At 39.6% G+C, this 70300-nt stretch overlaps 11 protein-coding genes across 11 annotated transcripts in view; 6 read left to right on the forward strand and 5 right to left on the reverse strand.

The window, feature by feature from the left end:
- The window catches only part of K441DRAFT_656993 (glycosyltransferase family 1 protein), a 5323-nt gene extending 5249 nt beyond the window's left edge, over window positions 1-74 (forward strand). Inside the window, exon 8 of the mRNA XM_067648106.1 lies at window positions 1-74. This exon is cut by the window's left edge and continues 460 nt beyond it. The gene's annotated coding sequence lies outside the window, so the exon portion shown is untranslated.
- A 22-nt stretch (window positions 75-96) lies between these two features.
- K441DRAFT_656994 (uncharacterized protein) lies at window positions 97-3350 on the forward strand. The gene is made up of 4 exons (XM_067648107.1): window positions 97-647; window positions 703-789; window positions 849-2153; window positions 2203-3350. Exons 1-4 carry the CDS (start codon window positions 397-399, stop codon window positions 3038-3040), a joined length of 2481 nt encoding a protein of 826 aa, XP_067505893.1. The 5' UTR covers window positions 97-396; the 3' UTR covers window positions 3041-3350.
- Window positions 3351-23483: 20133 nt separating this feature from the next.
- K441DRAFT_685926 (uncharacterized protein) lies at window positions 23484-28529 on the forward strand (the record flags this gene model as incomplete). The annotated part of the gene is made up of 7 exons (XM_067651936.1): window positions 23484-23543; window positions 23743-24909; window positions 24990-25334; window positions 26236-26460; window positions 26569-27395; window positions 27455-28220; window positions 28278-28529. The coding sequence occupies 7 exons, from the start codon at window positions 23484-23486 to the stop codon at window positions 28527-28529; spliced, it is 3642 nt and encodes a 1213-aa protein (XP_067505894.1).
- A 359-nt stretch (window positions 28530-28888) lies between these two features.
- On the forward strand, window positions 28889-29804 carry K441DRAFT_607421 (mitochondrial 54S ribosomal protein uL11m). The gene is made up of 2 exons (XM_067645439.1): window positions 28889-29036; window positions 29114-29804. Exons 1-2 carry the CDS (start codon window positions 28908-28910, stop codon window positions 29516-29518), a joined length of 534 nt encoding a protein of 177 aa, XP_067505895.1. The 5' UTR covers window positions 28889-28907; the 3' UTR covers window positions 29519-29804.
- A 122-nt stretch (window positions 29805-29926) lies between these two features.
- Window positions 29927-33552, reverse strand: K441DRAFT_632664 (uncharacterized protein). The gene is made up of 6 exons (XM_067646353.1): window positions 33390-33552; window positions 32386-33333; window positions 31937-32333; window positions 31863-31867; window positions 30570-31249; window positions 29927-30456 (listed from the first exon to the last, which is right to left on the reverse strand). Exons 1-6 carry the CDS (start codon window positions 33526-33528, stop codon window positions 30178-30180), a joined length of 2448 nt encoding a protein of 815 aa, XP_067505896.1. The 5' UTR covers window positions 33529-33552; the 3' UTR covers window positions 29927-30177.
- A 55-nt stretch (window positions 33553-33607) lies between these two features.
- Window positions 33608-38612, reverse strand: K441DRAFT_704413 (dihydrolipoyl dehydrogenase; the record flags this gene model as incomplete). Its single annotated transcript, XM_067653536.1, has 11 exons — window positions 33608-33841; window positions 33891-33927; window positions 33983-34508; window positions 34563-34784; window positions 34837-35319; window positions 35380-35459; window positions 35515-35623; window positions 36009-36242; window positions 36292-37142; window positions 37192-38502; window positions 38552-38612. The coding sequence occupies 11 exons, from the start codon at window positions 38610-38612 to the stop codon at window positions 33787-33789; spliced, it is 3969 nt and encodes a 1322-aa protein (XP_067505897.1). The 3' UTR covers window positions 33608-33786.
- Window positions 38613-38803: 191 nt separating this feature from the next.
- On the forward strand, window positions 38804-39305 carry K441DRAFT_632672 (signal recognition particle, SRP9/SRP14 subunit; the record flags this gene model as incomplete). The annotated part of the gene is made up of 2 exons (XM_067646354.1): window positions 38804-38833; window positions 38887-39305. 2 exons carry the CDS (start codon window positions 38804-38806, stop codon window positions 39289-39291), a joined length of 435 nt encoding a protein of 144 aa, XP_067505898.1. The 3' UTR covers window positions 39292-39305.
- A 50-nt stretch (window positions 39306-39355) lies between these two features.
- Window positions 39356-40748, reverse strand: K441DRAFT_657004 (uncharacterized protein). Its single transcript, XM_067648108.1, has 4 exons — window positions 40529-40748; window positions 40114-40304; window positions 39954-40040; window positions 39356-39895 (listed from the first exon to the last, which is right to left on the reverse strand). Exons 1-4 carry the CDS (start codon window positions 40597-40599, stop codon window positions 39687-39689), a joined length of 558 nt encoding a protein of 185 aa, XP_067505899.1. The 5' UTR covers window positions 40600-40748; the 3' UTR covers window positions 39356-39686.
- A 476-nt stretch (window positions 40749-41224) lies between these two features.
- K441DRAFT_552311 (asparaginyl-tRNA synthetase) lies at window positions 41225-43013 on the forward strand (the record flags this gene model as incomplete). Its single annotated transcript, XM_067643138.1, has 2 exons — window positions 41225-42825; window positions 42887-43013. 2 exons carry the CDS (start codon window positions 41225-41227, stop codon window positions 43011-43013), a joined length of 1728 nt encoding a protein of 575 aa, XP_067505900.1.
- Window positions 43014-44480: 1467 nt separating this feature from the next.
- K441DRAFT_675830 (uncharacterized protein) lies at window positions 44481-48095 on the reverse strand (the record flags this gene model as incomplete). Its single annotated transcript, XM_067650892.1, has 7 exons — window positions 44481-44663; window positions 44728-44920; window positions 44985-45479; window positions 45531-45724; window positions 45758-45910; window positions 46091-46181; window positions 46387-48095. The coding sequence occupies 7 exons, from the start codon at window positions 48093-48095 to the stop codon at window positions 44481-44483; spliced, it is 3018 nt and encodes a 1005-aa protein (XP_067505901.1).
- An 854-nt stretch (window positions 48096-48949) lies between these two features.
- K441DRAFT_657009 (putative curved DNA-binding protein) lies at window positions 48950-50757 on the reverse strand (the record flags this gene model as incomplete). The annotated part of the gene is made up of 4 exons (XM_067648109.1): window positions 50587-50757; window positions 50386-50469; window positions 49387-50304; window positions 48950-49169 (listed from the first exon to the last, which is right to left on the reverse strand). Exons 1-4 carry the CDS (start codon window positions 50606-50608, stop codon window positions 48952-48954), a joined length of 1242 nt encoding a protein of 413 aa, XP_067505902.1. The 5' UTR covers window positions 50609-50757.
- Window positions 50758-70300: the final 19543 nt, after the last annotated feature.

The following is a 70300-nucleotide window of genomic DNA, read 5'->3' on the forward strand; positions in this document are numbered from 1 at the left end:
TGCAGGTGGTACGATTAGTAGCCGCACGTGACCGGTTTGCGACCACTAGTACAAATGAACACTCTTCCCCTCCGCTTGCTCATCCTGATGCTTCAGCGCGGCTGAACCCGCCCCAGTGCCTCTCCAAAATCTCAACTCCATGTCAACCGCTCGCACCGCCACGCAAACCATTCACACTCCCACTTAATTGCTCTCCCAATTACCTCCCCTCTACCCCCTGCTCCCAGTCCACTGGTTTTCTGGGCTATTCTCACCGCGCCGACGCGACGAGCTACTAAGCTTCTCCAGCTCTTTCCGTACACATCCCGAATGCGCCATCGTTGCGCCCTTCCTCACTTCGACGCGAGAGACCTCACCGACACCACGTAGCGATTCGCATGAGCATGTAAAGGAGGAATGAAGATCCGATCACCCAACGATCTTCATTACCCCATCACTGTCGTAGATCTCTCCAAGCAACCCCAAGACTCTGTCGAGAGGTTCGCACCGCTATTTACATACTACTACGAGTCGACAGTGACAGAGGGTAATAAATATGGCGATGAAAAGGAGGTTAAGAAGAAGTTTCCAGCGAGATTCGACTCGTCAATCGACGGCCAGCTCGTGGAATGGTACATCAAAGGTGGTTCTGTCATCCATGGCCCTGGGTGCGCATACCTCTACGTATTGAGAAGGATCGCGGCAGTGCTGATTTATGCATAGAATCGACCTCGTCGAAATCGAAGAGCCGTGTACCCACGAAACCCAGTTTGGTGGGTTATGCACCAACTGCGGCAAGGATATGACCGAGTGCGCACCATCTTACCTTTTGCATGAGTAAACATACTTTTATCTAACGTGTATGATAGAGTCGACTACATCACCGATGAGCGCGATATAGACCGGGCAACTGTCAACATGACCCATGATAATATCGCTCTTTTGGTTAGTCAAAGGGAAGCTTTACGAGCCGAAGAGGATGCCAAGCGTCGATTGCTTGGAGTCAAGAGGCTCTCTCTGATCGTAGATTTGGATCAAACCATAATCCACACCACTTGCGAACGAACAGTGGCGGAGTGGCAAAATGATAAGGACAACCCGAATTACGATGCAGTTAAAGAAGTCAAGAGCTTTCAGCTTGCCGATGATAAGTTGGCAAATGTCGCTGCCAACTGGTATTATTGCAAATTACGCCCTGGCTTGAAGGAATTTCTGGAGAAGGTCTCGACGATGTACGAACTCCACATCTATACAATGGCCACTAGAGCATATGCGCAAGCTGTCGCCAAAATCATAGACCCAGAACGGAAATATTTCGGTGACAGGATATTGAGTCGCGATGAAAATGGTACGGATCAGATCAAGACTCTTCATCGACTTTTCCCTGTCAATACGGATATGGTGGTGGTCATCGACGATAGAGGCGACATATGGCATTGGAGTGACAACCTCATTAAAGTAAGGCAATACAACTTCTTTTTGGGCGCCGGCGACATCAATGCGAGCTTTCTCCCTAAGCAACCGGAATTGGTCACGGCAGCCGGACAAGCAGCAGTTGTAGAGCCAACCAAAGCAGGAAAACCAAAGAATGAAAAACTGAGTGCAGAAACGGAGGTGCTCCCTATTGCTGCGAAACCGACAGATTCCGCACCCAAAACAAATGGCACGTTTTCCGAACTGGAACAGCAGCTGATCTCGATGAGTGGCGGCGACGACCCAACATTGCTAGAGCAGCAAGCTAAAGAACAGGAAAAAGTCATTATATCCCAGCAAACGGAACGACCGTTACTGCAAAAGCAACTTTTACTCGACCAAGCAGATGAAACCTCTGACATCGAGGAGGTGGTTAAGAATGGTGATGCGCCAGCTCCAGAGCATCAGAAACAAAGGCACAGCTTGTTGCATGATGATGACAATGAACTGGAATACGTTGAAACCTGCCTCCGGCGCGTCCACAACGCATTCTTCGAAGAATATCAAAGGAAGCGCACAGGACATCAGGGTGGGAGGGTCGCTGAACTCAGAGGCGAAAAGAGCCCAAAGAAGCGCTTGCCAGACGATTTGGGTACCGTGCCTGACGTGAAGGTAATAATGCCACGGATGAAAAGAGCGGTTCTCCAGAGTGTTTCAATAGTTTTTTCGGGGATAGTCCCTTTGGGCATGGATGTTCAATAGTAAGTTAAATCATGATTTTGAACAAGAAGCTTTACTAAAGTACAACAGCTCCGACATTGCATTATGGGCTAAAAGCTTTGGCGCACATGTTTCCACCGATATTACTAAGCAAACAACCCACGTGGTTGCAAATCGGAATCGCAAGACCACCAAAGTTAAGAAAGCCGCGCGTTATCCCCATATAAAGATCGTCACAACCGACTGGCTATTAGAGTCATTCTCAAGATGGGAGCGCGCTAGCGAGGAGCCTCATATCATCGAAGTTGACCCAACCGAACATGGTCCACATGGTGCTTCTGCAGGAGGTTCCCCCTTTGAAGATTTAGAAGACGGACCGTTACTATCTGCGGAAGACGATGATCCAGCAATCACTGGTGATGAAGGCAATGGAGGGGATGAAGGAGAGGACGGAGATGCAGACGAAGAGGTCAAACTTGATATGTCTGATGAGAAGTGGCAATCGCTAGGCGAGGAGTTCCAGGACTTCATGAATGAGGAGGGAGACAGTGGCGACGAAAGCGAGACTGACTCGGAGAGCGTCAGATCTGACTTAAGCGCTCAAATCAAGAGGAAACGCAAACGTAGCATGGACTCGGCGGAGTCAAGTGAAGCGGAAGAGAGTGACGGGAGCGCAAACAGTGACACTGGAACGAAACTGCAGAAGAAGAAAAAGCGGGCCTTGGAGCGAACAACAAGCTTGAATAACGTCGTGACGGCTGATAAATCTTCTGGTCTCCCTAGTCCTGACACGACCGGGCCGGATGAAGGCCAGGGTGATGAGGACAATGGCAACGGCTTCATGGAGGATATAGATGATGATAGTGCTGCGTTAGAGGCCGAACTCATGGCTGAGTTTGAGCGAGAGAGCGATGAAGAGGATGCATAAATGGCGGCACTTGTTTTCGGTTTGTACTTCAAATGCACCTGCATAGCGAGGTGTCTGGATTTGGGAGTTTTTGTAGCTGGAAACGGGTCTGGATGGACTTTTTCAATGGAGTGGCCGGGATCTAACTACCGTTTTGGGTCGTAGAAAGATTTAGTGATACCCAGACTTCAGCGAGAGTCTGTCAACCAACACCTTCCGAAGCGTGATTCATTTAATCATTGCCACAATATATACATTCAGGTTGAGTGGTTGAAGTACCTTGGAACTAAATATTAAAGGGGGCATTTATAGCCTTTTTAATTAAGCCTCTATTTGTTTAGAGAAACGATAATCATACACCCCCTAAATGATACGCGCGACTTCTGGCTCTCCTCATTGGACACTTTCATTTTGTTCGGCACCGCCTTTACCGGTATCTTCGCTGTTGGCTTTTACTTCATGCTCTGCTAGGGCTCTCTAACGATCTCTTCCAGTCTCTCGGGACGCAAGCCTACCGCCAACCGACATAAAGCGGACGACATCAGACATATCAATCTACATGACCTCGAAGTCTCATCCGGTTTGGGTGGGCGACAATCATCTTCAGGAGCGCTTTATAAGCCCCTATGGGCGCATGGGGTGCTACGAGGGCCTGTTTGGGGGTGCTATTTGGGAGCTTTTTTGGGGCTCATAAAGCTTGATTTTAGGGCTAAATAGATGTCTGGTTTTCAACCATCGATTAGTCCTTTTCAGGGCTCTAGTAGCCCTAATCAGGCAGTATATTACTACTTTATGGTGGTGCTTTCACATGCAAATACATAATATGGTAGAAACGCTAAATTAGTTTACCATATATCTACTACCTTGTCTCGAGGCTTCCCTTTCTACCGCCTCCGACACCTTCGTCACTACTTCGTCACCACCTTAATCACCACCTCGTCACCTTACCTCTGCCTCTGCCTCTACCTCTGTCTCTGCCTCTACCTGTCTCTACCTCCGCCTTCCCTTTATATGTCCTTACTCTGCAATGCCTTGTTATATATATTACTCCAGTTATATTTATTACTCTATTAGCTTTGGGTTCTTATGAACGGGGTAAAAGAAAGGTAGGGAGGTGGAGGTGGAGGTGGAGATACAGTCCCTCGTCAAAGTCTCCGTGCAAGCGCATTTTTAAGACAACCTACCTTACTCTTGCTTAATTAATTCTAAAGCTTTAAAAAATATTTAAAGTTTGTATTATACTTTTTTAAATTTTAAAACCTATAACTCTTTTAGAAATCCTATTAATTCTATAACGTGTCCCGCTTTACGTCGCCATACGGCCAAAAAGACAGTACTCGCGAATCTATCGCGACTGTTGCGGGATCTAATATAGTCGCTTTGGAAAAGGATGGGTTTATGTTAGAAACCATGATTAACCATAGAAATTTACCGAATCCTCACTGTTACGGACGCTTTAAGTACGATGTTACGACTACTTGGAGAAGAGTCGGAAGAAGCTAGTTAGTTGATACAGGCACGGACCAGGATGGAACCTGTGGAACCATATGACGAGGAATAGTAAGCGAGTCACATGATGGTTGAATGTGTTGGCTATATTAAACATAAGGAACGTTACGTCTAATATAGATAAGACGTACATTACGTATAAGAAGGATTTCTTAGGAGTATAGTTGTGTATTTAAGGACCCTTAGTCCCTACCTAGATAGTTCCTTCCTTGTAGTGATTCTTAGAATATAATTAGAGTTAATCTGTTAGGCAACTACTCTACTAGTTGTTATTACGTTATTAACTACTGTCTTTGTATTTTTTATACACCTAGCTTATTGATAGAACCTATTATAGTCCCTACTATAAGGTTCCGTTATATAATTACTACCTAGTTACGGTATTAAATACAGAAAGTTAAACAATATGCCACTAAAAGCAGCTACCATAACGCCATTAATGGCGGCAACTACTTTAAGGTTAGGGGGTAATACTAGTATGGCGGACACTGACTTGTAACAACCTGTGACGGTAGGATAATTATAAGAAATAGTGGATTAATTAATAGAAAATAACACAGTACTTAAAAATAGACTTAATGGAATTAGAGCGGTAAAGGTTAAGTTACTATCGATTAAATAATTCTTAGGAGAGAGATTGAAGCTTAAAGGATTTTTAATATAAATATATTTTAAAGTCATGCAAAAAGGGGCCAAGTTAGTCACGATAATGGACTAGATAGCTTACGTAAGACTATTCCTAATGGGTTGGGCACTTAAATGGTTTAAACCCTACTTAATAGAGATATAGACTAATAGAATGACTACTATAAATTAGGAGGTATAATTTATATTTTCTAGCTAGGCAGGATTCGCGGAACAATTAATATAGATATTTGGGGACCTAGAAGTAATAACTATAGTAAAGAGAAAGCTTTAGGACCTAATATAGCGAACTTTAGCAATTAAGTATATAATATAGTTTTAAACACTTATAATATAAGTTAAGTGGAATAATAAGGCGCTTATAGTATAGTATAAATAGGGACTTAAGGCTAAAGTCTAGGATATAATTATTCTAATAGAAGATGCGGATACCCTAAGGGAATTAATAGATTAAGTGATTAAGATTAATAATAGGATCTTCTAAAGGGAATAGGCTAAGAGAGGCTAGGATAGAGTTTTATAGTCATATAAGGCGTAGAGCGTGTAACGACTAAAGCTAAGTTAGAAACTATAGTATGGCGTAGAGCTAATGGACCTAAGTAGTACTAAAGAAGCCTATAAGAGATGGAGTAAGAAACTATAAAAACCTAGAGGTTAAGGATCTAGTAATTATAGGACTAAGGAGTAGAGGCTAAACNAGGGATCTTANTAGNAGAAGANGTTTAGGCGGACTCTATANTAAAGTTANTNGTTTAGAGANAGAGCTTATATAAATTNNNGAAAATANGGTTACTTTATAAGGGATTATAAAGATAGTTAGAGTTACTATGTAATAAAGGGAACTAGATTAATAGTAGGAGATATATATATATGGAGGGATGATAGTGTACTATAAGGAATAAAAGAGTGTTTAATTAGAAGTTTCGCGTTTTGTTATAACAACGCATGCTAAATTTATAAAGACGCTAAGTATNGNGNAAGCTATTAGNNNNANNAGCTAGAGTTAAAAGGACTTAGAGGAACTAAAGAGTTAGATAAAGAATAAGATTAACTCTATAAGCTGGATTAAGATATTACAGTAATATGCGGATAATAATTAGCAACAATAATAATGGAGTTAGAGTACTTATTAATTAATAGTGATAAGGATAGTAAAGAAACTAACTAGGGGTATCTAAACCTTAATGACGTAATAGAAGTAGAGACTAAGACCGCTATAGAGTAAGGTTTAGTAACAGGTATTATAACACCATTAGATATAGCATCCATCGCTTTACGAGATGGAAGAAGTAATATTTAGAGACGATTAAGTAAGCAGATAACTACTAGTGCTAGCTTACTACTTAATAAAGGTAAAAGGCTAAAGGCTTAAGATTCTTATAGTAAGATAAGAGATGACTAAGATTCTTAAGATGAGATAAGGTAAGCTTAAAGACCTATAACGGACAGAAACCGATAGAGTAGAGTAGTAGCTTAGTTTAAAGACATATAAATAAGCTTGGGATAAGAATTCCTAACGGTATAAGACTCTTAAGACGAGATAAGTAAGATTTAGGACTTTAAAACGAGATGAGGATACTAATAAAGCCTAGTTGGACTAAGGCTAGAGCTAAGCTTAAGTTAGAAGTAAGCTTGGGATTAAGTAATCTAAGGGGATAAGAATTTGGAGTATAAATTAGGACACCCATAAGCAAGAGGCAAGAAGCTTCTTTATAGATTAGAGAATCTATAGCGTAAATAGTAATTAGACTAGGAGACAGATATATAGACTTAGAAGACTTACTAGGGGAATATAGTGTTTAGCCTAAAGATTGAAAAGTTAATACTAAGATTAGGAAGTATAAAGACTTTAAGGATTTACTTATAAGACGCGATATAAAGGAAACTATAAAGGAATTTAGAGTAAGAATTACCTTATAGTAAGAACAGAAACTAGAAAAAAGATCTAGTATATTAGAACGTATAAAGGATAAAGCGCTAGTATAAAGAATTACTAATAGGCCTAAGGTAGGTATACTAAGAGCTAAGTAGCTTACTGTTACGGACGCTTTAAGTACGATGTTATAACTACTTGGAAAAGAGACGGAAGAAGCTAGTTAGTTAATATAGGCACGGTCTAGAATGGAGCCGATAGAACTATATAACGAGGAATAGTAACTAAGGTTATATAATATAATCTGTATAATCTATATAATTTATATAATTTGTAATAGAGTAGATAGAGCACACGTATATTACGTATAAGAAGGATTTTATAGGAGTATGGTTGTGTATTTAAGGACCCTTAGTCCCTACCTAGATAGTTCCTTCCTTGTAGTGATTCTTAGAATATAATTAAAGTTAATCTATTGGGCAACTACTCCACCAGTTATTATTACGTTGTTGACTTTTATATTTGCATTTCCTATATACCTAGCCTATTAACGAGCCTATTGTAGTTCTTGCTACAAGGTTCCGTTATATAATTACTACTACGGTTATGGTATTAATATAAGAAGTTAAATAATATGCTACTAAAAGCAGCCACTATAACGCTATTAACGGCAGCAACTACTTTAAGGATAGAAGGTGATACTAGTATGGCAGATACTGACTTATAGCAACCTGTGACGGTTGGATAGCTATAGGAAATAGTTAACTAGCTAACAGCTAATAATGCAGTGTTAGAAGAAAGACTTAATAGAATAGGAGTAGTAAAGATTAAGCTATTATTAATTAAGAGATTTATAGGAGAGAGGTTAAAGCTTAAAGGATTCTTTACGTAGATGTACTTTAAGGTCTTATAAGAGGGAGTAAAGTTACCTATACCTGTGGATCGGATAGCCTATATAGGACTATTCTTATTAGGAAAAGCACTTAAGTGGTTTAAACCTTACCTTACGGAGATATAGGTAAATAGAATAACGACTACTAACTAAGACGTGCGATTTATGTTCTTAAGTTGGGAAGAATTCGCAGAACGACTTACGCAGATGTTTAGAGACCTGGAAGAAATAACTATAGCGGAAAGAAAACTCTAGAACCTTGTATAATGAACTTTAGTAATTAAGTATATAATATAGTTCTAGACACTAGTAATATAAGTAGAGTAGAATAATAGGGCGCTTATGGTATAGTATAAATAGGGACTTAAGGTAAAAGTCTAGGACGCGATTATTCTAATAGAAGATGCGGACACCCTAAGGGAATTAATAGATTAAGCAATTAAGATCAATAATAGGATCTTCTAAAGGGAATAGGCTAAGAGAGGCTAGGATAGAGTTCTATAGTTATATAAGGCGTAGAGTATATAATAACAAAAGCTAAGTTAGAAAATATAGTATGGCGTAGAGCTAATGGACCTAAGTGGTACTAAAGAAGCCTATAAGAGATGGAGTAAACTATGGAAACCTAGAGGATAAGGATTGAGTAATTAAAGGTCTAAGGAGTAGAGGCCGAATTAGGGATTTTAATAGCAGAAGATATTTAGGCGGACTCTATAGTAAGAGAAATAGTTTAAAGAAGGAGCTTGTATAAATTGCGGAAAATAGGGTTATTACATTAGAGACTGTAGAAGTAGGTAGAGTTACTACGTAGTAAAAGGTATAAGACTAGTAGACAATATATATGTATAGAGGGACAATAATATACTGCGAGGAATAAAAGAATGTTTAATTAGAAGTTTTGCGTTTTATTATAACAACGCATACCAAATTTATAAGGACGCTAAGTATAGCGTAAGCTATTAGCTATAAGAGCTAGCACCTATAGGATATAGAGGAACTAATAAACTAGTTCGCAGATCGGATATTAAGGACGATAAATTTAATATAGGCGAAATATTCCGTAACGATAAGGTAATAAGGGCCGTTTACTAGGAGTAAGTAAACCTTGGAGATGTTATACTAGAGGCAGAGGATGATTCTACTATAGAATAGGGAATATTAGTAGGGATTAAAACCCCACTAGATATAATGTTTATTACTTTATAAGACGTAAGAGAAGTAGGACAGTGAACTACTTTGGCACTTAATAAAGGCAAAAGGCTAAAGGCTTAAGATTCTTAAGACGAGATAAGAGATAACTAAGATTTTTAAGACGAGATAAGAGATAACTAAGATTCTTAAGACGAGATAAGGTAAGCTTAAGGACCTATAACGGACGATAACTAATAGAGTAGAGTAGTAGCTTAGTTTAAAGATATATAAATAAGCTTGGGACGGAAGTTCCTATAGACATAAGATTCTTAAGACGAGATAAGTGAGATTTAAAACTCTTAAGACGAGATGAGAACACTAAGTAAGCCTAGTTGGACTAAGGCAGGAGCTAAGCTTAAGTTAGAAGCAAGCTTAGGATTAAGTAATCTAAGGGGTTAAGAATTTGGAGTATAAATTAGGACACCTATAGACAAGAGGCAAGGAGCTTCTTTATAGATTAGAGAATCTGTAGTATAAATAGCGATTAGACTAGGAGATAGATATATAGACCTAAAAGACTTACTAGGGGAACACAGTATTTAGCCTAAAAATTGAAAAGTTAATACTAGGATTAAGAAGCAAGATAACTTTAAGGATTAAAGCGCAAGGCGCAAACTAAAAGAAACTATAGAAGAGTTCAGATAAAGAATTATCGTATAGTAAGAATAGAAACTAGATAAGAGATCTAGTATATTAGGACGTATAAAGGATAGAGCACTAGTATAAAGAATCACTAATAGGCCGAGAGTAGGCACACTAAGAGCTAAGTGGCTTACTAAACTGGAAAATGAAGAGGATCTAGGGATTCTAACTAGGTTCGAAGAACGACACACAAAGGGCTGTCATGACGTAGTAATAAGAAGATACTTCCTTACGGATAGACTGTATACACTCTAGCAGTTATACTAAAAGTAGTATAGGCAAAGGACTGTATAAACTATTAGTTATGCAATTCGGGCTTATAAACGTACTAGTAACATTCTAGAAGCGTATTAACAGTGTATTAGGAGAACACTTAAATGAATTTGTTATGGTATATCTCGACGATATTATTATCTACTTAATAATTAAGGAAGAATATGGGGAACACGTTAAATGGGTTTTAAAGAGACTATAAGAAGAACAGATGCTAGTAGCAATTAAGAAATATGAATTCTTCACTAGGAAGACCGACTTTGTTAGATTTATTATTAAACTAGGCTAACTTAGCATAGATCTAAAGAAGATTAAGGCTATAGTGAATTGGTAGGAACCAGAGAACGTTATATAGTTAAGATTGTTTTTAGGGTTTTATAATTACTATAGAAGGTTTATAGCGCAGTAGTTAAAGGATATTAAGCTATTTACGCGGTTAATAAAGAAAGAAGAACTATAGGTATAGGGAGAGGAGTAAAGAGAACTCTTTAAGAAAACTAAAGAATTATTTACCTAGGAGCCAGTTCTTAAAATCTATTAACTAGGACTAGAGACGGTTGTAGAGATAGATATATTAGACTATATACTAGGGGTATGCTTTATATAAAGGCATTAAGATAGATGGTACCTAGTAGTATACTATAGTTAGAAGATAATACTACTAGAGTTAAACTATAACATCTATAACAAGGAGTTATTAGGTATAGTTATAGTATTAAAGAAATAAAGAGCATTTTTGTAAGGTATAGAGAAACTATTTATAGTTAAGATAGATTATAAGAACCTAATAGGATTTCTAATAACGAAGGAACTTAACCAAAGATAGGTTAAATGGGCAGAGATACTTACGGAATACTATTTTAAGATTTAGTATACTAAAGGTATAGACAATACGTGGGCAGATGCTCTAAGCCGTAAAGCTAAACTATAAAATAAGGAGAAGCTATTAGGGGCTTTATTGCGAAAAGATATAGACGGATTAATTAGGTACAATTATCTGAAAATTGTAGCAACTTAAGAAGATAATAAACTAGAGAAAGTCTATAAGACACTAGAAAGCTTTTAGGTATAAAGAATTTTAGAAGTATAGCTAGAAGATCTATAGACGGATATATACAAAAATCAAGAAGTAAAGTATATCCTAAGAAGCATAGCAGAATAGTTTATGGAAGACTTCTATAAGGGATTAACTTAAGGACATAATGGAGCTATAAGCTTAGTGTTAAGACTCTAGGAGAAGTACATTATTAACGGAATTTGGAGGATAGCTAGAAAAGTTATAAAGGAATGTTTAGATTGCTAAAGGAATAAATTAATAAGGCATAAGCTATATAGAGGGCTATAACCTGTTAAAATACTAGAGAGACTATAGGAGGTTATATTATGGGACTTTATTATTAAGTTNCNAAANTTAANAGANCCTATTACTNNNNAAGATTANAACGCNATCTTAGTAATAGTNGATAAGCTTATAAAGTGGGGATACTTTATAGCATATATAGAAGAAATCTTAGCGGAAGATATTGCTAGAATCTATATAAAAAAAGTGTTTATAAGATATAGAGTATTAAGCAAGATTATATCGGATAGAGATCTAAGATTTATAGTAGTATTCTAGGAAGTGTTCTTAGCAGAGTAAGGAGTTTAAGTAGCAACTTCTACCATATATTATCTATAGATAGACGGTTAAATGGAAAGATTAAATTAGACACTAGAATAGTATCTAAGGTATTATATTAATTATGCATAGAATAATTGGGTATCGCTATTACTAGTTATATAGTTTGCATATAATGCAACACCTTAAGAAGGAATAGGTATATTACTATTTAAGGCAAATTACGGATATAAGCTAAGAATATCGTTGTTACTATAGTAAGTAAAGAAAACGAGTAGTATAGCTAAAGAAAGAATAAAGACATTAATAAATCTTTATATAGACCTTATAGAATTAGTAAAGAAAGTATAAGAAAGAATAAAAAAGTACTATAATACTAAGAGATCTAAGGGACTAGATCTTAAGGAGGGAGATAAAGTATAGCTACTACACAAAAATTTTAAGAGTTAACGACTAAGTAAGAAGTTAGACTACGTTAGACTAGGACCTTTTAAAATTACGTAGAGGATTTTATTAGTTATGTTTAAGTTAAACCTACTAGCCAAAATAAAGATCTACCCTATACAGCATATTGTAATGCTAGAGCCAGTATATAGGAATATTAAGCCACCGGTTTATAAAGCAGATATATATAGAGGATAAGAAGAAGACAAATAGCAAGTTTTAAAGATTATTAATTATAAGGACATTAATAACAAAATATAGTATAAGGTTAAGTGGATAGGCTACACTAAGACTACCTAGGAGCTACTAGAGAATTTAAAAAACGCTATAGGAAAGGTATAGGAGTATTAAAAGAGATTAGGTTAGGCAGTATTAATAAAGAAGGATTGCTAAAGAACGAGTTATCTAAGGGGGACCTAAGAAGAGCAGTTGCTAAGCTACTCGGATCTATTTCCTTCTCTATTAGAGGAGAATCTATTCTTTTATTACCTAGTTCCTATAAACCTTATTCTATAAGTTTCTACTCCTTAAAATAAACCTTTTTACGCACCTTTTTAAGACGGATTAGTTAAGCGGACGCCGCTAAACGAGATTTAAGAGCCCGTTGCTAAGTATCAGCAGCCTCCTGTTTAGCGTCCTAAGATCGGCGTAATTTAGTAAGAGTAATAGATAGTTTATTATCTAGCTGCGCAGCAGCAGATTAAATACAAGACCTTAAGATAAATTAATTAGGGAACTAGATGACTATTAAGGGTAATAGATTACGTATATTTAGTATTAGAAGTAAAGCAAACGTTATAAGATAAATAAATATTCGCTTTAGTACACTTTAAGTAAGAGGACGGTTATTGCGAAGATGGGTTCGCTAACGTAATATAAACTAACCCCTCTTTCAAACAGCAAGAATACGGAGACGGTATAATCTCACTAAGAGATAATATCGCAGCAATAGTGCGAGCACGACGAGCAGTTAAGGAAGAAGAAATTACTTTAGGTATAATAAGTAATAATATTAACCAAATTGATTAGACGGATATTATACCTCTAGTAAATAACTTAGAGATATTTTAAATCTTTAAGGACGAAGATAAAGAGGAGGGAGATAGTGTTACGGACGCTTTAAGTATAATATTATAACTACTTAGAAAAGAGACGGAAGAAGCTAGTTGGTTAATATAGGTATGGTCTAGGATAGAGCTAATAGAACTATATAACGAGGAATAGTAACTAAGGTTATATAATGTAATCTATGTGATCTGTATAATCTATATAATCTATAATAAAGTAGATAGAGTATATGTACATTACGTATAAGAAGGATTTTATAGAAGTATAGTTGTGTATTTAAGGACCCTTAGTCCCTACCTAGATAGTTCCTTCCTTATAGTGATTCTTAGAATATAATTAGAGTTAATCTATTAGGCAACCACTCCACCAGTTATTATTACGTTGTTGACTTTTGTACTTGCATTTCCTATACACCTAGCCTATTAACGAGCCTATTGTAGTTCTTGCTATAAGGTTCCGTTACACTTACTAAACTAAAATAAGAAGAGGATTTAGGGATTCTTACTAGGTTTAAGGAATAATATACTAAAGGCTGTTATAATATAGTAATAAAAAGATATTTCCTTACGGATAAGCCGTATATACTTAAGTAGCTATACTAAAAGTGGTATAGGCAACGACATAATAATAAATGGGAAGATTTCTATATATGGTTGGACGAAAAAGTTATTTAAGACTACCCGATCACAGAGAAGGCTATAACTTATATTAAAGGGGCCTTAATTATAATATTAAAGGATCTAGAGGAGCAATTAGAGGACTGGAGAAGTGAAAGGCAAATCTTAGTACCCGTGAATAAAGTTGTAACGCTTAGATTAATACGAGAAAGGTTTAAACTCTAGAATAAAGACGAGCCAAGAGTTAACCTAAGATATTAAGTATATTATATACTATTGTGGATAGTATATATAGATAATGCGTATAATATATATAGAGCACTAAAGGATAAAAATTGGAAGTATCTAATAAGAATATATTAGATGATAGATAAGGCGAAGTATTAAAACGCTAAATATATGTATAGTTGGCACCTAGTAGAAGTTCAAGAACAAGGGGACTTAATACTTTAACTAGAAAGATTCCTTACGGAAGAATACCTAGACGGATGACAATGGTGGGAATGTCTAGAGAATACCTATTTATGGCATATTAAAGATAAAAAATAAACTAAGTATTGGCCTAAGTTAGACTAAGTATAAATAGGATCTAGCAGTTAATAGTTAGGAAAAGTAGAGGCCTATAGGACTAGAGGGAGCTAGTGGTAGAGCCTTAGACCCTTAAAGGAATTTAAGGACGATACCTAAATTTATAAGTTAAGTGGCAAGATTAACAGTTTGAGGTATTAATAGATAGTGGAGCAATAAGAAACCATATCTCGCTAGTAGCGGTTAAAAGAATAGGGTTACCACACAGATAGAAGGAACGTTTTTACCTATTAGTGATAATTTCAGGAGATCTAATAGCCTATAGAGGAGGTATTATTAATCTTAAAACAGGACCTATTTAGTTAACCATTAAAGGAAGATAAATCGAGATGTCTTTTAACATATTACCATTAGGAAATAATAAGGTAGTACTAGAAATACCTTAGTTACAGAAATATAATCTAAAGATTAATTAGGTTATAGGTCAGGTCAATATTAGAGATACTTGACGCTGTAAAATGCGATAATAAGCCAAGTTGGTATAGTATTAAGTAGGAGCAACCTATAAAGAAATGGAAAAAGGGCTAAGCCATATACTAAAAAGATACTATAAGTATAGCAAGAAACTATAGTTACCTAAAAGTGAAAAGCTGTTAGAGTATATAGTATGGGACTATAAGATAGAATTAAAACTAGGAATAAGTCTAAGGTTCTTTCCAATCTATAAGCTTACTAAAGAAGAAGGTAGAGTATTAAAAGAGTTTATCTAAGAGAACTTATAAAAGGGGTATATTAGACTATCGTAGTTATTAGCAGGATATCTAGTACTATTTGTACTAAAAAAGAATAGTAAACTAAGGCTGTGTATTGACTATAGATAGTTAAACAGTATTACCAGGAAGGATAGGTATCCTTTACCCTTAATTAGCGAAATTTAAGATAGGATTGGTAATGCGCAAATCTTTATAAAGATAGATCTAAAATGGGCATACTATTAGATTAGGATTAAGGAAGGCGATAAATGGAAGACAGCCTTTAGATTAAAGGAAGGACTATATAAACTATTAGTTATGCAATTTGGGCTTATAAACGCACTAGTAACGTTCTAAAAGTGTATTAATAATGTATTAGGAGAACATTTAGATGAATTTATTATAGTATACCTTAACGATATTATTATCTACTTAATGAATGAGGAAGAGCACGGAGAATATGTTAAATAGGTTTTAAAGAGACTATAGGAAGAACAAATGCTAGTAGCAATTAAGAAATGCAAGTTCTTTATTAGGAAAACCGATTTTATTGGATTTATTATTAAACTAGGCCAACTTAGTATAGATCTAAAGAAGATTAAGGCTATAATGAATTGGCAAGAACCAGAGAATATTACGTAATTAAGATTGTTCCTAGGGTTTTGTAATTACTGTAGAAGGTTTATAGCGCAATAGTTAAAGAATATTAAACTATTCACGCGATTAACAAAGAAAGAAGAACTATAGGTATGGGAAGAGGAACAGCGAGAACTCTTTAAGAAAGTTAAAGAGTTATTTACCTAGGAGCTAGTTCTTAAGATCTATTAACTAGGACTAGAGACGGTTGTAGAAATAGATGTATTAGACTTTATACTAGAAGTATATTTTATATAAAGGCATCCAGACGGATAGCATCTAGTGGTATATTATAGTCGGAAGATAATACCACTAGAGTTAAACTATGACATCTATAATAAGAAGTTATTAGGTATAGTTGCAGCATTAAAGGAATAGAGAGCATTCTTATAAGGCACAGAAAAACTATTTATAGTTAAAACGGATTATAAGAACCTAATAGGATTCCTAATAATAAAGGAGCTTAACTAAAGATAGGTTAGATAGGCAGAGATGCTTATAGAATACTATTTTAAGATTTAGTATACTAAGGGTACAGATAATACGCGAGCCGATGCGTTAAGTTAAAAGGCTAAACTATAAAATAACGAAAAGCCATTAGGGGCTTTACTGCGAAAAGATATAGATAGATTAATTAGGTATAATTACCTAAAGATTATAGCAACTTAAGAAGATAAGCTAGAGAAAATCTACGAGATATTAGAAAGCTTTTAGGTATAAAGAATTCTAGAAGCACAGCTAGAAGATCCATAATCAGATATATACGAAAATTAAAAAGCGAAGTATATCCTAAGAAGCATAGCGGAGTAGTTTATAGAGGACTTCTATAAGGGACTAACTTAAGGATATAACAAAGCTACGGGCTTAGTGTTAAGACTTTAGGAGGAGTATATTATTAATAGAATCTAGAGGATAGCTAAAAGGGTTACTAGAGAGTATCTAGATTATTAAAGGAATAAACTAACGAGGCATAAGCCGTATGGAGGGCTATAACCTATTAAAATACTAGAAAGACCATGGGAGGTTATATTATGGGACTTTATTATTAAGTTGCTAAAATTAAGAGACCTTATTACCGGATAAGATTATAATGTAATCTTAATAATAGTAGATAAGCTTATAAAGTGGGGATACTTTATAGTATGCACAGAAGAAATCTTAGCGGAAGATGTCGCTAGAATCTATGTTAAAGAAGTGTTTATAAGATATAGAGCACTAAGCAAAATTATATTAGATAGAGATTTAAGATTCGTAGTAGTATTTTGGGAAGTGTTCTTAGTAAAGCAAGGAGTTTAAGCAGCAACTTCTACTATATATTATCCGTAGACAGATAGTTAAATAGAAAGATTAAACTAGATACTAGAATAGTATCTAAGACATTATATTAATCACGTACAGAATAATTAGGTATCGCTATTACTAGTTATATAGTTTGTATACAATGCAACACCACAAGAAGGAATAGGTACGTCACTATTTAAGGCGAACTATGGATACGAGTTAAGAACATTATTATCGCCACGTTAAGTAAAGAAAATAAGTAGCAAAGCTAAGTAAAGAATAAAGACTTTAATAAATCTTTATATAGACCTTATAGAGACAGCTAAGATAGTACAGTAGAAAATGAAAAAGTACTATAATGCTAAGAGATCTAAGGGACCAGATCTTAAGGAGGGAGATAAAGTATAGCTACTATATAAAAATTTCAAAAGTCGACAACTAAGTAAGAAGTTGGACTACGTTAGACTAGGACCTTTTGAAATTATAAAGAGAATTTCACCAGTTATATTTAAGTTGAACCTACCAGCTAAAATAAAGATCTACCCTATACAGTATATCGCGATGCTAGAGCTAGTATATAGGAATGTTAAGCTACTAGTTTATAAGGTAGACACGTATAGAGGATAGGAAGAAGATAAATAGTAAGTTTTAAAGATTGTTAGTTATAAGGACGTTAATAATAAAATATAGTATGAGGTTAAGTAAATAGGCTACACTAAGACTACCTAGGAGCTACTAGAGAATTTAAAGAATGCTATAGGAAAGGTATAGGAGTATTGGAAGAAAATAGGTTAGGCAATATTAATAAAGAAAAATTATTAAAGAATAAGTTATCTAAGGGGGACTTAGGAAGAGCGACTGCTAAACTACTTAGAGTTATTCCCCTTACTATAGGAGGAGAGTTAGTTCTCTTATTACCCAGTTCCTAAAGACCTTATTAAACGAGCTTTTACTCCTTTAAACAAACTTTTTTACGGACACGTTTTAAACGCTAAAGATAAGCATAAGCTAAACGCTGAGCTTTAAGGACACGTACGGACTCTTCTGAGGCATGCTAAACCTTAAGTAGCGCAGAGACCAGCTTACTATCAAGCTTTACAGCGGCAGATTAAATATAAAACCCTATAATAAATTACTTAGGGAACTTAAAGACTATTAAGAGTAATAGGACGCGTATATTTAGTATTAGATGTAGAACAAATATTATAGAATAAACGTATATTGGCGCGAGTGTATTTAAAATAGGAGGAAGGTTAGCGACTAGAAGGACTTATAATTGCAATATAACTTAACCCCTCTTTTGTACAACAAGAGTAAGGAATCGCTATTACTTCACCCAGTAATAGTATTAAGGAGACGGTATAAAGGCGACGCTTAACCCAAGAAAGAGAAGAAATTACTTTAGGTATAATAAGTAATAATATTAACCAAATTAATTAAACGGATATTATACCTCTAGTAAACAACCTAGAGATAATAGGTATCTTTAAGGACGAAGATAGAGAGGAGGGAGATAGTGTTATGGACGCTTTAAGTACAATATTATAACTACTTAGAGAAGAGTTAGAAGAAGCTAGTTAGTTAATATAGGTATAGACCAGGATAGAACCCATGGAACTATGTAACGAGGAATAGTAAGTGAGTCATATAATGGTTAAACGTGTTAGCTATATTAAATGTAAAAAACGTTACGTCCAATATAAATAAGACGTATATTACGTATAAGAAGGATTTCTTAGGAGTATAGTTGTGTATTTAAGGACCCTTAGTCCCTACCTAGATAGTTTCTTCTTTGTAGTAATTCTTAGAATATAATTAAAGTTAATCTATTAGGCAACCACTTTACCAGTTATTATTACGTTATTAACTACTATCTTTGCATTTCCTATACACCTAGCCCATTAACAGAACCCATTGTAGTCCCTACTACAAGGTTCCGTTACACTTACCTGTTTAAACCACTTTTTTATACCCGCGTATAACACTACCTATTGCCTTATTATTATCTTATATTTAAAGCTATAGGTAACCCTGCTTAGTTAACTAAATAGAAGTTAATTATATAAGCTCTAATTAACCTTGGCTGCAATAACTTCTATATAAAAGTTAAAACCCACATTTCTTACTCTACTCTTTAACGCTAGAGGGCGAATTTAAAGAGGTATAGCTAGATTAATCCACTAATTAGGGGAAATGGTAGGCTACTATTACTTATAGATAATGCTCTAGATATATAACGTTAGGTAATAATATTAATATTAATTTTACTAATAAACGCGTACTAATTAGGGCCTCCTTAAATACCTTATAAATAGTCCAGACGCCTATTTTAAAGAGATACTCTAGTTTTTATACAATAAATATAATATAATAGTAGTACGAAGTATACTATTAGCTAGATTAAAGCGAAGAAAATAAAGTAGAAAGGTTATAAGGATAATTGCGCAATAGCGTAACCTAGGCCTAAGGGATAACTGGATTATTTAAATCTGTAACTATAGACGCGATTAGTTTATCTTTATTAATAAATTAGCTTATAATAAGAAGATAATAAATAGAAAGTATAAATAGGCGCTAATTAATAAGCCTGCTAAAGGAATATCGGAATTAAAGAAATCTAAAAGATGGAGCTTACTGCCAGCGTATACCTATTAGGGCTATATACCTGGCTAGTTAATATACTAGGGCGCTATTAATAGGCTAATGTTTATTAAATAGATAAAGAATAAGGTTCTTACTTATATATAGCTTTATCCACAGCCTTATTTAGTTCTAGTAATGGATAATATATTAATCCATTATAATAAGGTATATAGTGTCTATAAAGGATAGGTGTTAATACTATTACTTACTTAAACCTAGGAAGTTTAACGCCTCTATAATACTGCTAGTGTTAGGCTTAAATATCTTCCTCCTTATTTACCCGATTTTAATTTAATTAAAGCTTCTTTTTATAACTTAAAGTAGTGGCTATATACTTATTAATTTAAAGCTAATCTATAGAATAACTTTAGTAACTTTTTAAGCTATGCGGTAGAGTAATAAGGATTTAATAAGAGGGCAAAAGGCTATTTCTTACGGGTAGGAATTAAGAGGTAGTATAAAAAGGATAAGGTCTAGTCTTTTATAATATATCTATATAGGGTGTTTACTAATTAAGACGTTAAGTAAGACCTCTACTATAGTATTAGAACGTCGCTAATTCGTTCTAAAGTCTTCTAAGTAGTTTACTATATAATTAATAAGCCTATATATTAAACCAATCCTATACAGCTTTATATAGCCTATACTACTATTAAGTAGCGCGTACTTAAGTAACTTAAAGTTATAGTCCTCCTTAATTAAAATTAACTCTACTTTAGTAAAGGCGTTAGCAATAACTAGGTAATAGCTTTATAGCTATTTAGTAAAGGCGCTAAGCTTACTATTTAATTATTTAATATTACTATAGGTGGGGCTACTAGATAGTAGGTTTATAGGTATAGTTAGGGGTAGATAGCAATAGGTAGGCGTTTTAGAGGATAAAGCTAGAACTAATAAAGCGCTTTATAATAACGGCACTAATAAGGATCTTATATTTGGTATAGGGTCCACTATAAAATAACTATTAGCAATGGTTAGTTATATAGAAGAAGGCATTGCCACCTATATAGTATTCTATATCTATTATAGCATCTATTAGTTCTGCTACTGTATCTAGTTTATTAAAACCGTTACCGCTACTAATTAGTCTTGCTGCGGAATAGGATTGGCTGGTAATTATATAACTGTGGTATAAGCCTCTCCTTATTACTGCCGTTATCTTAAGGGGGAGCTTATTAATTTATTTATACTGCTAAAGTTATTTTAACGGTGCTTATAGCTATCCAACTTTATATCTTTTTTATCTTCCTTATCCTATATATGTTTACTATACCTAATCTTTAATAGTAGTGGTAGATCTAGGAAGTTAAGCATGGCTTTCTTCTATTTAATTACTTCTAACTAGCGCGCCTAGTGGTAAGTATATAATAGGTAGTGCTTTAATTTAAATTTAAGATAGTATATAATACTATACTTTTTGTTCTTATAGTGCTATTAAAGGTAGTAATAACGTTTAATTAGCAGGTATATATACTTGCCTTTAACTTCTATATAGTTACATCGTTTAGCAGCCTCTTTCTATATTTTAGTGGTAGTAGTTAATCTCTTCTTTTTACTAATAACTTCCTCTACTATACCTTTATAATCCTTACTAGAGGACCCTACTTCCTTACCGGCCGCTACTTTAGTTAGAAAACCTACTACTTAAAGCGCTGCCTTAATACGCGTATTAACAGCCGCATTAACAGCCGCAGCAATTTTAGTATCTCTGGCTTTAGTAGACGCGTTAATAGCCGCAGTAGCGGTCTTATATCTAACTATAAAATTAACCTAAAAAGCCTTCCTCACGTACTTTAATTGTGTCTCTATTATTCCCTTTACTTTACGCCATTTATCTATATTATTAACTTCTTTAGGTATTATAGGATCCTTTAGACTCGATGTAATAATAGCAGTTAATTAATTAAGCTGGAAAGAATAAAGGCTATAATATTTACTAGCTTAACGCGTATTTTCGGCAATAAACTCCTAAAATTTAAAGACTCTAAATAAGACGGGTAGAATATTGCTAGATAGCGTTGTACTATTAGCGTATACGGCTATACTTAAAAGAAAGGTTTAAGAGCCTTTAGACTGTTCTACAGCAGTAGAAGGCATTAGTATAGATTTAACGGTAAGGTCTACTTCTTAAGGCGCTTTAGAAGTATTCTTTATAGTATTCTTAGGTGCTTTGGCTCTCCTCCTATGTGCTATAGCGCTAACTATAATAGGTAAAAATATAGGCTTTAAATAGCTTCAAAAAATAGGCAACAGCGATATATTAGTATGGAGGATGGGTGGTGTCATACGTGGGTACAGAAAAGTGGTTCAAACAGGTGAGGATTCGGTAAATTTCTGTGGTTAATCATGGTTTCTGACATAAACCCATCCTTTTCCGAAGCGACTATACATATACTCTTACAAATTCGTTACTAAAATCTAAAATCTATAATATATATATTCTGCTACTAAATAGTGAATTTTTAAATTTTTTTTAAAAGGTGTAAAAATTTATTATAAACCTTTTAACACTTTTTTTCAAATTTGTATAGGAAATTGCATTTCCCCCTTCTTCTTGAACTTTATAACTTTATAACAATTTTTTATACTTTTTAAATAAAAATTTAAATAGAGAGAGTTTTAGTAAAAGTAAATTTCCATAAGATATTAGATTTTTAAGAAATATTTTTAATATCTAGTGGTAGAAAACATATACTAAATAGAGTAAGTTTTGGTGGGAAGTCGGTAGAACCTAGAGACTTTTAACAAAGGACTATAGATTTTAAACACTAAAAAGTATCGCGATTACTAGATTATATATCTATAAGTAGCTTTAGATATTTTTTAAAGCTCTTGAATTAATTATGTGACTTTTATATAGCATTTAGCAAAAAGTGTCATTTTTAGTGTGACCTCTGCACGAACACTTTTGACGAGGTACTGTAGAAGGAGGGACGGAGGTGTATATATTGCTTACCACCACGGCTCGGGAAAATTCGCTAATTTTCGTAGAAAAAAGGGGTGGATCTTTACTCTCATGTGTATCTAAGTATTGTGTATATAAGAACTCTTGGTCTAGTTAAGCGTAAAAAGTTAATCCCGTCCATTAAAGAAGTAGAAAAAGAGGAGCTATTATAGGACTAAACTGAAGCTAAGGTAGCCGATGAAGCTTTATCTTCGATATCTTGTTATACAATGATGATGGTGGCGTTGTGCATGCAGTGGGAGGAATAGTAGACTTTGACCATAGGCTAAATTTCATAGGCCCCCTCATTACTTCAGCTCTTGATGGCAATTTTCTTCATCATCTCTACTAATATCACACTCTGAATGCATTCATAAGCTTGTTTAGGATGCCTGTAGTGTGGCAACAACCAAACGAGTCAATCTCACGGAATCCAAAAGCCTCTAGGCTACAATTGGTTTTTGGCGCAGGAATCTATGAAAACTTCTCTCGCGCGTCCCTTGACCTCATGAGTCCAACTTGAAACTCACCACGGGCAGTATAATTCCGTTGGCCTAGATAGGATTTTCCCGTGCAATGTCACAAAGTGTTACGGCCCCCACTGCGTCTGCATTCTCTTTTGCCAATCGGGGGGCTTGAGCAGGGAAAAGCGATCGACAAGGCTGCACGGTTCTTGCTGGATAGCGCAGCTCGCCGCCGTGAGGCTGATGGCTGCCTGCATCACCCATTTTCGCCGTGACGGTTCTATGTCCTTTCTTTCAAATTGCGTCTTTGACCCTACTTGACTCTTCACACGCTTCACCACCCTGTGAGCGCTCTGCCTGCTTCACCATTGCGGAAGTGCTACATTTATCTAGTTTCTTTTGCTACCAAACAATCCCCGCTGTTCCACCCTACGCGATTCCACCATGGCGCCCACCAAGTTTATGGACCTGTCTGTGGATATCAAGACCCTCATTGTTCAGCATGTGAGTTTAGTCTTGCTTGTGTTACTAGCCGGTCCGATTTCATTGGCTTCCCGGAAATATTGGTTTACTGAAAGCGTTATGCCTTGGTTGCAGGATTGCTTCTAGCGTAACGGCTGTGAAGAGAAGCATATGGTCATTGGGAAAGCATAGACTATCGGTCTTGATACCGAGCACAGCGCTGACAGGAGTAATTGTCCAGGTCATTCGCCCAACCGACCTCAAGAACCTCTGCCTCACCTGTAAACAGCTGCACGAGATCACCGTGCGACAGCTCTACCACGAAGTCACTCTCGACGTTGGTAGCCCTTCAGATACTAAGCTCAGCGCCTTCCTAAACCCCAAGAACATCGGTTTACCACATGTACGGAAACTAGACCTCTATCTCGCGGATGTGATGGACAAGTGCAATCAATTACAACAAGCGCACTTCGCCATCCGAATGATTTTGGAGTTTCTTCCAGAAAACATTTTGGAGAAATTTTCGTGGCATCCTTGGTCACCATTTTCAGGGGATAATCTTTTGCTCCTATACAAGAAACAGAAGCGCATGAAATGGCTGGAGGGCATTGCTCTTGATAAGGATATTCTTCAGCAGGTGGAGAAGCTTCCTGATTTCGACACAGTCTTCCAGAACACCAGAAAACTAGGACTCTACCCCGACAGCCGAGAAGTCTTGAACTTCTGCCATATGTTGCTGAAGAAGTCACCGAAAGTGGAAAAGATCACTCTCCATGCAAGTTTTGAGGAGAGCGACTCTCCCATTCCCAGCAGGGAGCTCAACGACTCTAGCACTGGCCCGGGGTTGATTACAAGCACAATGTTTAGTCACATGCAACCATTCAACAAATGCACGCCATTAGCGCTGAAAGAAGTCACATTACAGAAGATAAATCTACGCTACGCTGCAGACACATATTGCAAGATTATCAACTTCAAAACAGTCAAATCACTCCGTGTGTTTGCTTGTTCCGGAGCCGACGCACTATTTGCAGAACTTAGCAGAAGCACGAAGCTGCCAGAAAAATTGGAAACTTTAGAGTTCAAACACGATGACAATGCCGAGAACGATGCATTGAATGCTTTGGATGGCTTTCTCTGTCTGGTCTCCGGGATTAAGATCTTGACTATCGACATCACATACGCTAAGAACTTGCCGGCGCCAGCGGGAATTAGTAGGCATGGCAGGACACTTAAAGAATTGAATGTGCATGCTAGTAGGATGGATGACAATGACGAAGAGCTCGTCTACGACTTTGCATCTTTCCAACAGATCTGCAAGGACTGCACATTATTGGAGCAGCTTTCAGCGGGATTTCCTCAAACGAGCGTTATTAGACACAACAGTGATTCCTTCATTGCGTTCGAGGTTAGTATGAATTTCTTTTGCGCTTTCTTGCTGCCCCCAAAGCCGGCTTGACTTCGGATGCTTATGGGGACGTCTTGCAGACATGCCTTGGCGAACTACCTAACCTCGTAACCTTAAACATCACCACTTGGCCAAACAACAACCCCTCGTCGTCCAAGCTGCCGCTTAAAGTCTACGAGCATCTGCTGCAGGGCATGGCTCAGCAAGGGTTTGAGCGTAGCGTTGCTCACGCTGTAACGCACTCCCGAAGTTCGAAGCTCACTCTCATCGCCTTTGGCTCTTCTGACAAAGTCTACGATCGTGAGGATAGCAAGAATCAGATCATCTTCGTCAAGGGTAAGCAAGTAGATCCACTGGGAAAAGAGAAGCCAATGGCAATTCAAATTGGCTGGTGCCTGCGGAAATTCGTGGAACCGAGAAGCGATGTACTGGACTTTTCGCTTTCAAGAACTTCGAGACCTCCAACAAGAGAATCGCCGTCGAGCGATGATAGTGATTAAACAGAGAGCAACTCAAGACAGAGCTGGGGTTGAGGGGAATATCCTGTGAAGGGCTAAAAGTACACGTGTTCTAGTACACCATTCTTTCAGGTAGTCAGAAATTGGTTATGTGTAGATATCTCTCTCTATTTTGGAATTTAGCGTTTTGAGGGACTTGGTAATTCTTCGCTTCGGAAATCATCTTACTTAGTGTGCTCTTCATAATGATGATAGCTGAGGACGAACACGAACACGACGAGATGTTACAAGATGTTGCGAGATGTTTGGCAGGGGCAATACAGGAGTAGATCGGATGAAGCAATAGCATGGCGAGTTTTTATTTGAAATATGTGTTTTGGAGCCTCTAGTGACTAAAAAGTTCGACTTGAGACTACCGTGACTACGTCACGTTGGCTTCGCGAAGTAAACTGGACGTCACTACCAACATCTTTTCGCAGCCGCTAACGTCCGCTGTCCGCCTCAATTTGTTCGACTTCATTCAATCATGAGACCGCTAGGACCGGTCATCAATTCCATCACTCCTCCTACTTAATACGGCCAAAACAGCTCTCGTCGCGTCCCCGCGCATTCTTCTGTGAGTTCCGCCGCGCATCAAGGTTTTAGCTTTCCCTCTTCCTCAAGTCTGCATTTTTTCGCCACGCCCTTCTGCCTCTCTTACTTTCCAAAAGCTATCGAATTCTGCTGATGACTATTCCGCGGCAGGGAAATCTTGTTCAGAGTTGTATATTTCTAAATGAACGGACCCATGTCATCTCAATATCCTCCCCCTCCACAACCCGAAGAAACACACTACGCGCCAATATATCCAGCTGCGCCGAACTCACAGCTCCTAGACAATGGCCATCAGCAGCAAATGCACTATAATCCGCCACTTAACCAGAGCATTTTCCCGAAACTTGAAACTTTGAGCGATGTGCTCCAGCAACAGGCAAACCAGGCCAACCACGCGCTAACGGATCAGCGGAACGCGCCTCAAGGCCCAAGTGATGTACATCCTAAGGGAAACAGGTTGCGAAAAGCGTGCGACTCATGTAGTATACGGAAAGTAAAGGTGAGCTTCAAGGCGAGCCTAGTCATCTATCGTTTTCCAAGTCGTGGTCCTATTGCTTGATGGTCTATCTCGAAGTTGGCAGAATCGCATCTGACTTGCGTCCTACAGTGCGATGAGTCGGGGCCTCCATGTCGAGCTTGCGCAGCTTTGGAAATTCCGTGCACGTTTGATCGTCCCAGCCGACGTAGAGGTCCCCCGAACCGTCATGCTGAAGCTATTAAAAAAAAGCGACGACTGGAAGGGTCAGATCACTTGTCGGTTCCTTCTACGCCTTCATCACCAACAAACGCTGCTCATGCGCTGGCACAGCTATCCTCCCACCCTCCTCACATTTCCGCCGAGTCAATATGCTCTCTTACAACGGTTCACGCGCTGATAGATGATTTCTTTACTTACATTCATCCTCTCTGCCCATTTCCCCACGAACCTTCATTCCGTGAGGCTTGGGCGCGGCGAGAAGATTACTCAAATCCACCATTTCTGGCTCTGCTCGCCTCGATGATTGCCGCTCTAGTTGCTTCTTTCCCGCGAAAACCTCGATTGCATCTCAAAGCGCAAACAAAAGACCAGTTCCCAACCCATTTAGCTCTTGTAGACAAGTGCCGGGAGGTATGTGCTCAAGCACGAGGACCCGGTTATCTAGATCGCCCTGGCCTCAACGTGTACGATGCTTGTACAAGCTACTTCCTAGGGCTGACTGGGGCTTATACATTCCAATGGCGACACTGCCGGCTGTATTTTGGGGAGTGTCTTACTATCTTACGAAGTTTGGGGTTACATAAGGCTACAGAGCAAGGATATACGGAATTAGGATCCCTCCCAGTCTCATTGGGCTCCAATGGTCCTAGCTATGACGGTTCAAGAGATGCATCGGTGGACAAAATTACTGAGCAGATGGGTCGAAGACTATTTTGGACCATCTTCACGGGTGTGAGGTGAATGATTTCTTCTGAATCTCCAGTGATGCAGCACTAATGTGAGCGACACTTTATAGATCTCTGCAACAATTCGGTGCTTCGTTTGGTGAGTTGATGATTCTACCACCTACGCCGACCGAACCACACCCTCCATTTCCAGCAGAGGTGGATGATGCGTACATATTTCCGGCGTACATCGGACAGCAGCCGGAAGGCATTGTCTCAATAATTTCGGGATTTCTCGCAAACGTCCGTGTCTACACTTCATATTCAACCCTCTCCACCATGGAAATAGCCTTTGGCATCGGCGAGCTATTTGATTGGGAACGGCAGAAGAGAATTTTAGATCTTTCACTGCAGACTTGCAGGAGGGTGTTGGACGGGCTGCCTGAAGTACTTAAAGTATTGCCGCAGGACAGCCGCGACGGCCGCTTTGGGCAACGCAAGCAGCCATATTATCCTCCAATGCCAGAATACATGGCCGTTAGAGACCCTGCTCTGCCTGTGTATGACACAGAGAATTCTCCGGAAGCGAGACGACAAGCCCAATTTGAGATCCAAAAAGCCAATATATATGCCAGCCACCTTAGTACAAGATCGTACCTCGTAGAAAAATACTTTACCTTATTGGACACGTACAACAAGCTCAAGGCGCAGAGGTCGATTCATAGCTCCCCAGGTGCCCTCGCAGCAGGATTAGATACCATCCTGCTACACCAGGCGGGCGATTATGACATATTGGAGCAAGATATGGCTAACGAGCGGGACAACGTGGTTAAAGATTTATTAGTTGTGCTTGGAAGTATTGATTTGGTCAACATGGAGCCAAATGCAGATAGCTTTGTAAGCTCTCTTACTGTTCTCTTGATGTTTACTGTGCCCGAGCTAATTTACATTTAGACGCAGAAAATCCGGCAAATCGCTTCAACTCTTCTGGATGTGCCAAAGAACCGGAAAGGGTCTGTGGCTCTTCAGCACGAGGATTATTTATTTAAATTTCTAGAGATCTTGAGCAAGCTTGAGCGGATCAGTCCGGAAGACTCTGACCCAAATCTGCCGCAAGATGAAGAGGCTGAATTAAGACACTGGGCAGATTTGAGGGAATACCAACTCAAATTTCAGGCGCAGGGGGGAATTTATGGGTATTCCTAAAAAGGCATGGTATTGGCTGCGACCAAGGTTGTGGTATTACTTTTTTTGCTGTTGGAATGCGGATGTTGATTGCTCTGCATGCAGCTCTGATATGGAAGCGGAGAGGGTTGATGGAAAAGTTGATGTTGGCTTCTCAGTCAATAATCATGACGGCTGTAACTTTACATAGAATAGCGAGATCGCTCTCTGTGAAGCAAGTAGCAGAAATTCAGAAAAATAATGCAATCAGTGGTCTTAAGCTCATCGGTAATTCATCTTTCCTGCCTTTCTCGCGATGGAAAAAGTCAATCCTCCGTGCGGCTCTGCTCTCCCGAACGTCTGCATCCCATCTCAAGAAAGTAGCCCTCCATATCACCTGTAAACGCACCATAGCTCACAATGGCGAAGCGAGCGCTCCCAAAGGACCAAATCGTCAAGCTTATTGTCGGCGCAGGGCAAGCATCGCCCTCCCCGCCAGTCGGGCCCGCGCTGGGCAGCAAAGGCGTCAAGAGCATGGATTTCTGCAAAGTTCGTACTGCCTCTGCAGTCCAACAACACCCCAATTGGTAAGGGGCCTAGCTAACGCAGCCACTGCTCTTGCCTAGGAATTCAATGCCCGCACTGCGCAGTACGTCGCAGGCACCCCGATCCCGGCCCGCGTCACCGTTCGCCCGGACCGCTCGTTCCACTTCGAGCTGCGCACGCCGCCGACGGCAACGCTGCTCCTCTCCGCTGCTGGCGTCATGCCGTCGAAGCACAAGATCCGTGGCGCGGGCAATGTTCCTGGCCCGCTGAACAACGTCGAGGGCGGGAAGGGCAAGACTAGTACGAATAGCCCGACTAACGGCAATGCGACGCTTGGGACTGTGGGCTCGGTTAGTCTCAAGCATGTCTATGAGATTGCGAAGATCAAGCAGTCGGAGATGAGGCTGAGTGGGATGAGTTTGGAGGCGCTGTGTAAATGCGTTGTGGCTCAGGCCGCGAGTATTGGGATTGTAGTTGTGCCGTGAGGGAGTCTAGTTGGATGCGAAGAGGTGGGATACTGTGGGGAAATCGGAGGACTGGAGGAGGTGGGATAGAGGCTGGACAGCTCTTGGTTGGTATTGCATGGCATGGCGTTAGGAATTGGGCTGAAGTTTTGGAGCTCTTTGCCGTTGTAGAAGTGCCATCTCTGCTTCTGATTGTGCATATGGAGGCATATATCTGTAAAACGTTGTATCATATGTATGGATGTATGGAGACGAATAAAACGGTTAAGATTTGGTTTTGACAGTCTACCTCCTATGATAAAAGCATCCACAGGAGCTATTAGTTAATTTCCTGTTACGGAAATTGTATGAGCACATGAAGTTCTTACGAAATATATATAAAGGAACTATATATGAATTGCTTTAGTATCTAAAGTCATAAGAAGGCACAGCCAGGGCACCGAAAATTGAGAGGACACTTCAGTGGCATAATGGATCTGAGTTTGGGCAGATGAGGATGTAATATGGGTCTTCATAATGCAATAAATAGGCATAGAAGGGCAACCAATTGCTCCTAAGCTATGCCATCTATGAAAGCCTAATCCAACGCCCGCTCTGCCAATCCCCAAGCCAGGGTCATATATTACAGCATGCTCCAGCCACATGAAGTATTCTAGCTCCAGCATTCTCCTTCCTTGTCATTACACAATAGTTTCCAGCTCTCTAGCATACCCTAGCGTGTTCTCAATAACTTGATCGCTTGTGACCAGGATATCTCTCTCCAGTCCAAGCATCTCCTCCGCTTGTTGAGGGAAATATATTCGACTGTCCTTGACTACCCAGCCTAGCTCTTGTGCGAATTTGACAACGCTACCCTCGCTGTCGAGAAAGAGAAGGCTCTTGGCATCAGACACGGGGATGGACGGGTAAGCTTTTTCAGAGCATGATGCGATTTCTTTTCGGATTGTGCCAATAAGGACCTATACGTTGGTTAATTAGCAACAGTTCTCTAGCTGTGGAGGCATGAATGGCCTTGGTCGTATCACACTGGCTGACAGAACTACTCTCGTAACAAGGGGAATATAAGACCAACCTCTGAAAACATGCCGAACTCTTCACTAGGCACCCTCTCGCTCTTCGTCTCCCCCCACACCCGGTCATAGCTTCCCTCCATCAGCGCCTGCTCCAGCCGTATTGGATACTGAATGAAAACGTCATCCTCCAGACCCTTGCCACCACGGCCTTGTTCTCTGGCCTGGGCTGCGGCTACCTCGAGCGTCTCCAGCAGTGTGTGGAACCCAGCATAGTCACCATCACTCAGCAGTAATAGTAGATATAATCCCGTAATCTTACTCGCGTTCCCGCCATCTTTGGGTAGCTGCGACTCCGGAAGCGAATAGAAGGGCTGTAGCTGCTGGAAATAGCGTGTAAAAGATGTTGGGTCTTTTAGACGGATGGAGATTAGAGCGCCGAGCTCCAGCGTTTCTCGGGCAAGCAAAAGATGTTGTCGGGGTGTGCTCGAAGATGGTATGAGAGCATTCATGTGTAGGAGAGCGACCTTAGCGCGGGAGAGTAATGAGGTTGGGGCCTGGTATTTGTGCGAGTTTAGAGATTGGTGGAGCTGTTTGAGGAGCTCCTGGAGCTCATGTTCGGCCATCTCTGCTGGTGATTTGGTTTTCTGAGTGTCTTTAGGTGGATTTGCAGGAGCTGCGGGTTGTAGGCGACGTGTTGCGGGAACTGATGATGAGGTACGCTGCGGTGGTCGAGGTCCAGCTGTAATAATGATGGGCGGCTGCTTAGTAAAGAAATTTACCGGGGCCTTCCACGAAGGACCGCAACCCTCAAAGATTCTATGTCGAATAAACGCCATGTTCATTATGCCAGCTCCAAAGTTCAAGAGGGCCATTCCAGTTTATCTTATGCTGGCGTGTTTTTCTTATTCGGGCTGCCTAGGCGCCAGCTGGCTGCGACCATGTCGACGAGGCAGATGACCTGGTGGCACCCGCGTAGCTGGATCAGCGAGATTTGACTTGCGACACCTTGAATCCAATCCTTTAAAAAACATACACGACCTCCTCCTTTGCTCTCTTACAAACGATAGGCAAGATTTAAGGAAGACCATTACAAGGCATCCAGACATTTCCGCTGGGCAAAGAGTAGATTCGCTGGACACGACGGAGAACACATCATGAAAATGCTTAGCTGTCGTAGTTGACGAGTGAGACTCATCGCGGGTTGTACACAACTTATCTAGGTTGTGGCACCTGAAACCTAAGGCTTACCTAGCGACATGAGTATCAGTATGGTATCACGTCTCCAGGTTGGACCGAAATAAGAGAAAGTTCTGAGAGGCCATCAAGTCTTAGTTTGGATAATCTCGATCAACTAGCTCTTCATGATTTCACTTGAGCTAATGGCGCACTACACTGTTGTCGAAAATAGATTCATGCATTGATCTACCTCCTGCGTCCAAAGCGGCCCTTCCCTTGGCCCTTTGAATTCTTGCTCTTGATTTTGAGCCTCCGGTAATTTGCGTGTGCCGAAGCACTTACTTTACGAACAGCCCTTTTCACAGTTCCTTCATCTTTGGTGGCAGCGAGATCTTTGACCTGCTTCGCGTGTGCTTCCGCTTTTTTCTTTGGCTCAGTTTTTCGCTTTTTAGGCGTATGGGAGTCGTCGCTGTAATCAGAAGCACATTCATCTTCTGTTGGTTCATCCAAATTTTCGCAACTTCCATCCTCGACATCTTGAGCGTCTCTGCTCCCCTGCGTCTCTTCAATCCCGTCAGATTCATCTGAACCATGGTCTAAAGACTGCGCTTCAGATTGTGGCTTCGGCTTAGTGGTGACAGGACGCACTGTTCATAATGTTAGATAAATTAATGGATGCCGAAATATCAAAACACCTACTTATGATGCGTTTTGTCTGTCTTTTCTGGCCTCGTTTCTTCCATACTTTGCGAGGTTTCCCATTCTGACCCAAACCCTCTTGCTGTGCATCAGTACCCCGAGAATCTTCCTGACCAGACCCATCATATCCGTCAGGTCCTAGTCTCATTGGAGCTTGACTGTCCTCCACCAAAATATCCGGTACTTTGGTTTTTTTAGGCAGCGAAATTCCTGCAGCCTCCATCTCCATCTCCCGCATAATCTCCAACTCTTCGTCCAGCTTTTCTTCTTCTTGCCTTCTAAGACTCTGAATCATGCTACTCAAGCTCCTTCCAAGGCCCCGCCTTTTCCAAGGTGCCGGTCTTGGAGTCGTCTCATCTTCTTCTGCAATCATGTCTAGCGAATGTGTATCTCGTCGTAAAAACATTGGTGTCGAAAGGTACTTCAACGCCGAGGAAGGTGTGTCTTCATTATCTCGCTTCCTTTTCTGAGGTGTGGCGAATTTGTCCAGCAAGTATCTCTTCCCAGTAGACAACGGCGTTCTGCTCCGCCCACCCCGTCCTTCCATTGAGAACTCGTCTTCGGACCTTCCACGATCCTTACTCGGAGTTTGTAGTACATTTGGTATTATATCTCCAAGCACTGTCCTCTGCGCTTTGCTGGGTGTCTCCGAAGATAACAGATCAAAAAGTCCCAGGGCAAGCCCGTCCTTTTGTGGAGTCGGGCCAATGATAGAGGGTACACGAGCTGGAGTGAGGAGCTTGGAGGAGTATATTGGAGCATTCGGATGAGCATTTGCCTCAATGAGCTGCTTTTTCGGTGTCCTCAAGGGGCTGGTGAGACGTTTGGACGGGGTTCGCAATATTTCCTCAACACTTTTTCGCTTCCCAGGAGCTTTCGAAGGTGTTTGTGGGTCTGATTTGCCGGAAATAATGTCGCGAATCTTATTGTATTCTTTGTACTTTTGTGCTGATCTTGGTAAGCTGGGTATAACGCAGGCAAGAAGGGCAGACCATGTCTCTTACAAATGGCAGTATTGGCTTTAATATCTTCTCGCCCGGCTTTGCGACCTTCGTGATCAGCAGCAAATTGCTTTTCCCAAAGCTTTAGCTCTTGGCGTAGAGCGGTGCAGCGCTCGTTAAGGTCAGAATTGCTGGTCGACATGTTTGGTGGTCAGGACGAGAGTCGCGAGGTACGACGCGATGTCCCAAGCTCAAAGTCGCGCCAAGACGTAACGTTAAAAGCACTTTCTGCCTACTGACACCGCTATCGGATTCATGCATGCCAAAATCCGACCCTTTAATTTTCTGCAGTATCGAAGATCGTCTATTTTACAGATAATATTCACAAACTCCGGCTCTGGAGCTCAAGTTAAAAGACGCGCCTATGTTGAAGAAAACCTCATATCCGGTCCTGAATTCGCTAGTAATGAATCGCCTTGTCATACGTTGCCATAGCTGCCTCCTTGAAGGCCTCGCTGCTTATAGTTAGCATGTGAAAGCTCACCAACTAATATTTCTACGTACCTCAAAGTTGGGTGGGCGTGTGAAGTTCGAGCAACATCTAGATTGAGTTCAGCATTAGCCACATATTGCAGAGGATTTGAGATCACACATACCTTCGCAGCTCGCGCCATATTCTAAGGCGAGTGTTCCCTCAGCAATCATTTCTCCGGCATTCGGGCCAACGATGTGAATGCCCAATATCCGGTCTGTTTCGGCATCGGAGATGAATTTGACAATACCCTCCGTATCCAGATTCGTCTTGGCTCTTGAATTGGCTGAGAACGGAAATGTGCCGACTTTGTACTTGATACCAGCGGCCTTGACCTCCTGCTCATTTTGACCCACCCAAGCTACTTCAGGATGCGTATACATGACTGATGGGATAGCGCCGTAGTTAACATGACCATAGCCCTTGATAAGGAACTCAACAGCAGCGACAGCCTCCTCTTCTGCCTTGTGCGCCAGCATGGGCCCGAAAGTGCAATCACCAATTACACGGATGTGGGGAAGTTTTGTGCGGTATTCTTGATCAATAACAAGGCGGCCCTTTTCATCAGTTTCCAGGCCAATGTTCTCGACTCCTAGGCCGGCGGTGTAAGGTCTCCTTCCAATAGCTACAAGAACAACATCGGCATCAAGCTAGTATCTCTTGTGAGTGAAAGGAAAAGTAGATTTTGGTGTGGAAGGACATACCAACTCCTCTTTACCTCCTTTCGCAGCCTCAACATTGATCCTGATAGTTTCGCCGCTATCATCACCTTTTGTGACCTTTGTGTTAAGCTTGAATTTCATGCCTTGCTTGCTAAGAAGCTTCTGGGTCATCTTCGAGATCTCGGCATCCATGCCAGGCCCTCCAATCTGTCCCAGGAATTCGACAACAGTAACTTCGGCACCAAGCCTAGACCATACGGAACCCTGAATTCAGTATTAACAATCAATTTTCCCAAGAAGCACTTAATTTGCTCACCATCTCCAGGCCAATGATACCACCTCCGATAACAACCATATTCTTGGGGACTTTCTGCAGTGCAATAGCGCCTGTGCTTGTGATGACCTTCTCCTCATCGATGGTCAAGCCGGGAAAGGGTGTTGCTTCACTGCCAGTAGCGATGATAATATTTTTCCCCCGAACAGATGTCTCGCCGCCATCGAGAAGATTGATCTGAACTGTATGCTCGTCCGCAAATGCACCAGTGCCCTTGATATATTCAACACCATTTTTCTTGAACAGGAATTCGATGCCTTTGGTCAAGCCTGATACGGAGGTCTCTTTTGCCTTCATCATCTGCGTCAGGTTGAGTTTCACATCACCGACTTCGATACCGCGATTCTTGGTGTCGTGGAGAATCTGGTGGTATAGGTGCGAGTTGTTCAAAAGAGACTTTGACGGGATACAGCCGACGTTGAGACATGTTCCTCCCAGAGCGCCGCGCTTCTCTATACATGCAACCTAACCGGAGGGGTAAAGCATCAGCAGGTTTCCACTGACTATTCAATAAGCATAACCTACCTTTAGACCAGCCTGGCCTGCCTTGATAGCCGCAACATATCCCGCAACGCCTCCGCCAATGATTACAAGGTCCTTCTCCTCTACTCTCCAATCAGCATATATTCATCGAGCGAGTTATCGGACAAAGCGCCTTACCAGCTTCCGAAGCATACCCCCGTCTTGACCTATCTATCATGTAAAATGCTGAAGGACGAAAGCTGTTTTGGGCTCCACCGACGGGTCGAAACAGCGCCCTGTGGGCGGTCTTGGGAACGACGGTTCGGAACATCGTGAAGAAGAGGTGAGGTCAACCTAAAGAGCAAGGAGACCGTGGTTTGCACGGCAGAGCGGAAAAGAAGTGTCAATTGATGGAGACCGTTGAGCTTCCCGGGGATCTTACGGCACTCGGAGTGCCGGCCAAAGCGGCAAAGTGGCGGTGGCTTCGACCGAGTTGCAACATGAGACCCAGCAAAATATTTTAACCACGCAATTATATTACGGATCGTTTCTAATACCAGTGGGTTCTATTTTATTACATTTATACAAGCAATGGTGAACAGAGCCGTCTTAAATGCGCCTAATCATTCCACCAGCTCTGCAGTGGCAAGGTTCGTCAACGATCCCACAACCTTGCTACTAGCCCATCGAACAGTATCCCTCTCCGATTTACCCCCTGTAATATCAGCTTTACTCACGACCTTTTTAATGAAATATTGAAGTCCCCGGGCCATCTGGGGGGCTTCCCCGACGATCCTAAAGATATTCAACAGTGATTTCTCGTCTCTGCTTCCAGACGACCTTTTTTGAGATTGTAGAATTACTGTAATTAGGAGGATCTCCACGAGGGTCTTCGTTTTGGGCTGAAGATATGCGAAGTTGAGAGTCTTGATGAGGTCAGCGAAACTGAATCGAATAATGAAAATAGGAGCTTACCTTCAAACAGGTGACGGAAAGGCCTCCATTTGCTATTAGACTTCCAAACATTCTCCCTAAGTTAACGATTTTTCTTGCTGACAATCCCTCTTCCCCGTCTTCCTCTTCGTCTGAGATATCATCGTCGTCATTCTTCTCGCCAAACCGCTTGAATATGTCCCATAGAGAAAATTGGAACGCCATTTTCAGCTTCCGCTCTGAGCAGAGTTTTCGAGCTATCAGAGTGTAGTATGGATTGTAGCTCTGCTCGCAGCTAGCACAGCGTATCAGTACTCGTGGTATCTCGAGCTCCTGAGCTCTCTTCAGCTTGAGCTTCAACAACCGAAGATGGGCGTCCTTATAGTCTGTGGCAGACATTATGGTAATGAAAATTGCACGTCGAATATCGGTGTTCATGCGCTGTTCCTTGGCCAGCTGCAAAAGGTCGGTGGTACCCTCCAGAGATTCAGAAGAAACAGCTGCCGGGGATGTTCTTTCAAGATCTTTGGAGTTGTGCGATTCTTGCTGCACGCCATCATTCCTCCAGCTTGCGCCAACTAGCCACCATTTTCCTTTCTTTTCGGTATCTCTGATATCGCTCAGGCCTATTCGCAAAGGCTCACTTGCCTTGATCGATCTAGTATTTAGCGATCCCAAGGTTTTCTTCATGCGAATTGTGTGCTCAGAAACTATAGCCGAAGCATTGACCCCGGTTTTCACCCGATTGTTCTTAAGATTGTTGATACTTTCAATCATGAACTTTGTGCGAACGGGGAGATTGCTCTCTCCAATCTTTGAAACAGACTTTTGGAGAAGTATGACGATATCCTTCAGAGAAGAAGGGTCATCTTGACGAAGTTGAGAGCCAGAGACTGTAGTTTAGTCAGTACGGCAACGCATAATAGGTCAAATGGGGCGTACTTTTGGTTATCCTGAGAAGCAGCTCAGTATTTAGGTCAGAGAGCTCCTCCAGAAATACTTGGATATAATCGAAGATTAGGTTGCTCCCAATTACTTGAAAGTTATATAATTCTGCAACTAAGGACATGAGATTTGATGCTCGCTTGCTGCCTGACCTTGTAGCCTGTTCATTTTCATAGTTTCGATCAAATTCAGAAACGATTCGTTCCACCATTTGTGCCCCGAAATCGGTTCCAATAGCCCTATAGGTTGCCGTAATGAAACCAGCGTGTAGAATAAGGAACGTATCCATCAAGCTTGTTTCGTCTGATAGTAGCCCAAGGAGCAGGTCTATCAATGTTGAACTAACGTATCCTCGAGGGTTTGTTTGATAGAGCTGCTCCACATCACGTAAGATTGATAAAAGATTTGCTTCCGAAAGTCGATTGAGCAAACCCTGAATCAGTCTGCGTAGCCGTAATAGGGACTCCTCGTCAGACGAAGGTGGTGCACGAAGAGATGGCGGTATATACTTGGCTATTGGTAGCGAACTGGATGATACAGGCGCAACGTACGGATTTTCTCTAACTCGAGGCTTAACTGGCTCTTCTGGCTCTTCTGGCTCTTCGGATTCAAGATCATCAAACTCTTCCATTGGCTCATCGTCCATATCCTCGAGACCATCCTTAGATTCAACTTCAGCGTCTTCCAAGTCAGATCCATCTTCCAATGCAGATTCACTATCACTCAATTCAGTAGTCTCCGCTGCATTCCCTAGAGCCTTTTGCCGTTTTCTTGCGAGCCATTCATCGTCTACAGGTCTCTTCCGCTTGGAATGATTCCCTTCAGACGACTCATTACCACTATCCAGGTCACCCAGTAAATCATCCAATCCATCGTCCTCAGAATTTGTTGACTTCCTCTTCTTCTTTAAGCCCAGCTTCTTTTCTAACGCCGCGATTTCCGCATTGTCCTCTGCCAATTTATTTTTGACTGCGCGAGATACTCGAGACGGAAGATTGTGAGAGTGGGTAGTTTGGTCTAATGGTCGAACATTATTCTCTTGGGTTGTGCGCTTCAAAATAGACTTCAAAAGTTTGGGTGCTGAATCCTTCTCTACTGGAACCTTTGATGGTGGAGAGAAGCTCTCCTGCTCCTCATCTTCCTCGGTATCTGATTCGGTGATATGCTGCGCTTGCCTGTTCTTTAAGCCTCCTAGCTTCCGCTGTGTCTTTTTCTGTACCCTTTTCTGTGCCCTTTCCGCCTTGCGACGCTCTTTTCTACCGGACGGCGCATTACGTCCTCGACCGCCACGACCGCGAGGTACCTCGCCTGGATTTGATCAGAATCGTATTAGGACTATTGGATTGAATGAACGTACTTCCGAGTTTGCCCAGAAGTTCTTTGGGCAATTTGGGGCCGTTAAAATGTTGGTTACGCATTGTGGATTCCACGGGGTCATTCTCGAGAAATTATTTAGCAGATTCCGGAGGTGCGTTTAATCCCCGCAATCCCACACTCTACTTCACCCACGCACTCACCTGAATTTCCACCTAACTCTTATAAAAGGCATAAGAACCCTTCGAAACAACTAATTAGGAACGACAAGGCTCCTTTATAGAGTATATTCACCATGGCTAAAGAACACCTAAGCAACGAAGAGGTATTGTCTTACACCTATCAATTAATTACAGCTCAACTAACCCTAATGAATAGTTCTTCACCAAACTCTCCGAACTCTTCGATTCTAACCGAGCGAAATTACACGGCTCAATCTTCCTGACGCAGAAACGCCTACAGTTCTCCCTCGACTCTGCTGCCTCTACACCCACCAAAAGCGCTAACGATCCTCTCTGGGACACTCACCCGGAAAACCCTCTCCCAGTCATCATCAGAGCAACAAATAGCAAATCGGTCAAGAAAGTGAGCGGCAGCCGAAAGGTCGAGAAAAAGATCAAGCTTTCGACTATTGTGCAGCCCGATGCGCTGGATGGCTTTTACGTGCGGTATGCGGAGCTTTGCAAGGCTGGAATGTCGGCTTTGAAGAAGAGGGATAGGAGTAAGAGAAAGAAGGATAAGGCAAAGAAAAGAAAGGCTGGTGATGGCGAGAAGAAGGGTTGAAGGTGACAGAAGGACAAGATCACGTTGCTCTCGTTAAATTGCCTCTACTGTGGGCAATTGTAGTGGCGAATGCTCAAAAAAAACCGCCAGTGTATCGCCGAAAGTCAGGTCGCTCAGGATGACCTGTCCGGTAATGACTCTTTCGAGCGACATAATGTACCAAGGTGGGGCATTCGAGGAGATTGCAGAGCCAAATCGCTATGACGAGGCGCGCCACTATGATTCAAATCATAAACGAATAACATTATAAGTTAACTCCACTGATTATCGTCTTCTCTCAAGAATTTAAGTTACACGGTAAGCAGATAAGCTTGACCGAAAAGAACCGGGTGGAGATAGTGAAACATTTGTTCGTTTTTGCAAGCGCTCAACTCCTCACCTACCACTCATGAGGTCTAGTTCGAAGCAACCACTGTGGTAGACTCCTGCTTCATCTTTAACTGTGCCATTTTCTTAAAAGGGCCTAGATTCAAAGGAAGTGGTTGGCCCATCCACGTAGCTCGTTGTGTATGATCACGCTCGTCCTCACCTGTATTAGGATGGATGAGTGCGGAAAGAGGTCCACGGTTTATGACGAGCCATGGAACAAAAGCGCCAAATTGTTCTAAAATATGTAAGCGGATAATATCATATATGAGTAACGGCATTGAAGTATCTCGTACCGGGTGTGAAGATATTCACTTCGAACATACCCATCGGATGCGGTCCAATTGGCTTATCCCAGACTTGGTAGATTCGTAGCTCGGGAACTGGTATTAGTGTTCACAATTAGCCTCCTGGAATATCAATAGTGGGAAGTATCGAGACAATAGGAGAGCAAACATTCTCGCCGGACGCGTTCCCATAACTCAGTAGCGAACTTGAGCTGGTCCAGGTCTGTTTGCAGGAAATATATGTGTATATCGAAACCCCCACGTTCTCCATTGGTGATCGGAGAAGGGAAAGATGTATACTGGGGACTTTTCTTCTCGGCTGGAGGATTGACGTATGATTTGCCATCCGGAGCTCTCTCACTATGCGATATTCCGTTTTAGCACCCTAAGCTATCAAAGGTAATATTATACATGAAGTAATAGTAGCCGTTTGAATGAAGCTTGAATATGACTAAACAAGGCCTAATCTGAAGTCGCATGGTTTTCCAATATATATTGACGTTCATGGAATTTTCAAAAAAAGGGAAGGTGCAGAGGTTTTCATATTGGAAAAGCAGAAGCAATCTAGAAAAGTTCTTACTCACTTTGGAAGAGGAAGCAGATTCTCATAACCCTTCAAAGGTGAAGTGTATGTGTAAAGACTCGGATCTGCCATGTTAAATTGGTAGATGAGGGGTTTAGAAATGATAGTCTAGGAAATTCAGGGGTGCGTGGCTTTCTCAAAGAATAATTCTAATGCAGAGTATTATATCCTATACTTTCACCACTGCGTTGTCGTTTCCGTGAAAATCGCTACAATGACTTCCAAGGCGGTTTGTCAGCTTCGCGGAATTCCTTGCGGTGGCTTCCGAGGCTATTTCTCAGCGTCATCTTAACAAGTCGTATATTTGCTTCAAAGCTCGGTTTGGGCACGCCTCGAGAGCCGTTTGAGTCCACTCTGAAGATACAGACATTACTAACAAGGCTGTTCTCTATTAATGTCTTTGGATGACCTTGAGTGGCAGGGCCAAGTATGTGGCGGAGATGCTCAAAATCTAGCATTTTGCAAATTGGTTTTATCATTAATAAATAGTGTTTATGGGCGATATTTATCGATAGGTCCATTAATTGGGTTCCTAGGACTTATGCGTACGACAGTCAAATGAATGCGCATGCTTTTGAGGGGCAGAGTCACAGTCAGATTAGATAAGATCTACCAGCCCACTATGAATGACTCCCACCTTTCGATATATTTACTTCCAGGCACGCTTAGCTTTTGTTCCAATCCAGCTCCTTCCAAAATGGCCGAACAAACATACTATATCGACGAAGACGTTGGTGAGGATATCGCGTCCCAGGCGGGCACTGAATCCTCCCCCTACAAATCTCTCGGTTTTGCTGTACTTCAGCATGGCGACTCCCACCAATTTTTGACCCGCAAATCCACTACTGGAACAGTCCCCGAAGGCTCAGATTCCTCTGCAAAGCTAGAATGGAAACCTGCAGCCAAGGCTGCTCTGAAGAAAGCAAAAAACTATGCCCAACAACAGCAAAAGAAGGCAGCTAGAGAGCAAGAGCTAGTCGCGCGGCGCACAAAAGAAGAGGCAGACCGGAAGAAGATCCTTGAGGAAGCCAAGAAAATTGTAATTGAGGAGGATATGAGCTTACCAAAAGCAGAGAGAATTAAGCTGGACGTGACAGATCCCAAGAAAGTCAAGCTTGGAAATGGCACCGACGTCCGGGGAACAAGAGTACGGGTCTTTGGAAGAGTACACAGGGAGAGGAGACAGAAGGAGGTCATGTTCGTCACATTACGCGATGGATATGGGCTCATGCAGGTCATCTTTACAGGACCGCTAGCAAAGACCTATGATGCCTTAACCTTGACTCGCGAAACAAGCATGGAAATCTGCGGCGAATTGAGGGAGGTTCCACCAGGAGCACATGCACCAAACGATCGCGAACTCCATGCCGACTACTTCAAGGTTCACAAAGGATGGAAAGCAGCAGGTGGAGACGATGCCATCACCAACAGGGTATCCAAGGATACTGAGCACGCGACACTTCTCGACTTACGGCATCTCACTCTGCGTGGAGAGACCGCCTCCAAAGTAATGATTGTTCGAGACACTGTCGAGTATGCTTTCAACCAAGTTTATAGGGAGCTGCGAATGCGCAAGGTTAGCCCTCCAGCTCTTGTTCAAACACAAGTTGAAGGTGGAGCGACACTGTTCAAGTTCGACTATTATAACGAGAAGGCCTTCCTTACACAGTCGTCACAGCTCTACCTTGAGACGTGTTTGCCATCTATGGGTGATGTGTACTGCATTGACAAGTCCTTCCGTGCGGAACGCTCCTTGACGCGTCGACATCTCGCAGAATACACACATATAGAGGCGGAACTTGACTTCATTACGTTCGACGATCTGCTCGATCACCTTGAACTTGTAATTTGTCGAGTTGTGGAGATCACAATGTCCGACCCAACCATTGCCAAACACGTCATGGAGCTCAATCCCGAATTCACGATGCCAGATAGACCATTCAAGCGCATGAAGTACTCGGAAGCAATCAAATGGCTTGCCGAGCACGGCATTCTCAACGAAGACGGAGAGGAACATAAATTCGGTGACGATATCGCCGAAGCCGCCGAAAGGCGAATGACCGACGTCATCGGCCGCCCCCTATTACTTAGCCATTTCCCAGTCTCTGTCAAGGCTTTCTACATGCAGAAGGATAAGGACGAGCCACTGGTTACGGAGAGCGTGGATTGTCTCGTACCAGGTGTTGGAGAAATTGTCGGCGGTTCCATGAGGATGTACGACTACGATGAGCTGATGGGAGCCTTCGAAAGAGAAAAGATCGACCCGGCTGCATACTACTGGTACACGGATCAGAGGAAGTAAGTATCCGATTTCCCCATTCAATAAACTATCCTCTACTATACTAACTTCCCGTTTCAGGTACGGCAGCTCCCCACATGGCGGTTACGGTCTCGGCCTAGAGCGATTCCTGGCTTGGCTATGTAAGCAGCATACCGTCAGAGACTGCTGCTTGTATCCACGTTACTTTGGCCGCTGTGCACCTTGATTAGCATCAGCCATTTCCCCGTCTTTCCTTTTAGTTCAGGCCTGTAGGTGACACAGCAGAAGTGGCACTCAAGACTTCAGCCGTTAGCATGTAGAATTTCCATGTTTATGTGCCTAGCGTAGCAAGGGATAGAGTTGCCTGATTTGCCACCTTATTAGAATGGCTTGGATTTTCATTATCTGGGACGAACGGAATAGATGGCTTCTTCAGTCGTTCAAACACCCAAAAATCTCCTGGTTCTGCATCCGCTCTATGATTCCGTCCGCAACATTTAAGTTTGCTGCATTGCATTCGCATATCCCCGAAACTCGCGGGTCATCCCAACCCAACCGGGACCGATGCCTGCCCGGCTGTGACGTGTCCTTCTAGCGATGATGCTAAGACCTCATAAAATAGAAAACCCTTTTTACTAAGGGGCAGTGACATAGCTGGTGTATCAATGAGCTTTATCAAGCTCCTATTTCGTATGCGGAGATTTTCTCAAGAGCTGGCGACGTCAAGATTCCCACCGCCTGGCGAGAACTCGTGGCCTTGCCTCTCACCGCTACGACCTTTTCATTAAAGATGTGCGTCTCACATGAAGAGCCAAGCTAGTTCAAAACAGCATCTCCCTTATTCAGGTGAACGCATCGCAGTTTAAATCGACTTCTCATTCAACAAATCACCTCCATTTCGCTCTCTATTTGGTCTAGAAATACAAGCATGCAGTGGCAGTATTCGCGGTAAAGGTAGCAGTAGTGAAGTTTTTTTGGGACCGATCCACAATGTCCCAAAGCCGTACGCCATCGCTCCCAAAAGGTAGTAGTCAGGAAAAGTAGACTAGAAAAATGTACGCCAAAAGTGCCAGAGAGTAAGTGCAAATACAAACCACGCTATGCTCGTTGCCGCCAAGGAATTAAATGAGCTTCTTACGTGACCCCTTAACCCGTTGATTCTGGCGCAACGATATCGATAAGGATTAGCCAATAGGAGGCCCTTATTCGAACCTTTGTGATGAGAACTTGTACATCTGATACCGGTATGCACGAGCCAGCTTGGCGTTGCGCCTCAACGGGTTAAGGGATAGGATCGTGAGAGCTCGCGAACGCGGCTTTGGAATAATGCAATGATTTTGGGATGGAAACAAGTTGGTGACGTGGAAGGGGAAGTTGAAGCAAGTCGATATCGCAATAAGTCGTGGTGAGAGGCCCGACCGGGCTCGAGCCCTGAGTAGCAGGTTGTGCAGAGACGCTTCGTAAGGTGCAAGACCCATGTCTTTGGAAGACGCAAGGACAGAACCAGGGAGAGGTTTATGAGTGGGTGGTGGTGGAAAAGTAAGTGCAACTGAGGAAGCAGCGTCTGGCCCAACCAAATTCATTATACTCAGCGCCAGTCGGCAAAATAGAGACGCGCATACCGCCACATATGAAACCTAGCCCAAAAAATTAAGGGCACTGGATGAATGGAATTTGGCGAAGACAGGGTTTCTCAGGTGCTAGATGAATCGCATTGCAATCGTCGATCAATAAGTGCTCGAAGCTTCAGGAGCTGATCCTTCTCTTCTTCGGAGGGAGTGCTATTGGGGGGGACCGGATGAACCGAAGAGCCTGCATTCAATGCTGCTCTCTCGTCTTGGGTTATTGCCGCGACCACATCACTTGAAGCTTCCGCCTGAATGGCATCATTTTGTCAATGCTGATGTTACGTTGACGAGGAAGAACATTGAGCAACTTACAGTAAGACCAAGGACAAGCGCTTCGACATTGTCTGCACCCAAACCGATATCCTTTTCTTTCTGGGCGAACTGCGCCAAGTTAAGAGCAGCCTGCTGCTCTACGATGGGTCGATCTGCGAGGCGAGAGAGAGCCAAATTGCTAGACCGACAGACATGATGGTTAGCTTTTCTCGGGCGCTTGTTGATGCGTGACCTAACGAGCGTATCAGCATTTATGGTTCGGAAATATGTCTTAGGTGAATATGAAAACCACTTACTGTTTGACTCTGTCGATGAAATCGAGGACGATGCCTTTTGGTGGCAAGCGGTAAGTAATACCATCTTCCGGGGACCTCTTCTTCCACTTGTCGAAGATATCTTCTTCCTCTTCCTCGCTAAATTCATCGGCAACTTCAATGATGCCGTTGTTGCGCACACCACGTGAAAAGGCAGGATCGACGATAGTCGAGTCCTTTGGCTTGCGACTCCTGTAGCTTCGAGCTGGCGCGATCGGGAGGCTAGCCAGATCATGATGGATGTGACGTCTGCACCTCCAAGCAGTCCGGGTTGTTGAATCCTCGCTGACCTTAGGCGGAACGGCCAAAGGTGGGTCGCAACAATCGAGATGCCAGTACTCTTGACAATAGTCACATTGGACAAGTGCCCGCTTGTCGGCTGCGGATTTGCCGCATTGACAACACAAGATCACCTTGTTGGATGGATCTCTCAGTCGAAGGTAATCAGGCCTTATAGCATATCCATTGACTTTCTTGCTGCTGGGTGTTAGAATTGGCAGGATACAGAGATAGGAACAAAAGACCTACAGATCAAACTGCTGGGTCACCTCCTCGTACTCGCCCTCGTCGCCCGCAGTATAACCTTCAAAACGTGCTCGGATGTCATTAGGAAGAACGAAGGCAGTCACATTTCGATTATTGATTGCTTTGAACAGATCAGGGAATATAGGCTTCTTTGGCACCCCTGGCTCCTTTTCACCAGACCTAGGCGGAGGCGGAGGCTGGTCAAGAGGAGCCATTCTAGCCAAACATACATGGCAGTTGAAGACGTCGGGGTCTTCATCTTTATCAAGCGGAGGGTCGCAGCAGGTGAAGTGAAAAGATCGACTACAACTATCGCAGCAGATGAGAAATCCACTACCACCACAGGCAGCGCAGTCGTCGTCATTACCATCAGGAGGAGAGTGCTTAGCCAGGATTAGCGAAGTCGATGATAAAAATCGATGAATTGAGGAAGAAAAGAGCGAGGGAGAAAAGTGGCTTGTGAGAAGCATGGTGACTAATGAAAGGAGATGGTGGGATGATGAAGCGCAGAGGGACAAAAGAACGGTTTAGTTGGGGCAGCGGGAATTTTGAGTGCGACCTACCACTTCGCTGTCATCATTCCCGATCGGGGTGCCCAATCCGCCACCCGGGCGGGCAACACCTGCGACAGGACCGTTACGATTCTTAACCGGCCTATTGAGAGAAAACCTGGTCAGCTGACTGAAGTGACTTTCGAAACTGCTCGAACAGTCTCCCTACGTGAATAATGAGGTGGCTGGGAAAGATACCAGCAAGAGATCACAGCCAAGCCTGACGCATTGGCGAGATATCGCTTGTGTATGAGAGCGCCGAGTAGGTGTGTGAGTGGCATATGATGGCAGACAAGAAGAGTACTTACGAGTGTTTAGTCTTTGCCTTCCCGGCTCTCCTTTGACGTTTTGCAGGGCGTTCAGTGAGGAGCGGTGTCGTTAGACGTGTAGTTGCGGCCGAAGCAGAGGTAGACGCAGCAAGACCCGGTGTCTCCAAACCACCGTCATCTGCGGCAACTGGGCCTTGAGAAGCGCCATTGCGCGAGCGTCCTGAACGGCGAGGATTTCCCTGCGGTGGCAACTGGGCCGAGAATGTCAACGGGCCGTTGGAAATATAAGATTCATCGTCTTGTGAACGTATGTCTGAAATCTCAGGACTAAAGTCAGGAAAGGCCTGAAGCATCTTCTGTCGCTTTACCTGAATCGCAGCTGCTTCCTCTTCATCTATGCCAGCTTCATCGGCGCTTCGCTTGCCAGAAGCTGGCGCTGACTGCTTTGCGGAAGCCGATTTTGATTTCTTACCACCACGCGCTGGTCCGGAATGAGACTGCGCGGCGTTCTTTGATTTGGTTGCTTTAGGTCCCATTGCTGAGGTAGTTCCGTTCAACGGTAACAATTCTGGAGGAACGTTTTGGACGATATCTTCGTTGACTTCACTAAGTTCGGAATCGGAATCGACAATTGCACTACCGGATCGTAATGAATCGCGAGGGGATGAGGCCATACCACTGAGCTGTGGTGTAAGTTCGCCGTTCGGTGCTGACTGCTTTCGTGGTGTTCTTGAACGAGTAGAACGAGATGTATGAATGACGTTGGGAGGAAGAAGCGGAGGGTGTGACAGAGGATTTGACTCAGAAGACAAAATGGAAAGGCCGGGGGCCGGTGTTGTCGGTATTGTTGGTATCGTCGCTATCGTGTTCGCTGATTTTGACGGAGTAAGTGAATGGTGACGCTTAGCGGTAGAACTCGGTGAATGGCCATGAATGCCAGCTCTCCTGTCCAAAGATCTTCTTTCCTGAGTTTTCGCCTGCTTCTTGGCCCGCTTGATGTAAACCCGAAATTCAGATAGCTGTTCTTGTGTCTGGCGTTCGTGCATGATGGCGTCTAGTAGATCCGCAAGGTTCTGCTTATGAAAACTGTCTTCGTACAGTTGCTTCAAAGCCTCACCAACCATCGGTCTGTCCTCGACTTGCGCTCTCTTCACGGCGTCGTTAATTACAATTTGTAATCTTTGCCGGATGATGGAAGTCTTGGAGCTTGGAGTGCCCTGCCCGCTAGCATCACGCACAGGTGTGACAGTTGCCACACCGTTTTTCACCGCAGATTTTGCTGACCTTGACGCACTTCTCACTCCGTTGGGGACGTATTCGTCGTCCTCATTCTCATACTGAATCGCTAGTGATGGTGGTAGCGCTTCCTCAGGCTTCTGCCCCTCCGATACCTCTGGGTCTGCGATAGGCGTCATCTCAGGAGTTGAAAGTGCCTCCTCTCCAGCTGACATAGCCTCATTCTTGCTAAGCATCGAGCGCCTATGCGTGTCACCTCGTAATCTCGCCTTCAGCTTTGCACTTGGAGGAATGCCTAATGGCGCCATGTTCTCGAGCACCCCGTGCCGTGCGAATCCGTGATCTTCGAAGCTCGGAGTGGGGTTTTTGAGCGGCGGCTCAATCCAGCCGTCTAGTGAAGTTTGCGCCTTCTCTTTCTTGACATCAAATCCAGGAGTGGGTGAAATGTTCGAGGTTCGCACGAAAGGACTCGAGGTTCGACTGGACTTGCGGGTCGGCCGCATTGAAGGCATTTCGCGGGCGTCCACTTGAGCGCTGTACAGCTTATTAGCCAGTTCTTCGTGGTGTCCACCTCCAATTCCTGCTTACAGCGCGTTCCACCGACGATTCTGACGTGTAAATTGGTACTGTGAGTCGGTATTGTCGCGTTATTTGCGGGTTTGATGGTAGGTATGTATGAAAGACGAGCTGGGAGATTAAGAGTGTTGGAAGCGAGCTTGCGGCGAACTTTCGGAAGCCTCCATCCCCTAGTTCTGTACCCTTCCACAACCAAATACTATGATGAAGAATTTTGAGGATAACTTGTAGTTGGTTCTTAGCCAATCCTTCGGAATTATTTTAAAAGGCTCAAGAGGTGAAGTTCTATTCGAAGCTATGCAAATTTGTTCATGAGCCGCAGATGCAGAGGCAGAGGCAGAGGCAGATGACTGCCGATTCCCAATATTCACTAATCATCGGGTGAGGAGAGCATTGAACTCAAGGTTGGCTGAGTGCGCTCATAAGTGAAGAGACATAGTGCTACTAGACAATCTTGTCTAGCTCAGGGTATTGAAGATACGATGACTTGGGGAAAGCCCCTGAATAGTCTGCTCTTCAAAGGGCCTGTCAAATTCACTATCAAAGGGAGCCGTTTTTTGAGGTAGAAGATTCTAGTCATTGTTTTAGCCCATTAAAGTTACCGAATAACTATGTTACGAGCTGGGGCTTGGAGCCTAATGAGCTCAGAATGACTACGCTAGATCACCACTTGCTACCAACCCAAATGCCTCCACAAAAGAGTAGAGGAACACCATATCTGCGGCAAGCATGACTGGGCTAGCAACATATGGCGGCTTTGATACCCTCAAGCGCTTCCATTTTTGCAGGAGATCATTCTTCCTCGCTGCTTTCACCTTCCTCTTCTTCTACCTTCTTGGCAGGCTTCTTTTTCTTCTTCTTGTTCTTGCTCTTACTGCTAGTGCCCTTGCCGATCGGCTGCTCAAGGATCTTGAGGATCTCTTCATCCGTGATCTTGTTTTCAGTCTTATACTTTGCCAAATCTGGCGAAGGGGGAGCAGCCAACCGCGTCATTCCATTCTTCGTAATAGCTAGAAAGCAAGAGTTAGCCCCGCCACATACTATGCTCTAATTCCCCTTGATAATCCATGAAAAAATGACACTGAGAGTGTTGGGATTTCTTAAAGCTCAATCGTTCTCGTAGAGAAAAAGAAAAACGTATTGACTATGCCATTAAGACCAGTAATAGCCCCAAAAATTGAGAGCAGAAGGGAATGTATATCTTAGAGAGGTTGGAGCAAATCTTACCAACAGTAGTGAAAAGTCTTGCAACGGGATCATTGTCCTTATCGCCCACGACTTCATATTGACGTAGAACGTTTCCGCGAACACATTCGACAACACCAACTTTGGCTGCTCTTTCGTCCTCCAGCTGCCGAAGGCTGAATGGGAATGTCCCAAACTTCTTAACAATCTCTGACAGAGTGGCTCGCGAGCTTGGACGTTTGAGACCATACGTGGTTGTTGTACGACGGTGAAGAGTTGTTCTGTTGCTAAGAGTCTTAACCTTCCCAGTGCCTAAACTCACTCCCATTTCAACTCCCCATACCTCGCCAACCTCGGGTAACCCCTCGCCCTTGACACCATCACCAGGAGCTAAGATGATCTTCTTCTTGCCTTCAATCTCGTTGCGTTCAAACAGCCAGCATGTGGTGCTCTCGACGAGGTTGCAGTTATAACTCTTCACAATCTTCTCTAGCATCTGCGTTATCTTAGCTTGGGTATACGGTTTCTGAGCTGCTGCCTTCTTCTGCTCTTCCTCCGTACCCGACGCTACTAGGCCCGGCGGGATCATGAGTCTAAGCAATAGTTCATTCGCATAGTGTGTGGCCAGAAGCAGGTCTGCCTGCCTGCCTGGCAGCTGATCTCCCTGGTTCTTTTCGGACGGGATGATGATTGAATCGCAGACGATTGCACCAAAGCCATCGATCTGTGCCCCAAGCTGGATCTTAATGACTTCACCTGGCTTGAGGGTAACAGCCGCTTCCTCTGTGTCGGATTTCAAAGGTGTGTATGGAGTTATGTACGGGCTTGGAGAGATGGTAGTTGGGTGAGCGATGCCCTTAGTGATTTTCTTGCCCTTGTAAACCTTTGCAACCTCTTCATCAAGCAATTTGTCGCCTTTCTCGCAGAGCTCTACAATATTCGCTCCTTCAACGCACCATCCTGGGAGTGGTCAGTCTGGAACATGATTTGTACCGAATGAGCAACTGGTTGTGGTGCCAAAGAATTCGGCAGACTGCATACCTATTACAGTCTCGAGGACCTTCTGGGAGATCTGAGCGGCTTGCTTGTACTTGGTTAAGGTATCTGGGTTGTTGAGAGAGTAGTCTATGTTTTCAATTAGCCTTACGAGACTGTTTCCCCGACGTCCGTCACGTTGGAGCTTGAGTGTTTATTTCAACGTTGTGACGTAGCCAGCAAACAGCTTCTAAAGCAGAAGCTTACCGATAATTGTTTCTTCCGCCATCTTTGTTGACTTGTTGCCTTACTAGTCGAGAGAAGGCAGAGCTTTGCCAACGAGTTGTTGAGAGAGGTACAAAACGAACGGTGTCGTGCGATGCAGGTTAGTTTTGTCAAATGTGCTTGTTTCGTGTCCGCACTGAGGGGCTATTGGAGGGGTTTCCTCGCTTCAAAGCCAATGATCTAACGCATTCGAAAAGTCTGTCTAGATGGAAGAGAGGGCCCGAGTAAACTCCGAATTCTCCGAGCCTTAGTAATTAGTGCAGATGCATTGGAGCTTCAAGTCGTCTATTTTGTAATCCTTGAGGCTTTTAATATCGCCATATCATGCCTATATTACCTTTTTCTTGTGCCATATTCTTAAAACCACTCAATATACTGTGCCTATTCAATTTAGTAATGTTTTGCATATAAAACAGATGTTGTTATCTTATAAATCAGACCACCTATGGAGCGTTGGTCGTACCGTACACTACAAGTATGGGCATACTGCTCCTTATTAACCAATGAGTCTTCCACTGAGGGTCTAAGGGCTTATGGTCCTAGCTTTAGTTATAACTAAACGTTTTAAGAATTAATTTTTATCTCTTTTTATAAGCTATCCCTTAACACGCTGGTTTGCGTCCTACGTTATCGATAGGAGCTGGCCAATAGAATCAATAGGATCAAGGCTCCATGGCCATACGCGTACTTTTGATTCTGGTGTTCGCGCACAGACCGCCTCTCGTAGGACGCAAGCGTGTTAAGGGATAGCTTAGCTACAATGGTTATAATAAGCTCGGACCCTCTGAACTCGTTTACCCCTGAACTCGGCTACAGTCAAAATCAAATCACCGATTTGTCAACCTATTTTCTCCACAACGAATTAATTAATATAGACCAAAAGGAGCAGAACTTATAAATGACCATTGTAGATTTCAAATCTAGTGTTTATAAGTCTACGCGGAAAACTGTGCTCGCATATAGTATAACTTTACTAAGTAATAGAATAATAGTTACTAGCTAATTATAATAATTAGACGTAGAGAATTTAATAAAAGGTATTAGAAATAATAAAGGTTATTAAATTAAAAATAGGAATGCTATATCTTTAATAGACAACTTAAAGATAGGAGATATCTTTAAGGATAAAAATAAAGAGAAGGGGGATAGTGTTATAGACCTTATATTAGCAGTAGTATAACTACTAAAAAAAGATATAAATAGGTTAGTTAAGATAATATAGAAGGCGCTAAAACCGATTAAGCTATAGGATAAAAAGTAACTAAGTTACGTAGCTAGTTATATTATAAGTTTAGAATATAGAAATATAGGAATATAGAAATATAGGATATACTAACGTACTAATATACTAATATACTTAGTATATTTCTTAGGCGCAGTATTATATATTTAAAGGACTATAGTTTCTACCTAGATAGTTCTCTTTTTTGTAGTAAATCTTAGAATATAATTAGAGTTAATCTATTAGGTAACTACTTTATTAGTTATTATTATATTATTGACTTTTTATTTACCTATTGTTGGAATGTATATTCTCCTACAAGGGAGAATAGACGGAGGTTGCGTCGTCGCGTCGTCGCGTGGTCACGGTCTCTGATTAGTCATCCTTATAATGACTTATCAGCCCCCTACTTAGGCACCGCGATCCTTACAATCCTCTGCTTTCCTTACCTATTAGACAAGAATTAATTTAACAGTTAATAGGCCAATTAAGTGCACTTAGGTGATACCGACATTAATTAATAGTTAACCTTACTGGTTAGCTATAGAGCAATAAGGTTCACTGCCGCCCTAGTAGCTTTATTTAATCGTAAGTAGCATTCTAGTACTTAGCAGCAAAACTATACTAGTAGCTTAGGTAGCACCTAACTCTAGTAGCTTAGAATATATAATAAATACGCAACGTATAAGACATTCTATAGCAGTATATTAACCCCTAGTACGACCTCTTTACTAAGCGCCGTACCCCTAGCTTAATAGCATTAACCCCTAGTACGACCTCTTACTAAGCGCTATACCCCCAGCTTAACAGCACTAAACGTCCAATAGCCCTTGGGTAGTACCCTAGCAGCTACCTTAGCAGCTACCTTAGTAGTACTACGGTAGCGCTCTAGCCGTATATAGTATACCAGCTTTAACAGCACCTAATATCCAACTACCTAATAGCTTCGCGCAGTACTCTAGCGTAGTAACGCGCCTTGGTATGTAGCGACGCAACTTAGTAGTAAACCACTATCTAGTATATGTCTTAGCATACAAATTAACATCTAATAGCCTCGTGCAGTACTCTAGCGTAGCGACGCGCCTTAGCGCGTAGTGACGCGCCCTAGTAGCATTAGCAGCACCTATCTACCTAGTAGCGTTAGCAGCACCTAATACCTAAATACCTAGCAGTGTTAGTAGCACCTAGTACCTAAATACCTAGCAGCTTTAGCAGCAACCTAGTAACCTAGTAGTATTAGCAGCATCTAAATACCTAGCTTCCTACTAGGCAAGCAATTAGCTCTAGAAGAGCACCCTATATAAGCTTAATACTCTACCATAACCCCAGTGGCTCTACCACGTTGAAATTACGTTAATAACGCGCTCTTTAGCCCCCCTACTCCTCCGTTAGTATCTATAGCAGTTACCAGCGCGTCCTTATCTTATAACAATTTTAGCTTTACTAGACTCTTAAAGTTCTACTAGCACGCTATACCTATAATCCTAATACTGTTTACTACCTTCCTTGCAGATCTGCTACGTTAAAAACTACGTCTAACAGCGCGCCCGTAACGCTAGCGCGCCCCCCCCTCTATCCTCTACCCTCTGCCCTTTACTAGTATTTACGGCAGCTACAAACCCTTAATATGGTATAACAGCTCCCTAAAGGATGGAAAAGTGGGAACTGCTTAACTACTGGATAACCTTATTATATTAATATCTATAATAATAAAGCCTAATAGGAGTTTCTAACTATAACTGCTTATTAAAAACAGATTTAGGATATATAAGATATAGCTTAACAATAAGAGCAAACTTTTGAAATAAAATTGCGCTAATAGTAAGATATTTTAGAACTACGTTAATAATAGTATAAAAGAATCCAGAAGGCGTATTAAGAGCAAAAGGAAGAGATTAAGGAGTTATAAAGCGTAGTTTAGTAATTACGGCAATAACAAGCTATACCCGCGTAAGCTCCACCCGCGCAAGCTCCACCTGCGTAAGCTTTGCTAGCTTTACCCTCTTTATTAGCTAAGGAGCCATAGCAGCTAAGCTTATATAAACCCCCGCAACCTTAAACCTACGGAAAGTGCTCTATTGCGTTCCCTTTAGGTTAAGCGTTCTTTAAACATTTGCTAGATTGTTAGCTATTTTAGTATACTAAGTACGGATCTACGTTCCCCTTAAATACTACTCTCCATAAGTATATTTAGGGGTATTATTGTCTAAAGGATGTAAATAGGAAGATAGAGGATTAGTTTTAATAAGAATTTGTACTAATACGCCTACGAATATAACCCCGTTGCTGGCATTATACTGCTACCTGAACAACCCTATTGCTAGTACCGTACTACTACCTAAATAAATAGACCCTCTACTGCTCCTGCCTGTAGTAATATAATTAACCTCTAGCTGCTCTACCTGTAGCTAACTAATACCTTACTGCCCTGCCTGTAGCACCACATTGACTTTCGGCTGCTCCGCCTACAGCTGACCCTATTTAACCGTTGCTGCTCTACCTGCAGCAAACCTACCCTCGCTGCCTTGCCCGTAGCCGACTAATAACTTACTGCTTCTACCTACAGCTAAACCAACACCTTGCTGCCTTTCTGTAGCGCTATAAGTATAAAGAAAGAATTGCTAGTGTTGGAATGTATATTCTCCTACAAGGGAGAATAGACGGAGGTTGCGTCGTCGCGTGGTCGCGTCGTCGCGTGGTCACGGTCTCTAATTAGTTATCCTTATGATGACTTATCAGCCCCCTACTTAGGCACCGCGATCCTTACGATCCTCTGCTTTCCTTACCTATTAGATAAGAATCAATTCAACAGTTAATAGGCCAATTAAGTGCACTTGGGTGATACCGACACCTATATACCTAGCCTATTAACAAGTTTACCGTAGTTTCTACTATAAGGCTTTATTATAACTATAGAGGAATTTAAACAAAGAATCCTTATATAGTAAAAATAGAAACTAGATAAAAGATTTAGTATATTAGGCTATATAAGAGATAGAGTATTTATATAAAGAATTACTAATAGGCTAAAGGTAGGAACGCTAAGAGTAAAATAGCTAGATAAACTAGAATAGGAAAAAGACTTAGGAATTTTAACTAAATTTAAAGAACGATATATAAAAGGCTGTTACAATATAGTAATAAGAAGATACTTCCTTACGGACAAACTGTATATACTTAAGAAGTTATACTAAAAGTGGTATAGATAATAACATAATAATAAGTAGGAAGATTTCTATATATAGTTAGATAAGTAAGTTATTTAAGACCACCTAATTATAAAAAAGGCTATAACTTATATTAAGGGAGCCTTAATTATAATATTAAAGGATTTAGAGAAATAATTAGAGAACTAGAGAAGTAAAAGGCGTATCTTAGTACCCGCAAATGAGGTTATAACTTTTAGATTAGCTAAATAAAGGTTTAAACTTAAGAATAAAAATAAGCCTAAAGTTAACCTAAAACACCCAGCGTATTATATATTAGTATGGATTATATATATAGATAATATATATAATATACACAAAAATCTAAAAGAAAATAATTAGAAATACCCTATAAGGATATATTAAGCGCTAAAAGAGCAATAATACTAAAATACTAAGTATATATATAGATAGTATTTAATAGAAGTTTAAGAGTTAGGAAACTTAATACTTTAACTAAAAATATTTCTTATAGAAGAATACTTAGATAGATAATAGTAGTAGGAATGCCTAGAGAATATATATCTATAGTATATTAAGGATAAGAAACAAATTAGGTATTTGCTAAAAAAATAAGCTATAACGTATTCTACCACCGAGCCGGCCACCCCACCGAGCCGGCCACTTCAAAATACACCAAAAAGCCGATATTTTAATATTAAATATCTCAACCACTACTTAATAATATTCTCTAAAAATTTAAATATAAGCTTTTATATACCTATTTTAGTATATATTATAATATTAGAGCGTGTAGCTTAGTGGTTATTATAATATAGAGTTTAGGGGTTAAAAATAGAGATATTTCTAAATATCTTAACAACTACCGAAGCGCATACTCTTATATTGTAATAAGTACTAAAATAGATATATGAGAGCTTATATTTAAATTTTTAGAAAATATTATTAAGTGGTGGTTGAGATATTTAATATTAAAATATTGGCTTTTTGGTGTATTTTAAAGTGGCCGGCTCGGTGGGGTGGCCGGCTCAGTGGTAGAATACGTTATATAATAGGATCTAGTAGCTAATAGTTAAAAAAAAAGTAGAGGCCTATAAAACTAGAGGGAGTTAGTAGTAGAGCCTTAGACCCTTAAAGGAATTTAAGAATAATATCTAAATTTATAAGTTAATTAGTAAGATTAACAGTTTAAAGTACTAATAGATAGTAGAGTAATAAGGAACTATATTTTACTAGTAGTAGTAAAATTAATAGGATTACCTTATAGATAAAAGGAGCACCCTTATCTATTAGTTATAATTTTAGGAGATCTAATACCCTATAAAGGAGGCATTATTAACCTTAAAATAGGACCTATTTAAATAACTATTAAAAGAAGATAAATTAAGATGTTTTTTAATATCTTACTACTAGGACGGGATAAGGTAGTACTAGAAATACCTTAGTTATAGGTTAGGTTAATATTAAAGATATATAATAACGTAAGAGGCGTATAGCAACTAAGTTAGTATAGTACTAAGTTGGAGCGATATATAAGGAAACTAAGAAAGGGTTATCCTATATACTAAAGAAATACTATAAGTATAGTAAAAAGCTATAGAGCCTAGAAAGTAAAAAGCTGTTAGAGTATATAGTATAGGATTATAAGATAGAATTAAAACTAAAAATAAGTCTAAAATTCTTTCTAATCTATAAGCTTACTAAAGAAGAGTTAAAAGCACTTAAAGGATTTGTCCAGGAAAACCTATAAAAGGGATATATTAGACTATTGTAGTTATTAGTAGGATATCTAGTACTATTTATACTAAAGAAAAATAGAAAGCTTAGGCTATGTATTAACTATAAATAGTTAAATAGCATTACCAGAAAGGGTAGGTATCCTTTACCCTTAATTAGCAAAATTTAGAATTAGATAGGTAATACGTAAATCTTTATAAAGATAGATTTAAGATAGGCGTACTACTAGATTAAAATTAAGGAAGGTAATAAATAGAAAGTTGCTTTTAGGTTAAAGAAAGAACTATATAAGCTATTAGTTATATAATTTAGACTTATAAATATTTTAGTAATATTTTAGAAGCGAATTAATAGCGTATTAGAAGAATACCTTAATAAGTTTGTTATAGTATACTTTAATATTATTATTATTTACTTAATAACTAAGAAAGGATATAGGGAATACATTAAATAGGTTTTAAAGAGACTATAAGAGGAATAGATGCTAGTAGTAATTAAAAAAAATATGTTCTTTACTAGAAAGATAGATTTTATTAGATTTATTATTAAACTAGGTTATATTAATATAGACCTAAAAAAGATAGAAACTATAGTAAGTTAGTAAAAACTAGAAAATATAACACAGTAAAGGTTATTTTTAGGGTTTTATAACTACTATAAGAGGTTTATAGTATAATTGTTGGGAATAAAGGCAAATGGTCACTATATGAGGTATATTGCCGTTACGTGTGGCAAGTTGCCGTTACGTGCGGTAAGTTGCCATTACGTGCCGCCACGGCACTAGCGTGGTGAGGAACCTTAGGTTTCTTACCCCTTTTTTTAAGAAGAACACATAGAATAATTATTATACTATCTACAAACCGTAGCTACGTAATATCCCCTTATAAGTCCAACACTGATTAGTGGTTAACTTTACTATTATACTATAGAACAGCTAGGTATTTTACTAAAAAGAGACAAGCCACTGTACTAGTGCTACTTGTGCTAAAAAAAGCTATCTTTTAAGGTCAGAACTGGTCCTAAACCTTAAATAGAACTCTTCTATAAATCTAAGGATCTAAAGGCTAGAACTAGTCTTAAGCCTTTTTAAGATTATGGATTCTTGCGTCTATTACATAGAATAATACGCTTTATAAGTCTTCGCGATTTAAGGCTAGAACTAGTCCTAAGCCCTATAATTACAAATATACGTCATAAACGCGTACTAAATAATAAATATATATCACAAACGTATACCAAATAATAATCCCTACGCCAATAATACTTCCCTCCCTCTAAAAATATAGCTACGCCTACTTTAAATAACTAGGAAGACTCCTTACCACTAGGGGTAGCTTTATACGCGAAACTTATTAATAAAAATTGGGATAAATTTACCTTTAATATAATAACTTATACCGCAAAATAAGTTAATAGCTTTCTCCTATACCATATTATATTCTACTAAAGTAAATACTACGCCGATATATAGCTGTGGGAATATTTTAGGGAGGATTTTATAGGATGGACCGCTAACACCTAGGCACTTAGCAATATTAATATTATTTGGGATTTTTAAGACTTCCTCTATAGGAATGGGGTATATATTACTAAGAACAGTAACCTAATTACTAGTAATATTTAGGCTGTTATTACTAGTATAGAAAAACCAGTATAGACAGAAACTAAGATTATATATTAACTACGGAAACCCAGAACTAACCTATATTCTTTAAAAAGTAACTTTAATTTAGAATAAAACCCCTAAAACGCTACTCTCCCACCTAAAGGTACTCTCCTACCTAGAGGTACTTGTCCTCTACCTCCGCCGCCTCTAGCTTCTTTACTTTAGCCAACCAGTAACCCTTTACTATAAGAAGTTATAAATCTAATAAAGGTATATTTAGATAAAAAGAAGAAGTTTAGAGGAGAATTATACGATATACTTAGAGCAAAACTATAGGTTTTCTATAACTGTTGTAATAAGGTTAGAATTTAATACTACTAATACCACTACGCTTTCTCCATTATATTAAAGGGATAGGTAATAATATTCTATTACGACTATATTACGGGTAAAAACTATAGCTTTAATATAATGCTTTAGCTTACTAGAGCCTACTTTAAGACTAATAAGAATTACTAACTTTATATATCTAAATAGCGAAAGACTATATTCTAGAGAGTTATTACTTCTAACCTAATAAAGACTTATTTAGAGTGCCTTTAACTACTCTTTAATAAACTCTAGAAAATCCAACGTAGCCTTACTAAAACTTACTAAAATAAGAACAGCCTAAGGGACTAGGTTATCTTAGCATGCTATAGCGTTCCTAAGTACAACTTAGCGCTATATAAACCTGCGGACACATTTAAAGGAGTATATACCAAGCTACGCTCCGCTGTAGGTACTGCGATATAAATATAAGAATCTTAACAGCTCTATACCGAAAGCCCTACCTAACTAAGCATTCCCGACTAACATAATTATAACTAGACTAATTAAATATATAGCGGCCGTAATAGGGAATACGGCAAAGGGTATAATTAACATTAACTATAAGGTAATTATAGAGGTCCTCATAAAGGTTCATTTTAAAGTAATTACTAGAAGAAGTGCTATATTTATAAGAAGCCAAATTACTAGTTAACTAGACACTCCCTTAATAAGCGAAAAGAGGCATATAATAAGTTTTGTTAGAGTATAAAAAACGTTAGAAATTATAAGGTTACTACGGCCTACTTCTAAAGCTTCTTAGTTTAATATAAAGGCGTAAAAGATCTTAAGGGTAAGGTTAATAAGACTAAATAGCTCCTTATAGATATAGAAATTAAGAACTACTCTCCTAACCAATACTTTACTAAGTATAGTAAGGTAGATGGTATATAAACCGTTGCTATTCTTAATAACCAATCTACGCTCCATTCTATTACGAAGTTAAGTATCTTTAATAAGCTAAAGAAGAGCTCCGCGTTCTCCTTTAACAATAGATACTCGGCAAATATCTTCTATAGTATTATGCCAGATACTAGAGCCGCAGGAGTATCTATAGTAGGAGAACCTTAAGTTTAAGCCCTTTAGCAGCTTAATAACTCTATTTAGATTAACTATTTAACGGCAGGCCAATATACGATTTGTTTTAGTAAAGGTACTATAATTTCTCTTAGCATAATTAGGGTTCAAACCCCCTTAGGGTACATTAGTTTCCACGTTATTCCTATAAATACTCCGTTTTTATTTTATATTAAAGATATAAATAAGTTAGGCATTAGGCTTAATAACTTTAAGAATATACTTATTTAGGGAGACAATTAGGTACCTATTATACGCAAGTAGGGTTACTCCTAGTTGCTCCTTTATTAACTAGAAAAGAGTATTACTTAAAGCCACTTAACTAAGTCAGAATTACGCCAACTACACCGTCGTTTTAGCTACCTATCCGTTTATTAATTACTTAGGGTTCTTTAGCAAACAGGCTATAAAGTTAAGGTTAAGGCAATTAAGCATCTTATAAAGTACTGCTATTACTGCTAAATAAACTAGAAGTCCCCTAGCCGATTTAAGTTTACCCTTAAAGATAACTACAACTTTAACTTTTATATTATCGTCAATATTATATATCTTAGTAGTAAGCTAGTACTCTAAGTTATTAACTTCTTAACCTCCTTTTAAGCCGCACGATTCTTAAAGGATATATTAGCTAAGAATATATAGGATACCCTTTGGTTATGCTAGATTAATATCTACCTAAAACCCCCTAATTAAATCGTCTATAATATAGGAAAGAACTTCTCATCTATAGAGTTCCGATAATAGATAAAGGCAATAGTAATTAAGGTTAAGGAAGTCCCTATTAAGGCACATAATAGTATTAAAAAAGTGGAATAATATTATGCGCCATTATACCGCGTATATAAGATTATCTCTTTAGAACTAAAGGACGCTAGTAAAGAACTTACCTTATAAATAGCTGTTAAAGCTATTAGCGATTCCGCTAGCCTAGATAGACTCGTACTTACATTACTAGTCTTTAGCGCCTACCCTTAAATAACTAACAATTCTCTACTATCTCCTTTTATTATGTAATAAGCCGAGGCTATTCGCAAGGCAATAAAGGAGGTGCGACGTCTCTACGCTACATGCCAGGTTAATAACGCACTAGGAATAAGAAATGGCCTAAACACCTTAACTACGCTTAATCTGCTACTCTAGTCTAAAGTACGCATATAGCGTAAAAAGGGAGGATAGTCAGGCCCACATTAACTTATTATAATTAATAGTTAAATTTATACTATTTAGATGCCTTACAGACCCACTTAATTCCGTTTAACTGTTATTAAGCCTTACTATAAAGATAATAATTCTAAGCCTTTACAGGATACCCTAGAAGAGGCCCTAAAAGAGAACTACAATTAATGTACTCTAGAAGACGACTACAATCCTAATATAATTGTAGTAGATACGCTATAACTATAACGCGGTAGAGGTCGCCTAAAGGGATTATAAAATCACTAATATCTTATTAATTTTAAAGAACAATTTATTACCGCTATTAAGAATAGAGTTAAGTTATTAATGGCCTTTATAACAGCTAAAGAGAAGGCTAACTTTAAGCTCGCAAAACAGCTCTAAAAGAAAGGTCGTATTATAACCTTAGGAGCTCCTTTTTAAGCATCCAATAAGTAGGAGATTAACAGTCTTATTATAAGAGGAGTCTTTAAATTCAAGAAGTATAACCCTACTAAGTTTAATGAAGTTCGTATCTTTAAGTTAAGAATAGTTAATAAGATTAAAGGCAAAGCTATTAACGCCCTATTTAAGAAATTAAGGCTTATTATCTAAGGTTACAACAATAATAGTAAGGAGGTAATTCTTACGTAATCTCCTATAATTTAACGAGCTAGTTAGTAAGTTATTATTGCGCTAGCTCCCTCCTTAATAAAGAATAGAATAGCGGTTTATTTATAAGATATTACTTAAGCCTACACCCAATTAAAGATGCACCTTTAGCGCTTAATATTAGCATACCTTCTAGAGCAAATTCGCTACCAGTATCCTAAAGATACAATTATGGTTATGCTTAAGCTATTATATAGAATTGCAGAGGTAGGAACTTATTAGTAGGCTACCTACAGCAAGCACCATAAAGAGAAGCTTTTAATAACTACTTCTACATTTAATCTCTGCTTCCTTATTATAACTACAGGAACTCTATTTAGAATTGTTAGTATATAAACTAATAATATAATTATCTTAGGGGATAACCAATTCTTAGCTCTTAAAGAAGATAAGCTAGTAAAGGCAAATCTTATAGCAAAGCTAAAGGAAAAGCTTAGTTTAATAATACTATTACTCTTTAACGGATACATCCTCTCCCTAAACAAGGATTCTATTACTCTGCGCCAGAAGGGTTAAGGTAAGAAGATTAACGTTATTAACACTAATTCTCTAAAGTAAGGATATGTGGAGTAACGCGCTCGCGGAGCTTATATTACTTCTATCTATTAACCTAAAGCTTTATTTAATCTCTCTATTACTACCTAACACTAGGAACTAACTAAGGATAATATCCTTGCCCTAAATAAGCGTCTTTTCTAGTAAATAAACTATCTCAATTGGGGACTACTCTACATACCTATTAATCTTCCTACCGCCAAGCTCTTTGTATTTATTAATAGATCATTTATAAATAATAAAGATTTTAGCTCCTAGTTAGGATATAAGATTATTATCGCAAATAAATTTACTAGAAAGAATAACTTTATAATCTATAGCAATCTTATCTATTAGAGCTTAACTAAGAGTAAGCGCGTTACCTAAAGTATTTTAGTATTAGAGATATATAGAATAGTTAGCGGAGTTAATATAGCAATTATAATTGGAACTACCCTAAAGATAATTATAGATTAACCTAAACTTCCTATTATCCCTATAATCGTATACACCGACTTATATTCCCTCTATAAGTATTTAGTTAAGCTTAGTACTATAAAAGAGAAGCGCCTTATAATTAATATTATAGCACTTTAGCAATCCTACGAGCGTTAAGAACTTTTTAAGATTTAATAGATTAATGGCTAAGATAACCTAGTAGATGCGATAACGAAGGCGAACCCAAATAAGGTACTAGAGACGTTTATTAATATAAATACTCTACGTATATAAGTTAAAGGTTAGGTTAAAAGGGAGTCTCTAGAAATTTCTTAGTTATGTAAGGTCTTAAGATATCTAGGAACTTTAACCGGCAGTTAAAGTTATCTAATTAGTTAGATTCTACAGACTCTAACTTAAACCAGCCAATTAGGATTTTCCATCCCTAGGATGGAAAATCGCTATTAGCTCGCTTACTACTAGCGCCTTAGCGGCCCTACTAACAAGATACCTACCCATAACTTATAAGCAAGAAAGCACTACGTGCTAAGAGGCAAATTTTGGGACAGCGAGACTTATATTACAATGGCAATAGTAAGTAAGGAGAATTAATTTTTGTTCTGCTAGTTAAGCGGTATATATATATAAATGGCAACTATAAAAGAAGAGTTGCTAGTGTTGAGAATAAAGGCAAATGGTTACTATGTGCGGTAAGTTGCCATTACGTGCCGCCGCGGCACTAGCGTGGTAAGGAACCTTAGGTTCCTTACCCCTTTCTTTAAGAAGAACACATAGAACAATCATCATACTATCTACGAACCGTAGCTACGTAATATCCCCTTGTGAGTCCAACAATAATAGTTAGAGAATATTAAACCCTTTACTAGGCTTATAAAGAAAGAGGAACCGTAGGTTTAGGGAAATAAATAAAAGAAACTATTTAAGGAACTTAAGGAGTTATTTATTTAGAAACTAATTCTTAAAATCTATTAACTAGGATTAGAGACGGTTATAAAAATTAACGTATTAGACTTTATACTAGGAGTATATTTACTATAAAAGTATAAGAAAGTATAGCATTTAATAATATATTATAGTTAGAAGATAATACTACTAGAGTTAAACTATAATATCTATAATAAGAAGTTATTAGGTATAGTTATAGCACTTAAGAAATAAAGAGCATTCTTATAAGGTATTAAAAAAACTATTTATAGTTAAAATATATTATAAAAACCTAATAGGGTTTCTAATAATAAAAGAACTTAATAGAAGATAGATTAGATAGGTAGAGATACTTATAAAATACTATTTTAAGATTTAGTATATTAAAGGCATTAAGAATATAAGGGTAGATATATTAAGTAAAAAGGCTGAACTATAAAATAATAAGAAGCTATTAAGAGTAATTATTGGTTATACAAGGTGATATTATATAGCTACGGTTCGTAGATAGTATAATAATTGTTATTCTTTTTCTCTTAATAAGGGAGGGCGAGGAGCCTAAGGCTCCTTGTTACGCTAGTGCCGCGGCGACACGTAACGGCAACCTGCTATACGTGACGGCAATATGCCTTATATGGTGACCACTTGCCTTTATTCCCAACAGTAATACTATATAGAGATAGTAATAGATTAATTAAGTATAATTATTTTAAGATTATAGTAACTTAAGAATATAAACTACTAGAAAGTAATTAGATAAAAAGAATTTAAAAAGTATAATTTAAGGATTTGGAAACTGTATAATTACAGCACTTGTTATACCGAACGCGTGCTTACGCGTTTAGTGCACTAACCACTTATATGCTAACTAATTAGGGGGGAGGCGCGTTAGTATATAGACTACGTAGTCTACCTTAATAGAATTGACAGTTACCACCATCGAAAAGAGCATACGATACTATACGTATTTCGTGCCCCTAGATATAACTTACTTATATTATTAAGTTAATATAAATAGAAACAGACTAATATAAGTAGAGAATAAATATATATATTCTAAGGGGAATAGTAAAAGAATTTATTAAAGATTTCTATAGAGGAATAATATAAGGGTATAATAAAGTAATAGGCTTAGTATTAAGACTTTAGGAGGAGTATATTATTTATAAAATTTAGGGCTTAGTAAAAAAAGTTATAAAGAAGTATTTAAATTCCTAGAGAAATAAGCTAATAAGGTATAAGCCGTACGGAAAGCTATAGCCTATTAAGATACTAGAATAACTATAGGAGGTTACACTATAGGACTTTATTATAAAATTACTAAAGTTAAAAGATTCTATTACCGGATAGAAGTATAATATAATTTTTATAATAGTAGATAAGTTAATTAAATAGGGCTACTTTATAGCATATATAGAAGAAATCTTAGCGGAGGATATATAAGGGATATTATTGCGGATACCTTAGGTTGTCCTTAGGATAACCCCCAAACGCCCCTTAGATAGTTATTAGTTACGTACTAAAAGCATATACCCGTAGTATATAGTCTCTATAATCCTAAAGGCCTTACCTCCTTAAGGATTTATCTCTCTTACCAATCTATTCTATTCCATAATCGTGTCTTTATAACCTCCTATCTATAAAGTCCCCTTATATTTAAATCCTTCCTACTCCTTTTTAGAAGGGTAGTTGGCTTTAAGGACTAAATTATTTATTTATATCTTTTATTTATAACTACTATTCTCCCTTAAATTCTTATAATAACTTAAATCGAAACTCTATAGACACCTTATAGAAAGCCGTCGTGTAAAGGTAAAAAGGTCCCTCTAATATTGAGAGATTGCGATAATATAACCCTTTAGGTAAGATAGCTAAATAAGCCCTAATACCTAGATACTCCAGGAGCTTAAAGACTTTTATATACCTATAATTACCGCTAAGGAAAATATAAATACCCTTTACAATAGTTATAATGCTACTAAAAAGTAACTAGAGCCCCTTTAACCCTACCTAGGCTAATTAAAAGATTAAGCGCTAAAGGCGACTTTAAGATCTTCCCCTAAGCTAGAAATGCTAGAGGAATATACTAATATATCTAACTAGGGAACTAACTGGAACCCCTTTAGAAGACCACCGGCCTATAATTAGCATAGTGGCGGTATATAGACTGCTTACGAGCTAAGCGGGCCTACCCCTTTAAGTAATTTAAACTAACTACTAACTTAAGACCTAAGCCTTGTTAGGAAGCCTATACTAGCTACTAGTACTAATATTACCTCTATAGTAGGAGCTTCCCTAGGCCTAAGTTTAAAAGGTTAAGAGCCCTATACTAATCTTCTTTAAGATAGATATTAGGAAGCTATTATAAGGCTCTTAGAAGCTATATAGGAGGAAGCCACTAATAAATATATTAGAACCCTTTAAGGGCAAATCTATATCTAGTAGGGTTTAATCTAAGTTAGGTAAATTATTTTATAACCTAGTTAAGGCTAAGGGCTTTTTAGGAGCTACTTAATACCTACCTAAAGAGGTATAGAAAAATGATATAGACTAACTAGCTAAGGCCTTTAATAGTTTAGAACTCTGCTATAAACCTAATGCCTAGTAGTTAGACGATTGGGTTTATAAGGTAGATAACTTCTTTAAGATACTAATAATACAAGATAATACCAAATAGCGTATACGCTAGATTATTAATAAGATTAAAGACCAATCGCTAAACTAGATTATACTTAATTAGCTTAATAAAGAGCAAATTACTATATAGCTATAGCTATAAACCTTTCTAAAGAAATAGACTTAAGATCTATATGTTATATAATATAATAATACAAAGCTATTCTGGAATAGAATATAGCTTAACCGCTATAACTTCTGCTAGTTTATAAACTTTATAGAAATTTATACTTAATAAATAGATTTAGAGCCCTTTAAAAATAAGGACGGTAGTATCTATAAAAAAGAGAAGATTAGGTTTATCTAGGCTAAAATTAAGCTAGTAATTTATAATAAAATAAAGCGCGTAGGAGCCCTATTGCGGATTACTATATATATAGATTTTAAGCGAGTAGTTCTAAACGCTAAAGATACGGTAAGAAACTAAACCTCTTTTAGTAAAAAGCTAGGGGGTTACTAAAAGCATAGGCACTCTAGTAGTAATATAATAATTCATTGCTTAACGTCCGATTTGGATCCCTATTAGGCCCACACGGACTACTCCTTATTTACATATAGGGAGAAAACTCTATTTAAGAAAAAATAAAAAAACCCCGTGATCCATCTCCCCGCCTTTTAGGACTCGCCTACTTAGTGCCTACGAGTCGCCTGTGGTGCTCTACTACCTTACTATTTAACCTCTTTAGGAACCACTGCTGCCGTAATAAGCCTACGGACGCGCTAGTATTATAAACTTTTACTTTACTACTGTAGAGTTACTAGGGGGTACCTACTACTTGCCCCCTTGCCTTTTATTACTATTTCCCTTACAACCCAGAACTAATTTAGCACATTTTAACTAATAAGCCACTAGGTAACCGCCTTAAGGCCTTTTTATATTAAGAGCAGTGTATTATAGTTCTCTGTGCCAGCTACTAAGAGCATTATTTCTTAATTGGTGCGTAGGGGGCATAGCAGTATTATATATTTTGGTGTCTATCTTAGCCAGCTATATTTGTATCTTGGGCTACCTACTAGGACACCTACCCAGTAAAGCCAATCTTTTAGTCCTATTATTCCTATTCTTAAGAGTGTTGCTATTGTATTTTCTGCCTTTATTAGGCCTTTTTAGAGCCCTTAGGTATTTACCCCCCATAGCATTAACTATATTATAGCTTAGGTTTATCTTGCCTAAGTTAGCCTCTATACCTTTAACTCCCATTTACCTCTCTAGCGTTAGTCCAACCAGTATTATATTGCGGTAGATAGTTTCCCGGCGTTCTTACGTGTTCTACTTTAGCTCCTTTCTCTATCTTGCTGTTATCTTTACTAACCTCTTACGCGTCTCCCTTCCTCCTCTATATAGGCTTAGGCCCTAAAGCGGTACCATTCTTCTTCTACTTTCTTTACCTGTTTCTCTAATATCTCTTTTCTACTTTGGGGTTATTGGTTTGTTCTTCTACGGGGTACCCTAGGGTCCCTCCATAGTTTACTTAGGCGTGTCTTAATATACTTTATAATATTAGAGTTACGTTTATTTTACGTCCTTTATATTACAGCGGCTTTAATATATAACTATAGGGGGGGAATATTAGATTCCTTTTTAAGTAGTACTGTGGCCGTTTGCTTATACCCGCCTATAATACTCTAGAGGCAGGCTATTTAGACCTTTTAAAGTAGTTTAAGGAGTAATTTAGGGGGGCCCTTTTTAGTTTCTCTAATGGCCTAAACACTAGATCTATATATTATAGTTAGCCGGACAACTGCTATATATAGTAGGCGTAACCTCTAGAAGCATGGACCCTATATAGAATTAACAATCCTAGATAAAGTAATAAACTGTACTTAGCCTTTACGGGCCGCTTATGCCGCATATGCGCTCCACCGGAGCTTACTGTCTACCTATACTCCTAATACCCTTAGGCCCTAAACTGGTTAACCCCTAAAGCCTTAAATATGAATTATATATTAAAGATCTATAAATTAGTTGCGTTTTCTTATAAAATGGATTAGCTAGTATTTCTCTGGTAAGAATTAAACTCTATAACGTTTTGCCTATTCTATATAAGTATTATAGGCTTTTTCTAGTATTCTGCAATTCTTTACGGCTGTTAGCCCGTATATAATTAGGTTTATATTATTAATAAAGCCTATCCCCTAGGTCGCCCCTTCCTTAAAGAAGTTAAGTAGGTTGCTTATAAAGAACAGGAAGAGTATAGGCAAGAGGGGTAATTCTTATAGTATTCCTGTTGCAACTGCGATAGGGGGGCTCTAGTATCCGCTAAAGACTAGTAATATTTCTTTCTAGCCTATAAACCCTTAGATAAATTATATAATCTATTCTAAGAAGCCCTTTACCCTAAGGATATACAGGAGACGCTTGTAAGGTATATTGTTATAGGCACTACTAATATCTAGGCTAAGCATTGATACTACGAAGTCCTTTCGCATCGCCTATGTAGATTTAATAGTGGCAGCGAGTAGCGTAAGTGCTAATAGTGTTAAGCGGTTCTTTCTTGCCCCTATTTAGCTTTATGGTAATAGGGCGTGTTCCTCTACTATATCTACTATATATTCCACTATTACCCTTTCTAGGATCTTGCTAAGGGTGTTTTCTAAGGCAATAAGGCAGTAGCTTCCTAAAATTAAGTAATCTGCTTTGCCTTCTTTTTATAAGATAACCGTCGTTATAGATCTTCTAAGTCGCGGGTAATAGCCTATAGTAAAGCATACTCTAGCTATATCTGCAAGCTAAGGTACTATAAGTGGCCCACAGGTTTTTAGGGCCTTATTTAGAATCCCATCTGGTCCTAGTACTATATTATTTAAAAGGCGGCTAATAGTTCTAGCCATTTCCTCTATTATTATATCGCTGTTAACCCGCAGGCAAGTTACCGGTGTTTTACCTATAATATCACTAAGGTCTGCTAGAGCCGGTTAGGGGAAGAACCTTTCTATAAGGATCTTTACCTTCTTATTATTATTATTTATGGCCTATAATTCTCCTACTCTTTATAGGGGTGGTAGGTATAGGTCTTCTGCTAGGCGCCCTGCCTTTTTCTTTACCTATTTCGCTATAGCCTAAAGGCCCTTATTATAGGGGAGGCTTAGGTTAAAAGTATGCTTATTTATAAACCGTCTCCAGTTATTTCTTACTTCTTTTTTTAGGGTATTCTTTAGCTAGTTTTTTATATCTTTATATTATCTCTTATCTTTAAAGTTGTGGCTACTTATATATTTCCTTCTTACTTATTATTAGCTAGTAATTAGAACTGCGCATTATATAGACCATGCATATCGCGTATAGGGGCCCAGTTTTAAGATTAGGNAGTGCTCTTCNAGCCTATTTTTAATCGCTACCTAGATCCTTTCTAGTCTTTAGTTAATTTCCTTAGGGGTGGCTAATAAGCCTCACTCGTTTAGTATTAGGTAGATTTCTTCTAGGTCTTAAAGTTATTATTTAACTATATTAAGGAAACTGTCTATCTTAAGCTTCCTTATTACATATCTTTTTTTATTTAGTTGCGCTTTAGTATCTAGGTCTAGCTATATCTAAATAGGGATATAGTTTAGGGTAAGTGCCTATTCTTCTTTAGGGTTATACCTTTTAAGTCTCTGGTATAGGCCTTAGTCTATAAATATAAGGTTAATTATACTTCTAGCAGTGCCTTATTGCTATATAATTGCTCCTAGGGAGGTAGCTAGCTTAAGGCCCTAAATATCCATAGCTCTTAGTAGGCACTCTAACTATTAATCTACAGCAATATAGATACCTCCCTACCGCGGGTAGTAGAGGTTTATATCTCCTAATAGGATAGACTCTATACCTTCGGTTTCTAGTAAGCTTATTACTAATATAATATTCTCTGTTTATGGGACCCCTTTAACCCTAGGGTTATATATATTAATAATTTATACCAGTCCCCTATATATTTAGATTATTATAACTATAATATCTAGGTTAACTACCTGCTATAACTATAAGGATAGGCTAATAGCCTTGCTAATTATAAAGTATATATATATAGCTGCTTTTAGTTCGTATAGGAGCTGAAATCCTTAGGGGCAGTATATTAATTATATAAAGGTATTATAATACGGCTCTTGTATAGTAAGGAT

This window comes from Cenococcum geophilum (assembly GCF_001692895.1).
Source record: "Cenococcum geophilum 1.58 unplaced genomic scaffold K441scaffold_13, whole genome shotgun sequence".
NCBI lineage: Eukaryota > Fungi > Ascomycota > Dothideomycetes > Gloniales > Gloniaceae > Cenococcum > Cenococcum geophilum.

Coding starts and splice junctions, on each gene's coding strand:
- K441DRAFT_656994 (XM_067648107.1), top strand. CDS start 397: ATGAAGATCCGATCACCCAACGATCTTCATTACCCCATCACTGTCGTA. Junction 648..702: donor TCTGTCATCCATGGCCCTGG/GTGCGCATACCT, acceptor ATTTATGCATAG/AATCGACCTCGTCGAAATCG. Junction 790..848: donor TGCGGCAAGGATATGACCGA/GTGCGCACCATC, acceptor CGTGTATGATAG/AGTCGACTACATCACCGATG.
- K441DRAFT_607421 (XM_067645439.1), top strand. CDS start 28,908: ATGGCGAAGCGAGCGCTCCCAAAGGACCAAATCGTCAAGCTTATTGTC. Junction 29,037..29,113: donor AGAGCATGGATTTCTGCAAA/GTTCGTACTGCC, acceptor GCTCTTGCCTAG/GAATTCAATGCCCGCACTGC.
- K441DRAFT_632664 (XM_067646353.1), bottom strand. CDS start 33,528: ATGTCGACCAGCAATTCTGACCTTAACGAGCGCTGCACCGCTCTACGC. Junction 33,334..33,389: donor TAAAGCCAATACTGCCATTT/GTAAGAGACATG, acceptor TACCAAGATCAG/CACAAAAGTACAAAGAATAC. Junction 30,457..30,569: donor AGTTCGGCATGTTTTCAGAG/GTTGGTCTTATA, acceptor ACCAACGTATAG/GTCCTTATTGGCACAATCCG.
- K441DRAFT_657004 (XM_067648108.1), bottom strand. CDS start 40,599: ATGGCAGATCCGAGTCTTTACACATACACTTCACCTTTGAAGGGTTAT. Junction 40,041..40,113: donor GGAACGCGTCCGGCGAGAAT/GTTTGCTCTCCT, acceptor CACTAATACCAG/TTCCCGAGCTACGAATCTAC. Junction 39,896..39,953: donor AGTGAATATCTTCACACCCG/GTACGAGATACT, acceptor TACATATTTTAG/AACAATTTGGCGCTTTTGTT.